This window comes from Ischnura elegans, assembly GCF_921293095.1.
Source record: "Ischnura elegans chromosome 13 unlocalized genomic scaffold, ioIscEleg1.1 SUPER_13_unloc_2, whole genome shotgun sequence".
Taxonomy (NCBI): Eukaryota; Metazoa; Arthropoda; class Insecta; order Odonata; family Coenagrionidae; genus Ischnura; species Ischnura elegans.
In genome coordinates this window covers 7,852,998-7,925,086 of record NW_025791658.1, presented here as the reverse complement: position 1 = coordinate 7,925,086, position 72,089 = coordinate 7,852,998, and the positions used below count along the sequence as shown (strand labels likewise).

Sequence of the window (72,089 nt, the reverse complement as noted above, 5' to 3'; positions counted from 1 at the left end):
CAAATAACATGTGTCTTAGAGTATTCTACATAGTTTTGTTAGAATTAACCATTAATTGACGATACGAGAGGATGCTACATTTTACGCACATTTGGGAATATGCATAAACAAAAGGAATTACAGAATGTTTAAAAACCCAAAAATACTGAAATTGTATAGATTTTTATAAATGCATCATCCAAATAATATGTGTCTGAAGGTATTCTATATAGTTTTATTAGAATTAACCATTAATTGACGATACGAGAAGATGCTACTTTTTACGAACATATGGGAATTTGCATAAACAAGTAGAATAACAGAATGTTTAAAAACCCAAAAATACTGAATTTGTATTGATTTTTAGAAATGCATCATCCAAATAATATGTGTCTTAAGGTATTCTATATAGTTTTGTTAGAATTAACCATTAATTGACGATACGAGAGGATGCTACTTTTTACGCACATATGGGAATATGCATAAACAAAAGGAATTACAGAATGTTTAAAAACCCAAAAATACTGAAATTGTATGGATTTTTATAAATGCATCATCCAAATAATATGTGTCTGAAGGTATTCTATATAGTTTTGTTAGAATTTACCATTAATTGTCGATACGAGAAGATGCTACTTTTTACGCACATATGGGAATATGAATAAACATAAGGAATTACAGGATGTTTAAAAACAAAAAATACTGTAATTGTATGGATTTTTATAAATGAATCATCCAAAAAATATGTGCCTGAAGGTATTCTATATAGTTTTGTTAGAATTAATTATTATTTGGCGATACGAGAATATGCTTCTTTTTACGCACATATGGGAATATGCATAAATAAAAGGAATTACAGAATGTTTAAAAACCCAAAAATACTGAAATTGTAGGGATTTTTATAAATGCATCATCCAAATAATATGTGTCTTAGAGTATTCTATATAGTTTTGTTAGAATTAACCATTAATTGACGATACGAGAGGATGCTACTTTTTACGCACATATGGGAATATGCATAAACATAAGAAATTACAGGATGTTTAAAAACAAAAATATACTGAAATTGTATGGATTTTTATAAATGCATCATCCAAATAATATGTGTCTGAAGGTATTCTATATTGTTTTGTTAGAATTAACCATTAATTGGCGATACGGGAAGATGCTTCTTTTTACGCACATATGGGAATATGCATAAATTAAAGGAATTACAGAATGTTTAAAAACCCAAAAATACTGAAATTGTAGGGATTTTTATAAATGCATCATCCAAATAGTATGTGTCTTAGAGTATTCTACATAGTTTTGTTAGAATTAACCATTAATTGACGATACGAGAGGATGCTACTTTTTACGCACATATGGGAATATGCATAAACAAAAGGAATTACAGAATGTTTAAAAACCCAAAAATACTAATATTGTATGGATTTTTATAAATGCATCATCCAAATAATATGTGTCTGAAGGTATTCTATATAGTTTTATTAGAATTATTCATTAATTGACGATACGAGAAGATGCTACTTTTTACGAACATATGGGAATTTGCATAAATAAGAGGATTTACAGAATGTTTAAAAACCCAAAAATACTGAATTTGTATTGATTTTTAGAAATGTATCATCCAAATAATATGTGTCTTAAGGTATTCTATATAATTTTGTTAGAATTAACCATTAATTGACGATACGAGAGGATGCTACTTTTTACGCACATATGGGAATATGCATAAACAAAATGAATTACAGAATGTTTAAAAACCCAAAAATACTGAAATGGTATGGATTTTTATAAATGCATCATCCAAATAATATGTGCCTGAAGGTATTCTATATAGTTTTGTTAGAATTTACCATTAATTGTCGATACGAGAAGATGCTACTTTTTACGCACATATGGGAATATGCATAAACAAAAGGAATTACAGAATGTTTAAAAACCCAAAAATACTGAAATTGTATGGATTTTTATAAATGCATCATCCAAATAATGTGTTTGAAGGTATTCTATATAGTTTTAATAGAATTAACCATTAATTGACGATACGAGAGGATGCTACTTTTTACGCACATATGGGAATATGCATAAAAAAAAGGAATTACAGAATGTTTAAAAACCCAAAAATACTGAAATTGTATGGATTTTTATAAATGCATCATCCAAATAATGTGTTTGAAGGTATTCTATATAGTTTTGTTAGAATTAACCATTAATTGACGATACGAGAAGATGCTACTTTTTACGCACATATGGGAATATGCATAAACAAAAGGAAGTACAGAATGTTTTAAAACCCAAAAATACTGAAATGGTATGGATTTTTATAAATGCATCATCCAAATAATATGTGCCTGAAGGTATTCTATATAGTTTTGTTAGAATTTACCATTAATTGTCGATACGAGAAGATGCTACTTTTTACGCACATATGGGAATATGCATAAACAAAAGGAATTACAGAATGTTTAAAAACCCAAAAATACTGAAATTGTATGAATTTTTATAAACGAATCATCCAAAAAATATGTGTCTTAAGGTATGCTATATAGTTTTGTTAGAATAAACCATTAATTGACGATACGAGAGGATGCTACTTTTTACGCACATATGGGAATATGCATAAAAAAAAGGAATTACAGAATGTTGAAAAACCCAAAAATACTGAAATTGTATGGATTTTTATAAATGCATCATCCAAATAATGTGTTTGAAGGTATTCTATATAGTTTTATTAGAATTAACCATTAATTGACGATACGAGAAGATGCTACTTTTTACGAACATATGGGAATTTGCATAAATAAGAGGAATTACAGAATGTTTAAAAACCCAAAAATACTGAATTTGTATTGATTTTTAGAAATGCATCATCCAAATAATATGTGTCTTAAGGTATTCTATATAGTTTTTTAGAATTAAATATTAATTAACGATACGAGAGGATGCTACTTTTTACGCACATATGGGAATATGCATAAACAAAAGGAATTACAGAATGTTTAAAAACCCAAAAATACTGAAATGGTATGGATTTTTATAAATGCATCATCCAAATAATATGTGCCTGAAGGTATTCTATATAGTTTTGTTAGAATTTACCATTAATTGTCGATACGAGAAGATGCTTCTTTTTACGCACACATGGGAATTTGCATAAATAAGAGGATTTACAGAATGTTTAAAAACCCAAAAATACTGAATTTGTATTGATTTTTAGAAATGCATCATCCAAATACTATGTGTCTTAAGGTATTCTATATAGTTTTGTTAGAATTAACCATTATTTGGCGATACGAGAAGATGCTTCTTTTTACGCACATATGGGAATATGCATAAATAAAAGGAATTACAGAATGTTTAAAAACCCAAAAATACTGAAATTGTAGGGATTTTTATAAATACATCATCCAAATAATATGTGTCTGAGAGTATTCTACATAGTTTTATTAGAATTAACCATTAATTGACGATACGAGAGGATGCTACTTTTTACGCACATATGGGAATATGCATAAACAAAAGGTATTACAGAATGTTTAAAAACCCAAAAATACTGAAATGGTATGGATTTTTATAAATGCATCATCCAAATAATATGTGCCTGAAGGTATTCTATATAGTTTTGTTAGAATTAACCATTAATTGTCGATACGAGAAGATGCTACTTTTTACGCACATATGGTAATATGCATAAATAAAAGGAATTACAGAATGTTTAAAAACCCAAAAATACTGAAATTGTATGAATTTTTATAAACGAATCATCTAAATAATATGTGTCTTAAGGTATTCTATATAGTTTTGTTAGAATAAACCATTAATTGACGATACGAGAGGATGCTACTTTTTACGCACATATGGGAATATGCATAAACAAAAGGAATTACAGAATGTTTAAAAACCCAAAAATACTGAAATGGTATGGATTTTTATAAATGCATCATCCAAATAATATGTGCCTGAAGGTATTCTATATAGTTTTGTTAGAATTTACCATTAATTGTCGATACGAGAAGATGCTACTTTTTACGCACATATGGGAATATGCATAAACAAAAGGAATTACAAAATGTTTAAAAACCCAAAAATACTGAAATTGTATGAATTTTTATAAACGAATCATCCAAAAAATATGTGTCTTAAGGTATTCTATATAGTTTTGTTAGAATAAACCATTAATTGACGATACGAGAGGATGCTACTTTTTACGCACATATGGGAATATGCATAAACAAAAGGAAGTACAGAATGTTTAAAAACCCAAAAATACTGAAATTGTATGGATTTTTATAAATGCATCATCCAAATAATGTGTTTGAAGGTATTCTATATAGTTTTGTTAGAATTAACCATTAATTCACGATACGAGAAGATGCTACTTTTTACGCACATATGGGAATATGCATAAACAAAAGGAAGTACAGAATGTTTTAAAACCCAAAAATACTGAAATGGTATGGATTTTTATAAATGCATCATCCAAATAATATGTGCCTGAAGGTATTCTATATAGTTTTGTTAGAATTTACCATTAATTGTCGATACGAGAAGATGCTACTTTTTACGCACATATGGGAATATTCATAAACAAAAGGTATTACAGAATGTTTAAAAACCCAAAAATACTGAAATTGTATGAATTTTTATAAACGAATCATCCAAAAAATATGTGTCTTAAGGTATTCTATATAGTTTTGTTAGAATAAACCATTAATTGACGATACGAGAGGATGCTACTTTTTACGCACATATGGGAATATGCATAAACAAAAGGAATTACAGAATGTTTAAAAACCCAAAAATACTGAAATTGTATGGATTTTTATAAATGCATCATCCAAATAATGTGTTTGAAGGTATTCTATATAGTTTTGTTAGAATTAACCATTAATTCACGATACGAGAAGATGCTACTTTTTACGCACATATGGGAATATGCATAAACAAAAGGAAGTACAGAATGTTTTAAAACCCAAAAATACTGAAATGGTATGGATTTTTATAAATGCAACATCCAAATAATATGTGCCTGAAGGTATTCTATATAGTTTTGTTAGAATTTACCATTAATTGTCGATACGAGAAGATGCTACTTTTTACGCACATATGGGAATATTCATAAACAAAAGGTATTACAGAATGTTTAAAAACCCAAAAATACTGAAATTGTATGAATTTTTATAAACGAATCATCCAAAAAATATGTGTCTTAAGGTATTCTATATAGTTTTGTTAGAATTAACCATTAATTGACGATACGAGAAGACTCTACTTTTTACGCACATATGGGAATATGCATAAAAAAAAAGGAATTACAGAATGTTTAAAAACCCAAAAATACTGAAATTGTATGGATTTTTATAAATGCATCATCCAAATAATGTGTTTGAAGGTATTCTATATAGTTTTATTAGAATTAACCATTAATTGACGATACGAGAAGATGCTACTTTTTACGCACATATGGGAATATGCATAAACAAAAGGAAGTACAGAATGTTTTAAAACCCAAAAATACTGAAATTGTATGGATTTTTATAAATGCATCTTCCAAATAATATGTGCCTGAAGGTATTCTATATAGTTTTGTTAGAATTTACCATTAATTGTCGATACGAGAAGATGCTACTTTTTACGCACACATGGGAATTTGCATAAATAAGAGGAATTACAGAATGTTTAAAAACCCAAAAATACTGAATTTGTATTGATTTTTAGAAATGAATCATCCAAATAATATGTGTCTTAAGGTATTCTATATAGTTTTGTTAGAATTAACCATTAATTGTCGATACGAGAAGATGCTACTTTTTACGCACACATGGGAATTTGCATAAATAAGAGGAATTACAGAATGTTTAAAAACCCAAAAATACTGAATTTGTATTGATTTTTAGAAATGCATCATCCAAATAATATGTGTCTTAAGGTATTCTATATAATTTTGTTAGAATTAACCATTAATTGACGATACGAGAGGATGCTACTTTTTACGCACATATGGGAATATGCATAAACAAAAGGAATTACAGAATGTTTAAAAACCCAAATATACTGAAATGGTATGGATTTTTATAAATGCATCATCCAAATAATATGTGCCTGAAGGTATTCTATATAGTTTTGTTAGAATTTACCATTAATTGTCGATACGAGAAGATGCTACTTTTTACGCACATATGGGAATATGCATAAACAAAAGGAATTACAGAATGTTTAAAAACCCAAAAATACTGAAATTGTATGAATTTTTATAAACGAATCATCCAAAAAATATGTGTCTTAAGGTATTCTATATAGTTTTGTTAGAATAAACCATTAATTGACGATACGAGAGGATGCTACTTTTTACGCACATATGGGAATATGCATAAAAAAAAGGAATTACAGAATGTTTAAAAACCCAAAAATACTGAAATTGTATGGATTTTTATAAATGCATCATCCAAATAATGTGTTTGAAGGTATTCTATATAGTTTTGTTAGAATTAACCATTAATTGACGATACGAGAAGATGCTACTTTTTACGCACATATGGGAATATGCATAAACAAAAGGAATTACAGAATGTTTAAAAACCCAAAAATACTGAAATTGTATGGATTTTTATAAATGCATCATCCAAATAATGTGTTTGAAGGTATTCTATATAGTTTTATTAGAATTAACCATTAATTGACGATACGAGAAGATGCTACTTTTTACGAACATATGGGAATTTGCATAAATAAGAGGAATTACAGAATGTTAAAAACCCAAAAATACTGAATTTGTATTGATTTTTAGAAATGCATCATCCAAATAATATGTGTCTTAAGGTATTCTATATCGTTTTTTAGAATTAACATTTAATTAACGATACGAGAGGATGCTACTTTTTACGCACATATGGGAATATGCATAAACAAAAGGAATTACAGAATGTTTAAAAACCCAAAAATACTGAAATGGTATGGATTTTTATAAATGCATCATCCAAATAATATGTGCCTGAAGGTATTCTATATAGTTTTGTTAGAATTTACCATTAATTGTCGATACGAGAAGATGCTTCTTTTTACGCACACATGGGAATTTGCATAAATAAGAGGATTTACAGAATGTTTAAAAACCCAAAAATACTGAATTTGTATTGATTTTTAGAAATGCATCATCCAAATAATATGTGTCTTAAGGTATTCTATATAGTTTTGTTAGAATTAACCATTATTTGGCGATACGAGAAGATGCTTCTTTTTACGCACATATGGGAATATGCATAAATAAAAGGAATTACAGAATGTTTAAAAACCCAAAAATACTGAAATTGTAGGGATATTTATACATACATCATCCAAATAATATGTGTCTTAGAGTATTCTACATAGTTTTATTAGAATTAACCATTAATTGACGATACGAGAAGATGCTACTTTTTACGCACATATGGGAATATGCATAAACAAAAGGAATTACAGAATGTTTAAAAACCCAAAAATACTGAAATGGTATGGATTTTTATAAATGCATCATCCAAATAATATGTGCCTGAAGGTATTCTATATAGTTTTGTTAGAATAAACCATTAATTGTCGATACGAGAAGATGCTACTTTTTACGCACATATGGTAATATGCATAAATAAAAGGAATTACAGAATGTTTAAAAACCCAAAAATACTGAAATTGTATGAATTTTTATAAACGAATCATCTAAATAATATGTGTCTTAAGGTATTCTATATAGTTTTGTTAGAATTAACCATTAATTGACGATACGAGAGGATGCTACTTTTTACGCACATATGGGAATATGCATAAACAAAAGGAATTACAGAATGTTTAAAAACCCAAAAATACTGAAATTGTATGGATTTTTATAAATGCATCATCCAAATAATATGTGTCTGAAGGTATTCTATATAGTTTTGTTAGAATTTACCATTAATTGTCGATACGAGAAGATGCTACTTTTTACGCACATATGGGAATATGCATAAACAAAAGGAATTACAGAATGTTTAAAAACCCAAAAATACTGAAATTGTATGAATTTTTATAAACGAATCATCCAAAAAATATGTGTCTTAAGGTATTCTATATAGTTTTGTTAGAATAAACCATTAATTGACGATACGAGAGGATGCTACTTTTTACGCACATATGGGAATATGCATAAACAAAAGGAAGTACAGAATGTTTTAAAACCCAAAAATACTGAAATGGTATGGATTTTTATAAATGCATCATCCAAATAATATGTGCCTGAAGGTATTCTATATAGTTTTGTTAGAATTAACCATTAATTGTCGATACGAGAAGATGCTACTTTTTACGCACATATGGGAATATGCATAAACAAAAGGAATTACAGAATGTTTAAAAACCCAAAAATACTGAAATTGTATGAATTTTTATAAACGCATCATCCAAATAATATGTGTCTTAAGGTATTCTATATAGTTTTGTTAGAATAAACCATTAATTGACGATACGAGAGGATGCTACTTTTTACGCACATATGGGAATATGCATAAAAAAAAGGAATTACAGAATGTTTAAAAACCCAAAAATACTGAAATTGTATGGATTTTTATAAATGCATCATCCAAATAATGTGTTTGAAGGTATTCTATATAGTTTTAATAGAATTAACCATTAATTGACGATACGAGAAGATGCTACTTTTTACGCACATATGGGAATATGCATAAACAAAAGGAAGTACAGAATGTTTTAAAACCCAAAAATACTGAAATTGTATGGATTTTTATAAATGCATCTTCCAAATAATATGTGCCTTAAGGTATTCTATATAGCTATGTTAGAATAAACCATTCATTGACGATACGAGAAGATGCTTCTTTTTACGCACACATGGGAATTTGCATAAATAAGAGGATTTACAGAATGTTTAAAAACCCAAAAATACTGAATTTGTATTGATTTTTAGAAATGCATCATCCAAATAATATGTGTCTTAAGGTATTCCATATAGTTTTGTTAGAATTAACCATTATTTGGCGATACGAGAAGATGCTTCTTTTTACGCACATATGGGAATATGCAAAAATAAAAGGAATTACAGAATGTTTAAAAACCAAAAAATACTGAAATTGTAGGGATTTTTATAAATACATCATCCAAATAATATGTGTCTTAGAGTATTCTACATAGTTTTATTAGAATTAACCATTAATTGACGATACGAGAGGATGCTACTTTTTACGCACATATGGGAATATGCATAAACAAAAGGAATTACAGAATGTTTAAAAATCCAAAAATACTGAAATTGTATGGATTTTTATAAATGCAGCATCCAAATAATATGTGTCTGAAGGTATTCTATATAGTTTTGTTAGAATTAACCATTATTTGGCGATACGAGAAGATGCTTCTTTTTACGCACATATGGGAATATGCATAAATAAAAGGAATAACAGAATGTTTAAAAACCCAAAAATACTGAAATTGTAGGGATTTTTATAAATACATCATCCAAATAATATGTGTCTTAGAGTATTCTACATAGTTTTATTAGAATTAACCATTAATTGACGATACGAGAGGATGCTACTTTTTACGCACATATGGGAATATGCATAAACATAAGGAATTACAGGATGTTTAAAAACAAAAAAATACTGAAATTGTATGGATTTTTATAAATGCATCATCCAAATAATGTGTCTGAAGGTATTCTATATAGTTTTGTTAGAATTAACCATTAATTGGCGATACGAGAAGATGCTTCTTTTTACGCACATATGGGAATATGCATAAACAAAAGGTATTACAAAATGTTTAAAAACCCAAAATACTGAAATTGTATGGATTTTTATAAATGGATCATCCAAATAATATATGTCTTAAGGTATTCTATATAGTTTTGTTAGAATTAACCATTAATTGACGATACGAGAAGATGCTACTTTTTACGCACATATGGGAATATGCATAAAAAAAAGGAATTACAGAATGTTTAAAAACCCAAAAATACTGAAATTGTAGGGATTTTTATAAATGCATCATCCAAATAATATGTGTCTTAAGGTATTCTATATAGTTTTGTTAGAATTAACCATTAATTGACGATACTAGAAGATGCTACTTTTTACGCACAGATGGGAATATGCATAAACAATAGGAATTACAGAATGTTTGAAATCACAAAAATACTAAAATTGTATGGATTTTTATAAATGCATCATCCAAATAGTAGGTAACAAATGAGGTTTTCAGGCCAAAATATTTTTTTACTAAGTACTCACCAGCTTATACGATGTTCCGTTTGGGTCAAAATAGTTCCAAGGCTGTCTGGAAGCGTCGACAATCCCTCCCCCATAACCTTGAACGTCTAGACTCTCCGCCCAACCCACCCCTACAAAATCGACGAACTCGTCAAGGTTAAAGTTGGACGGGAGGTTCCGCCCATCCCACCCCCACGAAGTCGACGAACCAATCAAGGTTCAAGTGGTGTGGGGAAGCTACCATATATAAGCGAGTACAGGAGGATGCGAGCTCATTCGTCGTCACCATGAACACCAGAACAGCCGCTCTGCATAGACATCCCGAGGCTTACCTTGAGGGTACTGAGCTCGTGGTGGAGAGGCAGTCAGATTCGGATACTTACATCATCTACATCCCTCATCGGGGCACAGATTTTGTGCTTACGGTACTTTTTAACGCGGAGTACTGTTGTGTATTCCGACATCAGAACAAGAAAATTGAAGTGGTTGGACAGAAGGTGACTTTCTCCGTTTTCCAAAATGAAGCAGGGGCGATCGTGGAGAGATTTAATGTAACCAGTCAGGATAACATTACCGATCCGGGGAAGCGACGCCTGGCGGAAGAGCAGCGCCCGATCATCTGGTTGGATGTGCACGAGTGCTACCAACCTCAATTCCATTCAAAGGCAAAGGGAGGAGGAGGAGGAATGATTCAAAGTGATTGTGTTGATGGTGCAAAACCTGTGTGTTACACGGACCATATACAATCAAAAGTGAGATACGGTACCACGGACGCTATTATAGGTACTCGTCTGCATGTTATGAAGTTTATACTTAAACTTGAGAAAGATGTGGATATTTATTGAATAAAAAAACTTACTATTTAAATTGTTGTTGTGATTTATCCTTCAAAAAATAAAAGACCAAGGTAAAAATAAATAGATATTTATTACAATAAATTTTACATAATCATCCACACACGGATGAGTTGGTTATATTATTCACCATATTCACAGTTTCATAGTTCATATCACCACCTCCACTGATGTTATATTGTTCTTGAAATAGTTGAACAGCATGTCTGAGCGCTGACAATCCTCCAGCACTCTCATTTAAGTAATCATACTCTAGTAAATATCCCACAATGCAATCGTACCTTCTCATTTGCACAAAATTGTAAATGATTAAAGAAAACGTGACCAAGAAAAGAAACGGAACAATACAATTTACTATAAAATCTAACATACTTTATTTTTTTCACACCAATCAGCCAGCTTAAAACAATTCTTTCTAGCACACTGCTGATTTCCATCCATATGCATTTCAATTAAACATCCCTCATTTGTAGTTAATCTTTTTAACGAGGGACAACCATAAAGTTCCAGATTGACCACACAAATTCCCTTGGGAAGAAAACGTGTTAAGTAAGACGCCTTTTGCGCACCCTTGGTGAATAGTATTTTGTACTGCTTTGTATAGTTGTACAGTATGCTCTCCAAATCCTGATAATCTACGTCTCCAGAATATTCAGTCAAGCCGTGATAGTTATTTCTCAGCCAGTATGTCTCTTTTGTAGAAAGCAGTCTCGGCGGTAATTTAAATAACCACGTATTACAACATTTATTCTGTACAGCAATGATTGCCAACTCCTTGACGATAAAATCTCCTTTGCTGTCCGAGAATCCTTGAAATTCGATAATGGCACTCATCGCGATGTATGTTCAAATTAGAAGGTTTTTACGCCCAATGCCAGGGGTTGAACTTACATCAAGACTCTCTAACTTACAGAACTCTCATTCGTGCCAGAGGTTAAAAAGCCTTTCACTCACACTCAAGCTGACAACTTTTGATTATCAGCCAAACCATACGTTATGAGTGCCATCTCTAATTCAAGTCGTTCAAAATCACAATCTGTGATGTTCTTTGCTAGTTTAGAGGCGAGAAAATGTCTCACTTTGTCACGACCAACCGACAATCTTTGGAGGAAAAGATCTATCAGCTTGAAGAGTTTCACAAATTCAACCCACTCATCTTCCTTTAAGTTAAAAGTCTTTTTAATAACCAAATGCGTCTTCCCAAAGTAATTTGCATACGCCAAACAGGAAGTTAAAAAATGCTTTTCTCCTTTGTAAAAGAACAAAGCAACATCCTTTTCACAGTTCAAGATACTTTTCCACTCGCTTTGTGAAACAATCACACTTTTCTTTCCAACTTGATTAAATTGCACGACTGATTCAAAGTCACTGCTGGGATCGTATCCAATACACACACTTTTTGTCTTTGCACTGTTCAAGTAATACACAGTTTGAAGCACTAAATTTTTAAAGTTAAGGAATGAAACGTGAATGGGTTGTTCAACGGGTCTCTTTCTTTTCACCGGTGAAGGTCCTGTTGACTCCGACGTCTGCATGACGACTGATGTATGACAAGCAATGAAACTGCTTAAGAGGAGGAGGATGACGATGGAGGAGGGGTGGGGGAACAGTCATCAGAGCATGGATCAACTTCCGCCTTGAGACGGTTGTACTGAAACCATTGCGCTAATGAATGTGCATCTCTCAATGCGCAGGTACTATTGCGCAACTTGTGACAAGGATTGAGGCAGGAATAGGCAGGAAAGGAGCATTTTTCGGGAGGAGGACAGTGTAATTCTTTCTCGAGAGAGATGAAAGTACGTCCCGTGAGATCGGTCAGGAATTCACACTCTGGTTCAGTGTATGCATAGAGCGCCATTGCACCCTCAGTCAAAGCTTCCAAGGTGGATGAAAGTTCCACGTGAGAAATGAATCCCTCGTTAAAGGAAGTCTCATTACGTTGTAGGGGGTCTGCAAAACGAAGTTTCTTTCCTCCAGCCATGAGCTTTCCATGTTTCTTGAAACTGCCCCAAAATAGACGGTTTGAATCAACATCAACTGCTGCAAGCTCCGTCACCCCTCCTTGGTTGAAAGTTATGGATACCACGATCTGCATTCTGTGACTGCTTCTTCTCAAATAATCGCCTCCTCCTTCTGCTCATCGTATTTATTCGGGAACAGCACCGCTGAGCCCTGGGATGACATTTGGTCCACCTCAGCTGGTTGAAGGTCTGTCGAAACAGCTTCAGGACTCGACAGTCGTTGAGATGAGGGGTGGTGTGATGAAAGTGTCTAAAGAATTTGTGTAGTGTTCGACCTAAAGATTTACTAGCAGTATAGAGACAACAATATTCACCGCAAATATCCGAACGAAATCTTTGGATTTGAATGTGATTGCGAGTGACTGAGAATGGTTTTAAAAATTTTAAAATGTTTGGGATAAAAGGAGGTAGACCGTACGAATCAAAATATTCGGCCAAATGACTGTGTAAACAGACTGCAACCCAGTGTGAACCCGGCAATGTAGATGGATCTAAATTTATTATGTAAACTCCATTTCGTGGTGATTTCGGTAACCTATCGGATGCGTAAACTCCACGGAATATATTGAGTGGTCTTAGTAACCTGTTGATTTGAATTCCATCCATGACTAAAAGTTTGTGATAATGTTTCTGTTTTTATCAATTTCCAATGTTGCATCATACTCTGAGAAAAGTAAACACGTGACCGTTCTCGATAATTCATTCTCAAACCTCGCTTCTATTCTCACAACTCCTCTATCTCCAAGACTTATATAATTCTCGTTTCCAGAATCATCAGGTGTTAAATCAAAAATTAGCATAAAATAACCGTGTCCAAACATGTCGTAAGTGATTTGATTACCTCTATTGTAATGCTTAATACCACTGCCTGAGAATATCGTATCATACGCACGTGCGCAATACTTTTTACTTGAAAAATTGCATTGCAATCCCTCGGAAGGAATTTGCACACCGTTCACAAAGAGGGAAAAATTCTCGAGCGAATAGTGAGAGAGAGCAAATGGATTCTTATTCAAACCTCCAGCGTAAGCTTCATTATCCACCATTGCAAAAATAATTGTATTAGGTATTCGACCCACGATTGCATTGTCGAGGCTCAAAGTTCGCCCACCGGAAGGAACGGTAAAAGTTTTCAACTCGGTACGTTTGTAGTGATATTTCGCATTATTACTGGCTAAAATTTTATTGTGTGCAACTAAAATGGATGGGTTGATATCGAAATGTTGAACGTATATAGTTGCGTCTAAAATCTTCAATAGCCCATCTCCGCCCATAAGATAGAAAGCATGATTAGATAACAATAGTCTTATACCGATATCCACTCGATCCAGCATCAGTTCGGATTGATTGAATACATCAACATGCAATTTACCATACAACTCTACCTCGGCACTATTATTGAACCACTCCTTACGCTTGCTAAAACCTGCATTTGAGGCATCTGTCTTATTGATGTCATCCCCCGTATCCAGTTCCCAACCCACATTTCGCAAATGTGTTCTGCTCGCATCAGTACCATAATTCAAAGAATTTTCCAAGTAGCTCCTATAATGGTAATTATCCTCCGACGGAGTGACCAACGTCCCATTGAAATAAACGTTACACTGTTCGAAGAGAGAGTGCAAAATATTGTTAACTACTCCTGGCTGATTCGTGTCAGAACTAGCGTAATCATTCCCGTCTTTTTTACAAAGTTTCACTTTAAGTCTTACAATTAGATATATGCTATTCAAATCCTTGTACGCATCCCCAGAGTCTTTGATAAGGAATTCTATGACAGACCGATTATCTAGCGAAGAAATGGGCTTATAGGATACGAGTCTTTTTGCTAAGATGTTATTTTGGACGGGAGGATTGGGTTGAAATAAATCCAACGAAGACAGCATGTGCTCAGCCATTATCGTGAAAAGATATCTCCTCCTCCAGCGACCTTCTTTCCTCCTCGCCTTCTCGATGACTGTTGCTTTTTACGTCCACCGCTATGTTTTATTTTATTAAGCCTTGGACGTTTCGCGATTCTCAACCCGCCTCCAGACATGCCTTTTATCTTTTCCTCAGCCTTTCGTTTCAAGTTATGACCAGCATCGTTTATTCTACTGCGCAGTATCTCCTTAACCGGTTTCGTTCCAAGGTCTCCGAGAGCTGCTGCCCCAGCGCTCGCGGCTTCCTTACCAACAGTCTTAAGCCCACTAAAAAGCAAAGGTTTCGCGAATCGCCAGAGACCAGCGAGGAAACTCCCGATACCCCTCCCCTTTTGCACCCTAAAAGAGGCTCTATACAAAGGTCCAATCTCTCCCCCCACCTGCTTGGAATAATAGCTGTAATATCGATCCATCGTCGGTGCCATCTCGTCGTAAAATGATGCACTAATGTAAATCAATTATTTTTTATAAAGTGTAACACCACTATAGAGCTTTGCTCCCCACTATGAAAAGAAATCGCTTCTCCGAGTTTATCACTCAATAGAATTTCCACACTCTCAATATTGTTTTTCTCGACGGGGTAATAGTAAATAGGGTTGAATGTTTGGTATTCTCCAATTTTCGAATTCAAGATGCGGATGCAACGACTCACAGTGTCTCCGACTAGTTGAGGTTTCACTATATCTGTGTAAACGTAAAGATTTTTTGAGGAGTTTGTAATACCTGTTTTTTCTCTTTTTCCTATATTATCCTTAGCGCTAATCTCTGCTCTTTCCCCATCAACGATTTCAGCTAGCTCATCATCTGTCAACGTTGAATCTTAAATGATAATCTAATAAGAACAGCTGATAATAACAATAGGTCATTTTTTATCTTTTCCTTGCCTTTTCCACTAAAGCCCGACAAAGTTTTATTGAATAAGCTGGTAAACGATTCATACGTTCCTGGAGACAATGAGTATTTTACTCCGCTCGCTGAAATTAGCACAGACCGTGGTAATATGCGTTCATCAACTCCAACCTGATTAATCCTTACACTCAATCTATCAATATAGCGCATTACTTCATTTGAAATGTAAGTTTGTTTTCGTGCGCTGGAGGTAATATATGGTCTTGCAAATGCCACCGCAATGCTGTCATAAGAACCAATAGGAATTGTAAAGTATGAATCATTTTGAAGTTTCACATTTATAACTTCATTATCCCCTCGAACTAATCCCTCTTCAGTCCGGGTCCTATTATCCTTAGGAGTCAATTCGTCTGCTCCGCGAGAAGCTGGGGTAAAGTTATCGATAACGGTAGGTGTGTCTTCGGGAGCTTTTTTTACCTCAATAGGTGGAATAGAAATTGCAGCAGGTGTATCTTCGGGGGCTTTATTTACCTCAATAGATGGAATGGAAATCTCAGCAAGACCGACATACCACTCGTTATTGTCTAAATCGATGCGATGACTCAACTTTGTACGATAATGAGCTATCGTATTTCTCGGGAAAAAATCCCTCGAGCTGTCGCTGGGGAGTGTGAGATAAAATTCAGTCATACCTTATGAACGGAAGAAGCACGAATCCACGAGTTAAAAGACGATGGGTATCCGTCCCACTTGATAAAGTACTCTAAATTAGAACCACTCCCCCGACGTCTCAAAATTTTCTCAATCCTGTACTCCGTGTCGGGAGACACGTTGACTTTTAGTAACTCCTCTGCATAGAAACCTCCTTTTATATCCTCCCCGTTCAAATCTTTCAATTCATACGCTGGTATTGGTTTTGCTCGATCAATGTTTGAAACTTGAAATATCTCCTTAGTATAATTTGGTGTGTATCCTTTGGTGAACGGAAGCCTCTCTTTGCTGATTCTCACGTAAACACCCTTATTGAATTTTACATTCTCCTTTCTTAAGCTTTTTCTCCGACTGACGATCATAAATGCATTTTTTGCATTCACTTGAGATGGAGCTACCCCGATACGTGAGTGACTGCTATGGTTATATGAGCTAATGAGTTTCTGAAGTACATCGATATATTTATAAGTAGCGTATTTTGTAAAATATTTATACATTTTTGTCTTGAGAGTTCAATTGAAGCGTTCCAAGAGGCTAGCCTTAATTTCGGGATTATAAGTAGTGTAAAACTTTACTCCTTGATTCGAGAGAAAACTTTTAAACTTGCTATTAACAAATTCCCCTCCCTTATCGCTCTGAATCTTCAATGGTTTGCGTTCGCGAAATATGACCTTAAATGCTTCTATAATTTCCTCTGGTCTTTTTGACTTGAGAGGACTTGCCCACGCATAGCGGGAAAATATGTCTATTACGGTTAAAATTAACAGAACCCATTGTTGTATTTTTTCAAACTTCTCAAATCATTTAAATCACATTGCCAACACTCATCTATGTAGTTTACTTCGTAACGGTTTCTAACAAACTTTTTTCTCGCCGGTTTGTGACGCGTGTACGCTTCTTGAGATTCCAACCACTCGCGAATTGTTTTTATCGGGATCCCAGTCGCTTTATTTAATTTACGTTCTGTGGAAAAACCAGCAGGATGTGCGGGATTGTTGTACACGCTAGCTATTACGTCGTGTCCCAATCTGTCCCGAATATTTTTGGTACCCTTTTTCGTTTGGATCGCCTTGGAATTACTCTCGGAGATGTCCATCGTGGCTCCCTTGGAGATATTCTTTGCTCCCTTGGGGGTGTGCTTGGCTCTCTTGGAGTTGCTATTATCCGCTTCATTTTTTTCGGTGGAGAATCACTTTCGATTTGTTCCTTTATTCGCGCCCATGTTGAATCCAACTCTGAATTTGTCCTCTTAATTTCGTCTAACCGCCTTCTCATTGCATTGCTACCCTCAACTACTTGTGTTGGTGGTGTGTTTCACTATTGGAACGTGTACGGGAGATTTAAAGTCTGACACTGAGTCGAGATATTTATCGAGTATCCTTTTATACAAATGCCACTTGTCAATATCCTTGAGCCTTTTACTCGCTAACACAAGTTTCATTTCCTTATCCAATTTACTCAGCCTAGCCTTTGCACGACTTCGATCAAAGACTTCGGGACTCACTACGAGCATTTTATGCAAACTCATTTTCCCAGCAGGCTACCTATCACACCGCTTAAAATCGAACCCAGTAGTAACGGCAAAAAGCCACCTTTTTGTACGAGAAGCGCTCGTTTTCTTTTTACACTCGTCCCCCGTTCAACCAACTTTCTCAGTGTGCTACGATGCTTGGATAATTTTCGTTTCAATCGCTCATCAATCTTATGATTTCCGTTTAGAGTATTGAGGCAGCAATCGCAAATTGTTTTAATCAACTCCTCGTCCGAGCTATTCAATATGGCAAGGCGTAATTTAGGCTTTGCAGACTTTAGGACGTGGAGCAAGTGTTTATTGTTCTTCAATCTTTTCATCGCGTTGGGGCATGTAAATGACAGTGGCCCCGTCTTGGGGAAAAATTTTGGTTCTAAAGCGGAATCTGTCGTCCGTGTCCTGACCAAGATCTAGAACCAAATAACCGAATGGTTCTTGCGTAACTTGCTTATATACCCTCTCCAATTCCCCCGATTTTTCCGGATAGACCTGCCTAGCTAAATGACCAAATTGTAACTTATCTCTGGGGTTTTTGAACGCGACAATATACTTTGTAGGTATTCAATGATATATTTCTCGATTGTGGGCTCTGATAGAAAATATTCTGCGTGATCAAAAACACTGAAATGTTAAAGTGATGTGAACCTCTGGTGAATAATTTACACACATCTTTGCTGTAGGCTCCCTCGCTCATCAAGTCATCGATTATGTATAATGTTGGATTGCCACCAAATTCTTCAAAAGGTGGTATTTCGGAGAAAAAGTGAACAGGTAATCGAATTTTAGGCTCACTTCCTGGAGCACAGCACCAAATTATCTTACGTATGGGACTATCTAACATATTGTTCAAGTTCTCTAAAAACCTTGTTACGAATGTGGTCTTCCCACATCCTGACGGACCTGCACAAATGCATGTAAAAGGATGTTTCCATGTTAACGTCATGATTCACACTGGAAATTTTTTATTACTTTTTTATCATTTATAAAACTTTTACGAAGAAAAAAAAAGTCAAAATATTGATTAATATCGAAAATTTCTTAAGGCGACGTCCTCTAAATCGAAATATACCTCGTTTGGTAAACTCTGATATACGTCATCGCACATTACCGTTTCAATTTGACATTGAACATTCGGTTTAATGCGATGACGCACGATAGGTTCGTCACTCTCCATTATCCTTTTATATGCTACATCGAATATATTATTACAAATATATTCGATGCAGAGGTGATACAAGGTTTTTGGATTATTGCTATTCATTGTGTGCGTGTGTGTTAATACTGAAAATAAAAAGTAAAAAAATTACACATGATGATGTTATAAGTAACACAAAAATGTTTTTATCATATTTAAACTAGTTCTATCAATTTCAAGTGTTACCAAACGCCTCATCATGTGTACGTTTTTGAGGAATTTTATAATGCCCCCAAGCAAGAGTATTGACACCATCCTCACAGATGTATCTTTTATCATCGCTAGCGGTGAGAGTGACTTTGTTTATTTCCATTGTATAAATTCGATGCAATTTACTACGAATCACTCTCATTTTACGAAATTCTGTAGAATTTTCCTCGAGACAATGTATATAATCATCAAAATTGATGCTTTTGGCAACAACATTTTTTTTTATTCCCTTAGCTTTCTTTTTGTCTTTACACCCGTGAACCTTATACGAGTACAGCTTACTTCGCAATCCAACGAAATGAGTCATGATTCGTCCATCACATTCATCTTTAAATTTTCCTAACACTTTCTTGTTTTCGTCAGAATAGCGAGGGTGATCTTTTGAGTAATTAGAGGTGTCGAATACATCAAGGTTTTCCAGCATATCACTGTAAAAATTGACAGTTTTTATGTCATAGATAAAACTATCTGTGTCGCTGTAAGCAAGGGAAATTTTGTTGTTGTATTTGGGTAGCATTGTTCGATAGTGAAAATCATACATTAACGTTTTGCTAAGGTCTAGAACACAAAAACCAATGTAAATGGGAATTTTCATTTTGATGCTGGTTTTTCTTAAATGAACTCCGACGAGTGACTCATGAAAAATTGTCCTATCCAAAAATTGAGTTTTATTGATTAATTTCTGCAATCTTTTTTCGCTAGATACTAATTCCATATTAATGTGTTTGCGTACGTCCATTAGCGTTCTTCCGAATAAGGAGTTACTTAAGAATTTCCAGAAATCCTTTTCAAATTCATTTGTTGCTAATTTTCTACGGTTAGTATTAAGGTCAATGTATGGCTTTATCCATGGAGATTGATTAAACTTGATGACTCTGTGCACCTTTTGCAGAACAAGACCTAGGGAAAGAGCCTGCTTCAAATTTACGTAATGTATTACATATTTTGTTTTATTTTCGAGTGTAGTTAGCAACTTGACATGTTTACCGTTAGGTGGGACTTTATTTTCTGAGCAAAGTGGAAAATCTGAATGCTTATCGTGAAGGTTTCGCGGATAGTCGAGGTCAACCTCAAGAATATATCCCGTTTCACTAAAATCTGAAATATTTTTTACGTCTATGTTTTGAATTTCATCAAGTGAAAGCCATTTGAAATTTGAACATGGTAGTGGTCTTGATAGGGCCCAGCCATACAAATTATTTGCGTCCAAAAGGTCAAGTAGTTAGTCTCTTTTTTAGTATCATGTACCTCCATGTATTTATTGTTACCTTCACAATATCGCTTGCAACATTGAGATATTCCTCCTCGAATACCTTTCTCTATCATCAGAAACATATCATAGTCTGTTAAAAGCTCAAGCTTAATACCTGTCTGTTTTAGCATTGCGTCAAAAGTCAATCCCGGAGCGGCATAGTACCACGCAGGATCGAGTTTGTACGCGCTGAAACACATATCACGAAAGTTCTCAAAAACATCAGCGAGAAGAGTGACGTCACTTTTTAGATAAACATCGCTGTAATCGCCCAAAGTGTTGCAGTTGAAAGCTTCCCAAACATTGCATGCATGCGCATAATCAGTGTCGGAAATTTCATCATCTGTTAGATGATTGTAAAAATTTTCCTTTCCCGGGAGCACAGTTTCATCGAGTTTATTCATCGAATCGGTGTAATCATAGGGATACACTCCCTTTCGTTCGACCAAATGTGTTTTTTCACCAAATATTTTCTGTGTAAATTTAAAGTCTTTCAAATGTGCCACCAGTGAGGCCAGAGGTGCAGCCATAAAGCGGTAGGTGTCGAGAAATCTCATGCTAAAATTTTCTTCGATTGATTTGCCGAAAGAAATATACTTTTCTTCTGAATTTGGTAAAACAAATATTCGTCTCTCGTCGTTATTTAATTCACGAACAATAAAATGTCCATCATAGGATGAGAGATTATGCAAAAAGATGGGCAGAAAATTTGGCATTCTCTATTTCCTATTACAATCAGAGTGTGCTGGACCACGATATTTGCCCGTCAAGTGGTCATGGTCCCTTACTCTCTCATTACCCAACTCTTTCTCACAAATGTGGCAAAAAATAGCATTTGCAAACTCCGTTTCCTCTTCGGCAGTCAGGTGTGCCATTGGTATTGTATTTTTGTAAAGAGAAAATACTTTTTGCGCTTCCTCTCTCATGCATTCGATGAAAACTCGCGTCGCGTCTTGCCCTCTATATAATTTCGGTTCCAAACATCCATTAAGTGTAATCATTATGTAACAAAAGCTAAATGGAGTGTGTTTTTGAATCTTGTGTGTGAAAGGAGCATGTGAATTTGGTTCGCAAGTTGAAATATTCTCAAGGAGGCATTCGAAGTCCGCGTAAATTACATACGGCACTCTAAATAAATTGTTAATATGGGTAAATTCAATGATTTTATCTTCTTCGCTAGGCATAACAATTTTTGTGGGTTCACCAGTCCCCCTACACAACTCTTTGTGAGCCTCAAGTTTTGCTTCATCTTGGTAATGTGTGAAGCATCGTTTGCAAATGAATATTCTGTTGCGATGTTTTGTAATTTGAGATTTGAGCAATTTATTGAAATTTTTGATCCAACAATAATGAGCAGTTTCTTTGTAAGTTATGTAAAGCAAGTCGCGGTGATCGTTAAGCTCTCTGTTCACAATTTTCAAAGGATACACGTTATTTTTATCATCCAATCCGAAAACGTTTATTGAAATACTATTGAATCGTTCAAACTTTGGAATGTCCTTTAGTTGAGCATGGTATGATATACAATCCCAATCGTAAGCATAACGAAACTCAGCACAGTTGTACAAGTCGACGCGTTGAGGTTTATTGACGATGTTTTTTGCCCAAATGGCATATTTGAAGCACAGCTGATCATCGTTTTTAATGTTAATCACAGAAAGGGTATTTTTAATTTTTGCTGGAAGTGGAATGAAACTTGAGCCTCTCAATGGAATGTACTTGTTTATGCGCAATTCCATTCCTATTACATGATCTAACGTCCAACCGGATCCTTTGGCCTGAAACTTGGATTTTTCCTTAAGTAATTTTGAAAAGGCTTCATCAATACTCTCCTCGATAGCATGACGCGATTTTGAGTTTTAAATGTCGTTTCCATAAGCTCTCCCTCTCCCTTCTTAAACTGACAAATTAAAACTAGGTTAAATTTAATGGAGTTATTCTGATTCACTGATTCAGTTAACTTTTCACTCGTTTGTAGCTTAATCTCATCCAAAAAAGAAATAACATCACTAATGCCACCCTCTGGTGTAATCCAATAGGTTTTCACTCTGGATTTAATTGCAGATCGAATTTCATTGAAACCCGTTCCCAGTTGTACAGTTACATTACGTCTATGTTCGTTTGTATTCTCGTGAGGCAAAGCCTCATCGATGATATAAAAGATTTCGCAGTAATTGCAAAAATGTTTTCTTTTCAACTCGTATAATCTATCTTTCATATTGGAAAAAGTTTCAATATCATCAATCGTGTCGTTATTGAAAACTATGCGTTCGTGTATGCTCCTTATGGCTCTATCTAATTCATCTAATGTGTTGTATGCACCGGACTTGTAATCAGCTAATAGTTGCGGGATGGAAGACATGATTTACGTGTAACTGGGGAGGTATTTATCTGGAAAATTAGAGATAATACTATCAAGACTTTAGAACTATGAAACTTAAGGTTATCCGTAGACCTACTGCTTGATTATATTCTAGTTGAGTAGGAAAGATGAGTACTTACTGTTTTTCGATCTCAAATATGCAGACGGATGAACAAAGATGCGTTAAAAGAATGTGGTTTGTAAAAATTGCGGAGGAACACTGGTCCGTTCAAGTCGCGAGGTTTGACTGGAACTGATAATTTCTCTCGTTGCGCTTGTGATATTTATATGGGACGGATCCCCATTCCCTTCACTATGGTATTGCTTCGGAGCAAGTAAACTGGTTTTAAGTTGGTTATGATTCCTGCTGGTAAAGCCTTTCACTCGCCTTTCCATTGGACGTCCTTCTTCTTTAATATTGCTTAAGTACAACTCTGTGACCTGGTTTGAGTTTGGAGGTTCTGCGTTCGAACATGTGTAACCTTTCATTTATCCTTCCCACTTGGGCGTGTCTTTTTTCCGCCTGCTAAAGGTTAATTTTTTGAAAGGTGGATTTCACTCCTTTCCCAATCGTGGGAGTGAGGGTAATTGAGGAAAAACTACTTTTATTTGACCTCGAGGGAGGGTGTATAAATAGCGTGCGTTTTCTCATAGCGTCACCTGTTAGATTCGATATGTTCGCTTCTTTGAGCCGTTCTCAGTTTGAGGAGATGACTACTCCCTCATTAGATATTCCTAGCCATGTCTATTATTTCAAAGCCGGTTTTCCTTCTCTTTACCAACTTTGTTTGTCAACAGTCTCAGCATGTGTGGACGAAAAAAAGGACATATACAAATTAACTCTACCACGATCAGTTCAAACGGACCTGGTGTATTATATAGAATGTAATAGAATGCATTTATGGGAGTCGTGGTTAAACGACCTATCGGGTGCTTCGTACGGTTATTATGAATCAGAAGTTGACAACTTTGATTTTGATTTTAACTCTCGCTTATCTAAATGTGCTTATCAACTGCTTTTAGTAAGACCGTTAGATTTTTTATTAAATATAGAAAATTATATCGGTGATTCTGTACATGTCATTATTATTAGTTACTTTTTCATGGATAATTTTGAAAGACCTCGATTTTGTAAAACTTGTGTTTCGGAAATAATTCCGCACGAACCGAAAAGTGTGTACATTTACACGCATCATACAGTCATATCGGTACACATGGTGGTGGATTTAATTCGTAATGAGGACAATTGGTGTTCAAACTGCATTCGAGCCCCGCTATTTGGTTTAATGAATAGAGCCGATTGTTTTATTAATTTTGATGAACATAACTACAGATCTATACATGGATCATCATCATCTTCTTCTTCTTCTGATTTACCATCTACTGATTCATCCCATAGTTCCAGACAATGGCGTACATATCATTCCTACACTTTTGCTTTCAACTCACATTGTTATAAAAGATATCTAAGTGACAGAAAAGAATATAAACTTGCAAGAAAGCGAAGACTCGTTCATTCGCGTAATTCGAACGATACTTTTTACGATTCTTCTGACTCTTCATCTTAAGTTCATGAGTCTTAACTCCCTCTCTCTTCCAACTAAGTTCGCGAGTCCCCCCACTCCGTTAACGTCACTTTTTTGGCACAGTCACTTGTATAAATACCTGGTCCGTTGGCTGAGTAAGTCACACTCTACTGATCGTCTCTGCAACTCCAAGACTTTGCCGACCGTAGAAACATAATGGACACCTTCAACGCTGCCTCCACCCCATCCACAGCTGTGCCAGCTACCGCCGTGGAAACCGTCACCCTGTCAATCACCACCATGCCGTCTGCCTCCGTTCCAACTGTCGCCACCACGTCAGCCAGCGTTCCAACTGTCACCGCCATTTCAGCCAGCGTTCCAACTGCCATCGCAACGTCAGCCAGCGCTCCAACTGCCGCAACCAGCTCACCTACCACCATGCAATCCATTGCCGCACCGCCTGCCACCGCTGTGCGAACCATCTTCTATGACTCATCTATCGTCCAGGATTCCTCTACTGATCCTGTTGCTTCCATCTCCAACGTCCCGGATTTCTCCATTGATGTTTTCGACTCCTTCTCCGACGTTGCAGAGTTCCCCACACATGAAGATGCCTCCTTCTCTGCCTCCAATGATAGGAAGGGTTCTCCATCTGCATCCACGTCAATGGGGTAAATATTGGTCATATCTGTAAAAAATAGTTTTTGTAGTTCTGTTATTGAAGATCTATTTACATATGATAGTCATTCCTCTAATAAGTTCTTTCTTTTTTAGGTCACCAGCCGCTTCTTCTCCACCAACCATGCTCGCTCCTTCAGTTAGTATTTTTATACTTTTTTTTAATAAGCTATTTTAACTTGCATATCTAATGTTTTTTATTTTTTTTAGATCCGTCAAACTCTCCTAGAGGCGCAAAAAGGAAACGAATTTTTGAAGAAGGAGGAGATGGTCATTGGCAAAAAGTTTTTGGTGTCAAAAATAGAAAAAATAAATACCAGATATGGGGAGAAGTTGGTGGGGCACATCAAAGTGCGGGGCGTTGGAAGGCGTTTGATATTGCCAGCATTCCTAAAATTATCAATGAAAGATATTATGATGTTCAACTATGGAGGAGAAGAGCTCTATGTCGGCAGAGACAAAAATAATTTAATAAAATTTTTTTAATGGATATGTGTTGAGTTTATTTGTTCTTATTTTTTACCCTATAATATAGTTTTATTCAGTTCTTTTTATTTGAGAAAGTAAATCAGAGGCATCAAGTTAGCGTGTGGTGATTAGAGTGTTGGTCCCCTTGTTTAAAACCCCCCTGCGGTGGTAGCGAATAGTTTCAAATATTGTCTTATCCCTGTGGAAGGGACATAGAATGATTACTCCATTGATACCTTTACTTTAACAAGCTAGTGCCTCCGCCCCACGGTATGTTTCTCTCCACCCTGCCCTACAAACACCCTTTTTTTTTCGGGCTAATGACTTTAGCTGTTTGTTCTCTCTTATAAACCAGAATTGAATTGCTTTTGTAAACAATTTTATCCTCTCCCCCGCCATTTATTATTTATGTAATTATTAATATTATTAGTTTGTTTGTTCATAATGGTGAAAAAACACGTGATGTATTTATTATGAGTTTTAATTAAAGGAAGATAATATATATGTTTGAGAATTTGTTACGTTTTAAAAACAAATATTTCAACTATGAAGATGCATGCTTACCTGGATAACTATGCAATTTGCATGGAGATGTATACACGCTTCACGCGGCTGAGGCTGAAGTGTTGGTAGAATCCGGCAATGTTGAGTATGGCGTCAAAAACGGGTCTGGAGATATCTCATGAACAACACTCACATTGGCCACGTTTAAGAGTAACCGCATTGCTCTGAGGAATCTATTTCGAGCTGTGGTGGCGTCAGCTGCACTCATCCGTAGAATTAATACGTTCCCACGTAATTCTAATTCGTACGGACCAATGCCTCGAAGTGTCCTCCTCAGACGATGCACTGGCTCCAAGGCCCCCCCAGCCAGCGGACTCAGTGTTAATGTACCTCTCACGTACATATTTTTTTGTTGATATAACTGATAACATAATAATAATAATATTAGATCTACAATTAATTCTTAGGTTCAGTGAAGTTTAATAATACGGGTTATTTTTTTCCGTAATATTTTAGCCATTCCCCACGAGGTATAGTATTTTTACGTAACTAGTTTATTATATTATTTTATTTTAAATAACATAGCTTCAAGCATATTTATTTCAATACAAAATCTAAGAGTTTTTTCCAATGCTAAGTATTTAACGCGGTATACGAAATATTATCGCGAAGTGTTTAGTTGTGATAGCGACTCATACGCGGCGCTGTGATCACTCATTCAAACTCAGCGCGGGGCCGGGATTTCAAATCGTACAATAATTCGCCACCAGATGGCTCACGCCGACAGACTCCGTATGAGACGTGCCGTCGCTGGGTGGCACCTCGTGGCGGATGAGAGAACGAGGGTCGTACGGTGCATGCCGAGATAAACGACTATTTCCACGTCGTCAGAGACGATGCAAAGATTGTTTCATTAGAATAAAACTTATCAGTGATTCGTAAGTTACTGAATATATTCTACATTGATTATTAATTACAAAGGACAGGCATTGTGTTGAATTAAGTTAAGTGCATTATTTCATTCGTTTTTATCTCACATTAAATTGTATTACCTATCGTTCTGAATTTATAAGAGTAAGTTGTCATTTTACCATATATTCATAGCTTTGTGGATTAATTGTATACATTTTAATCAGTTGTCGTCCGTTCGCTAACGTTTCATTCATGTTGTATTCCAATGGTTTGTGTATTGAAATTAATTCCTATGTTCTTAAGCCATTGAAAGACATAAATATTAGTACAAATGCTCATAAGATATTTTTACTCGTTGCTTTAGCCTGACTTATTTGATATTTCAACTATAGTACAAATATAATTCTGTATTCGGTGGCAATTAAAAAGTGCTAATTATAAGAATAATTATTGCATATCCAATGGAGTAACAGTAAGTACTTACCTCTGCAATCGTTGACTGTTGGTGGAATGATTTCTTGGGCTTGGGTACGAGTATTTATACAGATTTTTCATCATCGCATTAAGTCTGTGAACGTGTACGGGTTCCCTGGTTTATTTCCGTGTGAGTACTCAAAAGATATGATTTCGTGAGAGAAAGGGAGTGACCTTTTATGCAAGTAAAAGCCGGATTTGTGTATGTCTTCCTTGTTGAACAGAGACTTGCTCAAGGATATTACTTCCTTGCCTGAAAACTTGATTTCGTGGGAGTAATTGTCAGGCCATGCAATTGACCTTTAATCCAGGCTTGCATTCACTTTCATCGGGAAAGTACTCTTAGCACATTGCACCTTTCTTCGAGTTTTTGGGTGGGACCCGGAAATGCTGGGAGTGAACTTTTATCCTATCTTCCATTCGCTTTCAAAGGGAAAGTATTTTCAATACATTGCACCTTTTTTCGAGTTTTTGGGTTGACTCGGATTGTGTTCAGTGAACGGATTAGAGGTCTCCGATACTCTCTCGGTAATTGAGATAGTACTTTCAAGTATTATTCTATTGTTATTAGACAGGACATCACTGAATGTTTTCGTGATGGGTGGAGAGTCTAGACGTTCAAGGTTTTTTGCGGGAAGGATTGTCGACGCTTCCAGACAGCCTTGGAACTATTTTGACCCAAACGGAACATCGTATAAGCTGGTGAGTACTTAGTAAAAAAATATTTTGGCCTGAAAACCTCATTTGTTACCTACTCCAAATAATATGTGTCTTAATGTATTCTATATAGTTTTGTTAGAATTAACCATTAATTGACGATACGAGAAGATGCTACTTTTTACGCAAATATGGGAATATGCAATAACAAAAGGAATCACAGAATGTTAAAAAACCCAAAAATATTGAAATTGTATGGATTTTTATAAATGCATTATCCAAATAACATGTGTCTTAAGGTATTCTATATAGTTTTGTTAGAATTAACCATTAGTTTACGATACGAGAAGATGCTACTTTTTACGCACATATGGGAATATGCATAAACAAAAGAAATTACAGAATGTTTAAAAACCCAAAAATACTGAAATTGTATCGATATTTATAAATACATCATCCAAATAATATGTGTCTTAAGGTATTCTATATAGTTTTGTTAGAATTAACCATTAATTGACGATACGAGAAGATGATACTTTTTACGCACATATGGCAATATGCATAAACAAGAGGAATTACAGAATGTTAAAAAACCCAAAAATATGAAATTGTACGGATTTTTATAAATGCATCATCAAAATTATAAGGGTCTTAAGGTATTCCATATAGTTTTGTTAGAATTAACCATTAATTGACGATACGAGAATATGCTACTTTTTACGCACATATGGGAATATGCATAAACAAAAGAAATAACAGAATGTTTAAAAACCCAAAAATACTGAAAGTGTATGGATTTATAAAAATGCATCATCCAAATAATATGTGTCTTAAGGTATTCTATATAGTTTTGTTAGAATTAACCATTAATTGATGATACGAGAAGATGCTACTTTTTACGCACATATGGGAATATGCATAAACAAAAGGTAATACAGAACGTTTAAAAACCCAAAATACTGAAATTGTATGGATATTTATAAATGCATCATCTAAATAATATGTGTCTTAAGGTTTTCTATATAGCTTTGTTAGAATTAACCATTAATTGACGATACGAGAAGATGCTACTTTATACGCACACATGGGAATATGCATAAACAAAAGGAATTACAGAATGTTTAAAAACCCAAAAATACTGAAATTGCATGTATTTTTATAAATGCATCATCCAAATAATATGTGTCTTAAGGTATTCTATATAGTTTTGTTAGAATTAACCATTAATTGACGATACGAGAGGATGCTACTTTAAACGCACATATGGGAATATGCATAAACATAAGGAATTACAGAATGTTTAAAAATAAAAAAATACTGAAATTGTATGGATTTTTATAAATGCATCATCCTAATAGTATGTGTCTTAAGGTATTCTATATAGTTTTGTTAGAATTAACCATTAGTTTACGATACGAGAAGATGCTACTTTTTACGCACATATGGGAATATGCGTAAACAAAAGAAATTACAGAATGTTTAAAAACCCAAAAATACTGAAATTGTATGGATTTTTATAAATACATCATCCAAATTATATGTGTCTTAAGGTATTCTATATAGTTTTGTTAGAATTACCATTAATTGACGATACGAGAAGATGATACTTTTTACGCACTTATGGCAATATGCATAAAGAAGAGGAATTACAGAATCTTAAAAAACCCAAAAATACTGAAATTGTACGGATTTTTATAAATGCATCATCCAAATTATAAGTGTCTAAAGGTATTCCATATAGTTTTGTTAGAATTAACCATTAATTGACGATACGAGAATATGCTATTTTTTACGCACATATGGGAATATGCATAAACAAAAGAAATAACAGAATGTTTAAAAACCCAAAAATACTGAAATTGTATGGATTTATATAAATGCATCATCCAAATAATATGTGTCTTAAGGTATTCTATATAGTTTTGTTAGAATTAACCATTTATTGACGATACGAGAAGATGCTACTTTTTACGCATGTATGGGAATATGCATAAACAAAAGGTTATACAGAATGTTAAAAAACCCAAAATACTGAAATTGTATGGATTTTTATAAATGCATCATCTAAATAATATGTGTCTTAAGGTATTCTATATAGTTTTGTTAGAATTAACCATTAATTGACGATACGAGAAGATGCTACTTTTTACGCACATATGGGAATATGCATAAACAAAAGGAATTACAGAATGTTTAAAAACCCAAAAATACTGAAATTGTATGGATTTTTATAAATGCATCATCCAAATAATATGTGTCTAATGGTATTCTATATAGTTTTGTTAAAATTAACCATTAATTGACGATACGAGATGATGCTACTTTTTACGCACATATGGGAATATGCATAAACAAAAGGAAATACAGAATGTTTAAAAACCCAAAAATACTGAATTTGTATGGATTTTTAGAAATGCATCATATAAATAATATGTGTCTTAAGGTATTCTATGTAGTTTTGTTAGAATTAACCATTAATTGACGATACGAGAAGATGCTACTTTTTACGCACATATGGGAATATGCAAAAACAAGAAGAATTACAGAATGTTTAAAAACCCAAAAATACTGAAATTGTATCGATTTTTATAAATGCATCATCCAAATTATATGTGTCTTAAGGTATTCTATATAGTTTTGTTAGAATAAACATTAATTGACGATACGAGAAGATGCTACTTTATACGCACACATGGGAATATGCATAAACAAAAGGAATTAAGAATGTTTAAAAACCCAAAAATACTGAAATTGTATCGATTTTTATTAATGCATCATCCAATTAATATGTGTCTTAAGGTATTCCATATAGTTTTGTTAGAATTAACCATTAATTGACGATACGAGAGGATGCTACTTTAAACGCACATATGGGAATATGCATAAACATAAGGAATTACAGAATGTTTAAAAATAAAAAAATACTGAAATTGTATGGATTTTTATAAATGCATCATCCAAATATTATGTGTCTGAAGGTATTCTATATAGTTTTGTTAGAATTAAACATTAATTGACGATACGAGAAGATGCTACTTTTTAAGGCACATATGGGAATATGCATAAATAAAAGGAATTACAGAATGTTTAAAAACCCAAAAATACTGAAATTGTAGGGATTTTTATAAATGCATCATCCAAATAATATGTGTCTTAGAGTATTCTATATAGTTTTGTTAGAATTAACCATTAATTGACGATACGGGAAGATGCTAATTTTTACGCACATATGGGAATATGCATAAACAAAAGGTATTACAAAATGTTTCAAAACCCAAAATACTGAAAATTTATGGATTTTTATAAATGATCATCCAAATAATATGTGTCTTAAGGTATTCTATATAGTTTGGTTAGAATTAACCATTAATTGATGATACGAGAAGATGCTAAATTTTACGCACATATGGGAATATGCATAAACAAAAGGTAAAACAGAATGTTTAAAAACCCAAAATACTGAAATTGTATGGATTTTTATAAATGCATCATCTAAATAATATATGTCTTAAGGTTTTCTATATAGCTTTGTTAGAATTAACCATTAATTGACGATTCGAGAGGATGCTACATTTTACGCACATATGGGAATATGCATAAACAAAAGGAATAACAGAATGTTTAAAAACCCAAAAATACTGAAATTGTATGGATTTTTAGAAATGCATCATCCAAATAATATGTGTCTTATGGTATTCTATATAGTTTTGTTAGAATTAACCATTAATTGACGATACTAGAAGATGCTATTTTTACGCACATATGGGATATGCAAAAACAAGAGGATTTACAGAATGTTTAAAAACCCAAAAATACTGAAATTGTATCGATTTTTATAAATGCATCATCCAAATTATATGTGTCTTAAGGTATTCTTTATATAGTTTTGTTAGAATTAACATTAATTGACGATACGAGAAGATGCTACTTTATACGCACACATGGGAATATGCATAAACAAAAGGAATTACAGAATGTTTAAAAACCCAAAAATACTGAAATTGTATGGATTTTTATAAATGCATCATCCAAATAATATGTGTCTTAAGGTATTCTATATAGTTTTGTTAGATTTAACCAATAATTGACGATACGAGAGGATGCTACTTTAAACGCACATATGGGAATATGGATAAATATAAGGAATTACAGAATGTTTAAAAATAAAAAAATACTGAAATTGTATGGATTTTTATAACTACATCATCCAAATATTATGTGTCTGAAGGTATTCTATATAGTTTTGTTAGAATTAACCATTAATTGACGATACGAGAAGATGCTACTTTTTACGCACATATGGGAATATGCATAAATAAAAGGGATTACAGAATGTTTAAAAACCCAAAAATACTGAAATTGTAGGGATTTTTATAAATGCATCATCCTAATAATATGTGTCTTAAGGTATTCTATATAGTTTTGTTAGAATTAACCATTAATTTACGATACGAGAAGATGCTACTTTTTACGCACATATGGGAATATGCATAAACAAAAGAAATTACAGAATGTAAAAAAGTCAAAAATATTGAAATTGTATGGATTTTTATAAATACATCATCCAAATAATATGTGTCTTAAGGTATTCTATAAAGTTTTGTTAGAATTAACCATTAATTGACGATACGAGAAGATGATACTTTTTACGCACCTATGTTAATATGCATAAAGAAGAGGAATTACAGAAAGGTAAAAAACCCAAAAATACTGAAATTGTACGGATTTTTATAAATGCATCATCCAAATTATAAGTGTCTTAAGGTATTCCATATAGTTTTGTTAGAATTAACCATTAATTGACGATATGAGAATATGCTACTTTTTACGCACATATGGGAATATGCATAAACAAAAGAAATAACACAATGTTTAAAAACCCAAAAATACTGAAATTGTATGGATTTTTACAAATACATCATCCAAATAATATGTGTCCTAAGGTATTCTATATAGTTTTGTTAGAATTAACCATTAATTGACGATACGAGAAGATGATACTTTTTACGCACATATGGCAATATGCATAAACAAGAGGAATTACAGAATGTTTAAAAACCCAAAAAAACTGAAATTGTACGGATTTTTATAAATGGATCATCCAAATTATAAGTGTCTTAAGGTATTCCATATAGTTTTGATAGAATTAACCATTAATTGACGATACGAGAATATGCTACTTTTTACGCACATATGGGAATATGCATAAACAAAAGGTATTACAGAATGTTTAAAAACCCAAAATACTGAAATTGTATCGATTTTTATAAATGCATCATCTAAATAATATGTGTCTTAAGGTATTCTATATAGTTTTGTTAGAATTAACCATTAATTGACGATACGAGAAGATGCTACTTTTTACGCACATATGGGAAAATTCATAAAAAAAGGAATTACAGAATGTTTATAAACCCAAAAGTACTGAAATTGTAGGGATTTTTATAAATGCATCATCCAAATAATATGTGTCTTAAGGTATTCTATATAGTTTTGTAAGAATTAACCATTAATTGACGATACTAGAAGATGCTACTTTTTACGCACATATGGGAATATGCATAAAAAATAGGAATAACAGAATGTTTGAAAACCCAAAAAAAGTATAATTGTGTGGATTTTTATGAATGCATCATCTAAATAATATGTGTCTTAAGGTATTCTATATAGTTTTGTTAGAATTAACCATTAATTGTCGATACGAGAAAGTGCTACTTTTTACGCACATATGGGAATATGCATAAATAAAAGGAATTACAGAATGTTTAAAAACCCAAAAATACTGAAATTATAGGGATTTTTATAAATGCATCATCCAAATAATATGTGTCTTAAGGTATTCTATGTAGTTTTTTAGATCAACCATTAATTGACGATGCTAGAAGATGCTACTTTTTACGCACTTATGGGAATATGTATAAACAATAGGAATTACAGAATGTTTAAAAACCCAAAAATACTGAAATTGTAGGGATTTTTATAAATCCATCATCCTAATAATATGTGTCTTAAGGTATTCTATATAGTTTTGTTAGAATTAACCATTAGTTTACGATACGAGAAGATGCTACTTTTTACGCACATATGGAAATATGCATAAACAAAGGAATTACAGAATGTTTAAAAACCTAAAAATACTGAAATTGTATGGATTTTTATAAATGCATCATCCAAATAATATGTGTCTTAAGGTATTCTATATAGTTTTGTTAGAATTAACCATTAATTGACGATACGAGAAGATGATACTTTTTACGCACATATGGCAATATGCATAAACAAGAGGAATTACAGAATGTTAAAAAACCCAAAAATACTGAAATTGTACGGATATTTATAAATGCATCATCCAAATTATAAGCGTCTTAAGGTATTCCATATAGTTTTGTTAGAATTAACCATTAATTGACGATACGAGTTTATGCTACTTTTTACGCACATATGGGAATATGCATAAACAAAAGAAATAACAGAATGTTTAAAAACCAAAAAATACTGAAATTGTATGGATTTTTATAAATGCATCATCCAAATTATAAGTGTCTTAAGGTATTCCATATAGATTTGTTAGAATTAACCATTAATTGACGATACGAGAAGATGCTACTTTTTACGCACATATGGGAATATGCATAAACAAAAGGAATAACTGAATGTTTAAAAACCCAAAAATACTGAAATTGTATGGATTTTTATAAATGCATCATCCAAATAATATGTGTCTTATGGTATTCTATATAGTTTTGTTAGAATTAACCATTAATTGACGATACGAGAGGATGCTATTTTTTACGCACATATGGGAATATGCATAAACAAAAGGAAATACAGAATGTTTAAAAACCCAAAAATACTGAATTTGTATGGATTTTTAGAAATGCATCATCCAAATAATATGTGTCTTAAGGTATTCTATGTAGTTTTGTTAGAATTAACCATTAATTGACGATACGAGAAGATGCTTCTTTTTACGCACATATGGGAATATGCAATAACAACAGGAATTACAGAATGTTTAAAAACCCAAAAATACTGAAATTGTATCGATTTTTATAAATGCATCATCCAAATTATATGTGTCTTAAGGTATTCTATATAGTTTTGTTAGAATTAACATTAATTGACGATACGAGAAGATGCTACTTTATACGCACACATGGGAATATGCATAAACAAAAGGAATTACAGAATGTTTAAAAACCCAAAAATACTGAAATTGTATGGATTTTTATAAATGCATCATCCAAATAATATGTGTCTTAAGGTATTCTATATAGTTTTGTTAGAATTAACCATTAATTGACGATACGAGAGGATGCTACTTTAAACGCACATATGGGAATATGCATAAACATAAGGGATTACAGAATGTTTAAAAATAAAAAAATATTGACATTCAATGGATTTTTTTAAATGCATCATCCAAATATTATGTGTCTGAAGGTATTCTATATAGTTTTGTTAGAATTAAACATTAATTGACGATACGAGAAGATGCTACTTTTTACGCACATAAGGGAATATGCAATAACAAAAGGAATCACAGAATGTTTAAAAACCCAAAAATACTGAAATTATAGGAATTTTTATAAGTGCATTATCCAAATAATATGTGTCTTTGAGTATTCTATATAGTTTTGTTAGAATTAACCATTAATTGACGATGCGAGATGATGCTAATTTTTACGCACATATGGGAATATGCATAAACAAAAGGTATTACAAAATGTTTCAAAACCTAAAATACTGAAATTGTATGGATTTTTATAAATGGATCATCCAAATAATATGGGTCTTAAGGTATTCTATATAGTTTTGTTAGAATTAACCATTAATTGACGATACGAGAAGATGCTACTTTTTACGCACATATGGGAATATGCATAAACAAAAGGAATTACAGAATGTTTAAAAACCCAAAAATACTGAAATTGTATGGATATTTATAAATGCATCATCCAAATAATATGTGTCTTAAGGTATTCTATATAGTTTTGTTAGAATTAACCAATAATTGACGATACGAGAGGATGCTACTTTAAACGCACATATGGGAATATGGATAAACATAAGGAATTACAGAATGTTTAAAAATAAAAAAATACTGAAATTGTATGGATTTTTATAACTGCATCATCCAAATATTATGTGTCTGAAGGTGTTCTATATAGTTTTGTTAGAATTAACCATTAATTGACGATACGAGAAGATGCTACTTTTTACGCACATATGGGAATATGCATAAATAAAAGGAATTACAGAATGTTTAAAAACCCAAAAATACTGAAATTGTAGGGATTTTTATAAATGCATCATCCTAATAATATGTGTCTTAGAGTATTCTATATAGTTTTGTTAGAATTAACCATTAATTGACGATACGAGAAGATGCTACTTTTTACGCACATATGGGAATATGCATAAACAAAAGAAATTACAGAATGTTTAAAAACCCAAAAATACTGAAATTGTATGGATTTTTATAAATACATCATCCAAATAATATGTGTCTTAAGGTATTCTATATAGTTTTGTTAGAATTAACCATTAATTGACGATACGAGAAGATGATACTTTTTACGCACATATGTTAATATGCATAAAGAAGAGGATTTACAGAATGTTAAAAAACCCAAAAATACTGAAATTGTACGGATTTTTATAAATGCATCATCCAAATTATAAGTGTCTGAAGGTATTCCAATTAGTTTTGTTAGAATTAACCATTAATTGACGATACGAGAATATTCTTCTTTTTACGCACATATGGGAATATGCATAAACAAAAGAAATTACAGAATGTTTAAAAAATCAAAAATACTGAAATTGTATGGATTTTTATAAATACATCATCCAAATAATATGTGTCTTAAGGTATTCTATATAGTTTTGTTAGAATTAACCATTAATTGACGATACGAGAAGATGATACTTTTTACGCACATATGGCAAAATGCATTAACAAGAGGAATTACAGAATGTTTAAAAACCCAAAAATACTTAAATTGTACGGATTTTTATAAATGGATCATCTAAATAATATGTGTCTTAAGGTATTCCATATAGTTTTGTTAGAATTAACCATTAATTGACGATACGAGAATATGCTACTTTTTACGCACATATGGGAATATGCATAAACAAAAGGTATTACAGAATGTTTAAAAACCCAAAATACTGAAATTGTATGGATTTTTATAAATGCATCATCTAAATAATATGTGTCTTAAGGTATTCTATATAGTTTTGTTAGAATTAACCATTAATTGACGATACGAGAAGATGCTACTTTTTACGCACATATGGGAAAATGCATAAAAAAAAGGAATAACAGAATGTTTAAAAACCCAAAAGTACTGAAATTGTAGGGATTTTTATAAATGCATCATCCAAATAATATGTGTCATAACGTATTCTATATAGTTTTGTTAGAATTAACCATTAATTGACGATACTAGAAGATGCTACTTTTTACGCACATATGGGAATATGCATAAACAATAGGAATTACAGAATGTTTGAAAACCCAAAAAAAGTATAATTGTGTGGATTTTTATAAATGCATCATCCAAATAATATGTGGCTGAAGGTATTCTATATAGTTTTGTTAGAATTAACCATTAATTGTCGATACGAGAAGGTGCTACTTTTTACGCACATATGGGAATTTGCATAAACAAAAGGAATTACAGAATGTTTAAAAACCCAAAAATACTGAAATTGTATGAATTTTTATAAACGCATCATCCAAATAATATGTGTCTAAAGGTATTCTTTATAGTTTTGTTAGAATAAACCATAAATTGACGATACGAGAGGATGCTACTTTTTACGCACATATGGGAATATGCATAAACGTAAGGAATAACAGGATGTTTAAAAACAAAAAAATACTGAAATTGTATGGATTTTTATAAATGCATCATCCAAATAATATGTGTCTGAAGGTATTCTATATAGTTTTGTTAGAATTAACAATTATTTGGCGATACGAGAAGATGCTTTTTTTTACGCACATATGGGAATATGCATAAATAAAAGGAATTACAGAAGGTTTAAAAACCCAAAAATACTGAAATTGTAGGGATTTTTGTAAATGCATCATCCAAATAATATGTGTCTTAGAGTATTCTATGTAGTTTTGTTAGAATTAACCATTAATTGACGATACGAGAAGATGCACCTTTTTACACACATTTGCGAATATGCATAAAAAAAAGCAATTACAGAATGTTTAAAAACCCAAAAATACTGAAATTGTAGGGATTTTTATAAATGCATCATCCAAATAATATGTGTCTTAAGGTATTCTATATAGTTTTGTTAGAATAACCATTATATGACGATACTAGAAGATGCTACTTTTTACGCACATATGGGAATATGCATAAACAATAGGAATTACAGAATGTTTAAAAACCCAAAAATACTGAAATTGTAGGGATTTTTATAAATGCATCATTCTAATAATATGTGTCTTAAGGTATTCTATATAGTTTTATTAGAATAAACCATTAATTGACGATACGAGAATATGCTACTTTTTACGCACATATGGAAATATGCATAAACAAAGGAATAACAGAATGTTTAAAAACCTAAAAATACTGAAATTGTATGGATTTTTATAAATACATCATCCAAATAATATGTGTCTTAAGGTATTCTATATAGTTTTGTTAGAATTAACCATTAATTGACGATACGAGAAGATGATACTTTTTACGCACATATGGTAATATGCATAAACAAGAGGAATTACAGAATGTTAAAAAACCCAAAAATACTGAAATTGTACGGATTTTTATAAATGCATCATCCAAATTATAAGCGTCTTAAGGGATTCCATATAGTTTTGTTAGAATTAACCATTAATTGACGATACGAGAAGATGCTACTTTTTACGCACATATGGGAATATGCATAAACAAAAGGAATTACAGAATGTTTAAAAACCCAAAAATACTGAAATTGTATGGATTTTTATAAATGCATCATCCAAATAATATGTGTCTTATGGTATTCTATATAGTTTTGTTAGAATTAACCATTAATTGACGATACGAGAGGATGCTACTTTTTACGCACATATGGGAATATGCATAAACAAAAAAAAATACAGAAAGTATAAAAACCCAAAAATACTGAATTTGTATGGATTTTTAGAAATGCATCATCCAAATAATATGTGTCTTAAGGTATTCTATGTAGTTTTGTTAGAATAAACCATTAATTGACGATACGAGAAGATGCTTCTTTTTACGCACATATGGGAATATGCAAAAACAAGAGGAATTACAGATAGTTTAAAAACCCAAAAATACTGAAATTGTATCGATTTTTATAAATGCATCATCCAAATTATATGTGTCTTAAGGTATTCTATATAGTTTTGTTAGAATTAACATTAATTGACGATACGAGAAGATGCTACTTTATACGCACACATGGGAATATGCATAAACAAAAGGAATTACAGAATGTTTAAAAACCCAAAAATACTGAAATTGTATGGATTTTTATAAATGCATCATCCAAATAATATGTGTCTTAAGGTATTCTATATAGTTTTGTTAGAATTAACCATTAATTGACGATACGAGAGGATGCTACTTTAAACGCACATATGGGAATATGCATAAACATAAGGGATTCCAGAATGTTTAAAAATAAAAAAATACTGAAATTCAATGGATTTTTTTAAATGCATCATCCAAATATTATGTGTCTGAAGGTATTCTATATAGTTTTGTTAGAATTAAACATTAATTGACGATACGAGAAGATGCTACTTTTTACGCACATATGGGAATATGCAATAACAAAAGGAATCACAGAATGTTTAAAAACTCAAAAATACTGAAATTATAGGAATTTTTATAAGTGCATCATCCAAATAATATGTGTCTTAGAGTATTCTATATAGTTTTGTTAGAATTAACCATTAATTGACGATGCGAGATGATGCTAATTTTTACGCACACATGGGAATATGCATAAACAAAAGGTATTACAAAATGTTTCAAAACCTAAAATACTGAAATTGTATGGATTTTTATAAATGGATCATCCAAATAATATGTGTCTTAAGGTATTCTATATAGTTTTGTTAGAATTAACCATTAATTGACGATACGAGAAGATGCTACTTTTTACGCACATATGGGAATATGCATAAACAAAAGGAATTACAGAATGTTTAAAAACCCAAAAATACTGAAATTGTATGGATTTTTATAAATGCATCATCCAAATAATATGTGTCTTAAGGTATTCTATATAGTTTTGTTAGAATTAACCAATAATTGATGATACGAGAGGATGCTACTTTAAACGATCATATGGGAATATGGATAAACATAAGGAATTACAGAATGTTTAAAAATAAAAAAATACTGAAATTGTATGGATTTTTATAACTGCATCATCCAAATATTATGTGTCTGAAGGTGTTCTATATAGTTTTGTTAGAATTAACCATTAATTGACGATACGAGAAGTTGCTACTTTTTACGCACATATGGGAATATGCATAAACAAAAGAAATTACAGAATGTTTAAAAACCCAAAAATACTGAAATTGTATGGATTTTATAAATACATCATCCAAATAATATGTGTCTTAAGGTATTCTATATAGTTTTGTTAAAATTAACCATTAATTGACGATACGAGAAGATGATACTTTTTACGCACATATGTTAATATGCATAAAGAAGAGGAATTACAGAATGTTAAAAAACCCAAAAACACTGAAATTGTACGGATTTTTATAAATGCATCATCCAAATTATAAATGTCTTAAGGTATTCCATATAGTTTTGTTAGAATTAACCATTAATTGACGATACGAGAATATGCTACTTTTTACGCACATATGGGAATATGCATAAACAAAAGAAATTACACAATGTTTAAAAACCCAAAAATACTGAAATTGTATGGATTTTTACAAATACATCATCCAAATAATTTGTGTCTAAAGGTATTCTATATAGTTTTGTTAGAATTAACCATTAATTGACGATACTAGAAGATGCTACTTTTTACGCACATATGGGAATATGCATAAACAATAGGAATTACAGAATGTTTGAAAACCCAAAAAAAGTATAATTGTGTGGATATTTATAAATGCATCATCCAAATAATATGTGGCTGAAGGTATTTTATATAGTTTTGTTAGAATTAACCATTAATTGTCGATACGAGAAGGTGCTACTTTTTACGCACATATGGGAATTTGCATAAACAAAAGGAATGACAGAATGTTTAAAAACCCAAAAATACTGAAATTGTATGAAATTTTATAAACGCATCATCCAAATAATATGTGTCTAAAGGTATTCTATATAGTTTTGTTAGAATAAACCATAAATTGACGATACGAGAGGATGCTACTTTTTACGCACATATGGGAATATGCATAAACGTAAGGAATAACAGGATGTTTAAAAACAAAAAAATACTGAAATTGTATGGATTTTTATAAATGCATCATCCAAATAATATGTGTCTGAAGGTATTCTATATAGTTTTGTTAGAATAAACCATTTATTGGCGATACGAGAAGATGCTTATTTTTACGCACATATGGGAATATGCATAAATAAAAGGAATTACAGAAGGTTTAAAAACCCAAAAATACTGAAATTGTAGGGATTTTTATAAATGCATCATCCAAATAATATGTGTCTTAGAGTATTCTATGTAGTTTTGTTAGAATTAACCATTAATTGACGATACGAGAAGATGCACCTTTTTACACACATTTGGAAATATGCATAAAAAAAAGCAATTACAGAATGTTTAAAAACCCAAAAATACTGAAATTGTAGGGATTTTTAAAAATGCATCATCCAAATAATATGTGTCTTAAGGTATTCTATATAGTTTTGTTAGAATAACCATTAATTGACGATACTAGAAGATGCTACTTTTTACGCACATATGGGAATATGCATAAAAAATAGGAATTACAGAATGTTTAAAAACCCAAAAATACTGAAATTGTAGGGATTTTTATAAATGCATCATCCTAATAATATGTGTGTTAAGGTATTCTATATAGTTTTATTAGAATAAACCATTAATTGACGATACGAGAATATGCTACTTTTTACGCACATATGGAAATATGCATAAACAAAGGAATAACAGAATGTTTAAAAACCTAAAAATACTGAAATTGTATGGATTTTTATAAATACATCATCCAAATAATATGTGTCTTAAGGTATTCTATATAGTTTTGTTAGAATTAACCATTAATTGACGATACGAGAAGATGATACTTTTTACGCACATATGGTAATATGCATAAACAAGAGGAATTACAGAATGTTAAAAAACCCAAAAATACTGAAATTGTACGGATTTTTATAAATGCATCATCCAAATTACAAGCGTCTTAAGGTATTCCATATAGTTTTGTTAGAATTAACCATTAATTGACGATACGAGAAGATGCTACTTTTTACGCACATATGGGAATATGCATAAACAAAAGGAATTACTGAATGTTTAAAAACCCAAAAATACTGAAATTGTATGGATTTTTATAAATGCATCATCCAAATAATATGTGTCTTATGGTATTCTATATAGTTTTGTTAGAATTAACCATTAATTGACGATACGAGAGGATGCTACTTTTTACGCACATATGGGAATATGCATAAACAAAAAAAAATACAGAAAGTATAAAAACCCAAAAATACTGAATTTGTATGGATTTTTAGAAATGCATCATCCAAATAATATGTGTCTTAAGGTATTCTATGTAGTTTTGTTAGAATAAACCATTAATTGACGATACGAGAAGATGCTTCTTTTTACGCACATATGGGAATATGCAAAAACAAGAGGAATTACAGAATGTTTAAAAACCCAAAAATACTGAAATTGTATCGATTTTTATAAATGCATCATCCAAATTATATGTGTCTTAAGGTATTCTATATAGTTTTGTTAGAATTAACATTAATTGACGATACGAGAAGATGCTACTTTATACGCACACATGGGAATATGCATAAACAAAAGGAGTTACAGAATGTTAAAAAACCCAAAAATACTGAAATTGTATGGATTTTTATAAATGCATCATCCAAATAATATGTGTCTTAAGGTATTCTATATAGTTTTGTTAGAATTAACCATTAATTGACGATACGAGAGGATGCTACTTTAAACGCACATATGGGAATATGCATAAACATAAGGGATTACATAATGTTTAAAAATAAAAAAATACTGAAATTATAGGAATTTTTATAAGTGCATCATCCAAATAATATGTGTCTTAGAGTATTCTATATAGTTTTGTTAGAATTAACCATTAATTGACGATGCGAGATGATGCTAATTTTTACGCACATATGGGAATATGCATAAACAAAAGGTATTACAAAATGTTTCAAAACCTAAAATACTGAAATTGTATGGATTTTTATAAATGGATCATCCAAATAATATGGGTCTTAAGGTATTCTATATAGTTTTGTTAGAATTAACCATTAATTAACGATACGAGAAGATGCTACTTTTTACGCACATATGGGAATATGCATAAACAAAAGGAATTACAGAATGTTTAAAAACCCAAAAATACTGAAATTGTATGGATTTTTATAAATGCATCATCCAAATAATATGTGTCTTAAGGTATTCTATATAGTTTTGTTAGAATTAACCAATAATTGACGATACGAGAGGATGCTACTTTAAACGCACATATGGGAATATGGATAAACATAAGGAATTACAGAATGTTTAAAAATAAAAAAATACTGAAATTGTATGGATTTTTATAACTGCATCATCCACATATTATGTGTCTGAAGGTGTTCTATATAGTTTTGTTAGAATTAACCATTAATTGACGATGCGAGAAGATGCTACTTTTTACGCACATATGGGAATATGCATAAACAAAAGAAATTACAGAATATTTAAAAAACCAAAAATACTGAAATTGTTTGGATTTTATAAATACATCATCCAAATAATATGTGTCTTAAGGTATTCTATATAGTTTTGTTAGAATTAACCATTAATTGACGATACGAGAAGATGATACTTTTTACGCACATATGTTAATATGCATAAAGAAGAGGAATTACAGAATGTTAAAAAACCCAAAAAAACTGAAATTGTACGGATTTTTATAAATGCATCATCCAAATTATAAGTGTCTTAAGGTATTCCATATAGTTTTGTTAGAATTAACCATTAATTGACGATACGAGAATATGCTACTTTTTACGCACATATGGGAATATGCATAAACAAAAGAAATTACAGATTGTTTAAAAACCCAAAAATACTGAAATTGTATGGATTTTTACAAATACATCATCCAAATAATATGTGTCTTAAGGTATTCTATATAGTTTTGTTAGAATTACCATTAATTGACGATACGAGAAGATGATACTTTTTACGCACATATGGCAATATGCATAAACAAGAGGAATTACAGAATGTTTAAAAACCCAAAAATACTTAAATTGTACGGATTTTTATAAATGGATCATCCAAATTATAAGTGTCTTAAGGTAATCCATATAGTTTTGTTAGAATTAACCATTTTGACGATACGAGAATATACTACTTTTTACGCACATATGGGAATATGCATAAACAAAAGGTATTACAGAATGTTTAAAAACCCAAAATACTGAAATTGTATGGATTTTTATAAATGCATCATCTAAATAATATGTGTCTTATGGTATTCTATATAGTTTTCTTAGAATTAACCATTAATTGACGATACTAGAAGATGCTACTTTTTACGCACATATGGGAATATGCATAAACAATAGGAATTACAGAATGTTTGAAAACCCAAAAAAAGTATATTTGTGTGGATTTTTATAAATGCATCATCCAAATTATATGTGGCTGAAGGTATTCTATATAGTTTTGTTAGAATTAACCATTAATTGTCGATACGAGAAGGTGCTACTTTTTACGCACATATGGGAATTTGCATAAACAAAAGGAATTACAGAATGTTTAAAAACCCAAAAATACTGAAATTGTATGAATTTTTATAAACGCATCATCCAAATAATATGTGTCTAAAGGTATTCTATATAGTTTTGTTAGAATAAACCATAAATTGACGATACGAGAGGATGCTACTTTTTACGCACATATGGGAATATTAATAAACATAAGGAATAACAGGATGTTTAAAAATAAAAAAATACTGAAATTGTATGGATTTTTATAAATGCATCATCCAAATAATATGTGTCTTAGAGTATTCTATGTAGTTTTGTTAGAATTAACCATTAATTGACGATACTAGAAGATGCACCTTTTTACACACATTTGGGAATATGCATAAAAAAAGCAATTACAGAATGTTTAAAAACCCAAAAATACTGAAATTGTAGGGATTTTTATAAATGCATCATCCAAATAATATGTGTCTTAAGGTATTCTATATAGTTTTGTTAGAATAACCATTAATTGACGATACTAGAAGATGCTACTTTTTACGCACATATGGGAATATGCATAAACAATAGGAATTACAGAATGTTAAAAAACCCAAAAATACTGAAATTGTAGGGATTTTTATAAATGCATCATCCTAATAATATGTGTCTTATGGTATTCTATATAGTTTTGTCACAATTAACCATTAGTTTACGATACGAGAAGATGCTACTTTTTACGCACATATGGAAATATGCATAAACATAGGAATTACAGAATGTTTAAAAACCTAAAAATACTGAAATTGTATGGATTTTTATAAATACATCATCCAAATAATATGTGTCTTAAGGTATTCTATATAGTTTTGTTAGAATTAACCATTAATTGACGATACGAGAAGATGATACTTTTTACGCACATATGGCAATATGCAAAAACAAGAGGAATTACAGAATGTTTAATAACCCAAAAATACTGAAATTGTACGGATTTTTATAAATGCATCATCCAAATTATAAGCGTCTTAAGGTATTCCATATAGTTTTGTTAGAATTAACCATTAATTGACGATACGAGAATATGCTACTTTTTACGCACATTTGGGAATATGCATAAACAAAAGAAATAACAGAATGTTTAAAAACCAAAAAATACTGAAAATGTATGGATTTTTATAAATGCATCATCCAAATTATAAGTGTCTTAAGTTATTCCATATAGATTTGTTAGAATTAACCATTAATTGACGATACGAGAAGATGCTACTTTTTACGCACATATGGGAATATGCATAAACAAAAGGAATTACAGAATGTTTAAAAACCCAAAAATACTGAAATTGTATGGATTTTTATAATGCATCATCCAAATAATATGTGTCTTAAGTTATTCTATATAGTTTTGTTAGAATTAACCAATAATTGACGATACGAGAGGATGCTACTTTAAACGCACATATGGGAATATGGATAAACATAAGGAATTACAGAATGTTTAAAAATAAAAAAATACTGAAATTGTATGGATTTTTATAACTGCATCATCAGAATATTATGTGTCTCAAGGTGTTCTATATAGTTTTGTTAGAATTAACCATTAATTGACGATACAAGAAGATGATACTTTTTGCGCACATATGTTAATATGCATAAAGAAGAGGAATAACAGAATGTTAAAAAACCCAAAAATACTGAAATTGTACGGATTTTTATAAATGCATCATCCAAATTATAAGTGTCTTAAGGTATTCTATATAGTTTTGTTAGAATTAACCATTAATTGACGATACGAGAATATGATACTTTTTACGCACATATGTTAATATGCATAAACAAAAGAAATTACACAATGTTTAAAAACCCAAAAATACTGAAATTGTATGGATTTTTACAAATACATCATCCAAATAATATGTCTTATGTTATTCTATATAGTTTTGTTAGAATTAACCATTAATTGACGATACGAGAGGATGCTACTTTTTACGCACATATGGGAATATGCATAAACAAAAAAAAATACAGAATGTTTAAAAACCCAAAAATACTGAATTTGTATGGATTTTTAGAAATGCATCATCCAAATAATATGTGTCTTAAGGTATTCTATGTAGTTTTGTTAGAATTATCCATTAATTGACGATACGAGAAGATGATACTTTTTACGCACATATGGGAATATGCATAAACAAAAGGTATTACAGAATGTTTAAAAACCCAAAATACTGAAATTGTATGGATTTTTATAAATGCATCATCTAAATAATATGTGTCTTAAGGTATTCTATATAGTTTTCTTAGAATTAACCATTAATTGACGATACTAGAAGATGCTACTTTTTACGCACATATGGGAATATGCATAAACAATAGGAATTACAGAATGTTTGAAAACCCAAAAAAAGTATAATTGTGTGGATTTTTATAAATGCATCTTCCAAATAATATGTGGCTGAAGGTATTCGATATAATTTTGTTAGAATTAACCATTAATTGTCGATACGAGAAGGTGCTACTTTTTACGCACATATGGGAATTTGCATAAACAAAAGAAATTACAGAATGTTTAAAAACCAAAAAATACTGAAATTGTATGAATTTTTATAAACGCATCATCCAAATAATATGTGTCTAAAGGTATTCTATATAGTTTTGTTAGAATAAACCATAAATTGACGATACGAGAGGATGCTACTTTTTACGCCCATATGGGAATATGCATAAACATAAGGAATAACAGGATGTTTAAAAACAAAAAAATACTGAAATTGTATGGATTTTTATAAATGCATCATCCAAATAATATGTGTCTGAAGGTATTCTATATAGTTTTGTTAGAATTAACAATTAATTGGCGATACGAGAAAATGCTTCTTTTTACGCACATATTGGAATATGCATAAATAAAAGGAATTACAGAATGTTTAAAAACCCAAAAATACTGAAATTGTAGGGATATTTATAAATGCATCATCCAAATAATATGTGTCTTAGAGTATTCTTTGTAGTTTTGTTAGAATTAACCATTAATTGACGATACGAGAAGATGCACCTTTTTACACACATTTGGGAATATGCATAAAAAAAAGCAATTACAGAATGTTTAAAAACCCAAAAATACTGAAATTGTAGGTATTTTTATAAATGCATCATCCTAATAATATGTGTCTTAAGGTATTCTATATAGTTTTGTTACAATTAACCATTAGTTTTCGATACGAGAAGATGCTACTTTTTACGCACATATGGAAATATGCATAAACAAAGGAATTACAGAATGTTTAAAAACCTAAAAATACTGAAATTGTATGGATTTTTATAAATACATCATCCAAATAATATGTGTCTTAAGGTATTCTATATAGTTTTGTTAGAATTAACCATTAATTGACGATACGAGAAGATGATACTTTTTACGCACATATGGCAATATGCATAAACAAGAGGAATTACAGAATGGTAAAAAACCCAAAAATACTGAAATTGTACGGATTTATATAAATGCATCATCCAAATTATAAGCGTCTTAAGGTATTCCATATAGTTTTGTTAGAATTAACCATTAATTGACGATACGAGAATATGCTACTTTTTACGCACATTTGGGAATATGCATAAACAAAAGAAATAACAGAATGTTTAAAAACCCAAAAATACTGAAATTGTATGGATTTTTATAAATGCATCATCCAAATTATAAGTGTCTTAAGGTATATTATATAGATTTGTTAGAATTAACCATTAATTGACGATACGAGAAGATGCTACTTTTTACGCACATATGGGAATATGCATATACAAAAGGAATAACTGAATGTTTAAAAACCCAAAAATACTGAAATTGTATGGATTTTTATAAATGCATCATCCAAATAATATGTGTCTTAAGGTATTCTATATAGTTTTGTTAGAATTAAACATTAATTGACGATACGAGAAGATGCTTTTTTTTACGCACATATGGGAATATGCAAAAACAAGAGGAATTACAGAATGTTTAAAAACCCAAAAATACTGAAATTGTATCGATTTTTATAAATGCATCATCCAAATTATATGTGTCTTAAGGTATTCTATATAGTTTTGTTAGAATTAACATTAATTGACGATACGAGAAGATGCTACTTTATACGCACACATGGGAATATGCATAAACAAAAGGAATTACAGAATGTTTAAAAACCCAAAAATACTGAAATTGTATGGATTTTTATAAATGCATCATCCAAATAATATGTGTCTTAAGGTATTCTATATAGTTTTGTTAGAATTAAACATTAATTGACGATACGAGAAGATGCTACTTTTTACGCACATATCGGAATATGCATTAACAAAAGGTATTACAAAATGTTTCAAAACCTAAAATACTGAAATTGTATGGATTTTTACAAATACATCATCCAAATAATATGTGTCTTAGAGTATTCTATATAGTTTTGTTAGAATTAACCATTAATTGACGATGCGAGATGATGCTAATTTTTACGCACATATGGGAATATGCATAAACAAAAGGTATTACAAAATGTTTCAAAACCTAAAATACTGAAATTGTATGGATTTTTATAAATGGATCATCCAAATAATATGGGTCTTAAGGTATTCGATATAGTTTTGTTAGAATTAACCATTAATTGACGATACGAGAAGATGCTACTTTTTACGCACATATGGGAATATGCATAAACAAAAGGAATTACAGAATGTTTAAAAACCCAAAAATACTGAAATTGTATGGATTTTTATAAATGCATCATCCAAATAATATGTGTCTTAAGGTATTCTATATAGTTTTGTTAGAATTAACCAATAATTGACGATACGAGAGGATGCTACTTTAAACGCACATATGGGAATATGGATAAACATAAGGAATTACAGAATGTTTAAAAATAAAAAAATACTGAAATTGTATGGATTTTTATAACTGCATCATCCAAATATTATGTGTCTGAAGGTATTCTATATAGTTTTGTTAGAATTAACCATTAATTGACGATACGAGAAGATGCTACTTTTTACGCACATATGGGAATATGCATAAATAAAAGGAATTACAGAATGTTTAAAAACCCAAAAATACTGAAATTGTAGGGATTTTTATAAATGCATCATCCTAATAATATGTGTCTTACGGTATTCTATATAGTTTTGTTAGAATTAACCATTAATTTACGATACGAGAAGATGCTACTTTTTACGCACATATGGGAATATGCATAAACAAAAGAAATTACAGAATGTTTAAAAACCCAAAAATACTGAAATTGTATGGATTTTTATAAATACATCATCCAAATAATATGTGTCTTAAGGTATTCTATATAGTTTTGTTAGAATTAACCATTAATTGACGATACGAGAAGATGATACTTTTTACGCACATATGTTAATATGCATAAAGAAGAGGAATTACAGAATGTTAAAAAACCCAAAAATACTGAAATTGTACGGATTTTTATAAATGTATCATCCAATTTATAAGTGTCTTAAGGTATTCCATATAGTTTTGTTAGAATTAACCATTAATTGACGATACGAGAATATGCTACTTTTTACGCACATATGGGAATATGCATAAACAAAAGAAATAACACAATGTTTAAAAACCCAAAAATACTGAAATTGTATGGATTTTTACAAATACATCATCCAAATAATATATGTCTTAAGGTATTCTATATAGTTTTGTTAGAATTAACCATTAATTGACGATACGAGAAGATGATACTTTTTACGCACATATGGCAATATGCATAAACAAGAGGAATTACAGAATGTTAAAAAACCCAAAAATACTTAAATTGTACGGATTTTTATAAATGGATCATCCAAATTATAAGTGTCTTAAGGTATTCCATATAGTTTTGTTAGAATTAACCATTAATTGACGATACGAGAATATGCTACTTTTTACGCACATATGGGAATATGCATAAATAAAAGGTATTACAGAATGTTTAAAAACCCAAAATACTGAAATTGTATGGATTTTTATAAATGCATCATCTAAATAATATGTCTTAAGGTATTTTATATACTTTTGTTAGAATTAACCATTAATTGACGATACGAGAAGATGCTACTTTTTACGCACACATGGGAAAATGCATAAAAAAAAGGAATTACAGAATGTTTAAAAACCCAAAAGTACTGAAATTGTAGGGATTTTTATAAATGCATCATCCAAATAATATGTGTCTTAAGGTATTCTATATAGTTTTGTTAGAATTAACCATTAATTGACGATACTAGAAGATGCTACTTTTTACGCACATATGGGAATATGAATAAACAATAGAAATTACAGAATGTTTGAAAACCCAAAAAAAGTATAATTGTGTGGATTTTTATAAATGCATCATCCAAATAATATGTGTCTAAAGGTATTCTTTATAGTTTTGTTAGAATTAACATTAATTGACGATACGAGAAGATGCTACTTTATACGCACGCATGGGAATATGCATAAACATAAGGAAATACAGAATGTTTAAAAATAAAAAAATACTGAAATTGTATGGATTTTTATAAATGCATCATCCTAATAGTATGAGTCTTAAGGTATTCTATATAGTTTTGTTAGAATTAAACATTAATTGACGATACGAGAAGATGCTACTTTTTACGCACATATGGGAATATGCAATAACAAAAGGAATCACAGAATGTTTAAAAACCCAAAAATACTGAAATTATAGGAATTTTTATAAGTGCATCATCCAAATAATATGTCTTAGAGTATTCTATATAGTTTTGTTAGAATTAACCATTAATTGACGATGCGAGATGATGCTAATTTTTACGCACATATGGGAATATGCATAAACAAAAGGAATTACAGAATGTTTAAAAACCCAAAAATACTGAAATTGTATGGATTTTTATAAATGCATCATCCAAATAATATGTGTCTAAAGGTATTCTATATAGTTTTGTTAGAATTAACATTAATTGACGATACGAGAAGATGCTACTTTTTACGCACATATGGGAATATGCATAAACATAAGGGATTACAGAATGTTTAAAAATAAAAAAATACTGAAATTCAATGGATTTTTTTAAATGCATCATCCAAATATTATGTGTCTGAAGGTATTCTATTTAGTTTTGTTAGAATTAAACATTAATTGACGATACGAGAAGATGCTACTTTTTACGCACATATGGGAATATGCAATAACAAAAGGAATCACAGAATGTTTAAAAACCCAAAAATACTGAAATTGTATGAATTTTTATAAATGCATCATCCAAATAATGTGTCTTAAGGTATTCTATATAGTTTTGTTAGAATAAACCATAAATTGACGATACGAGAGGATGCTACTTTTTACGCACATATGGGAATATGCATAAACATAAGGATAAACAGGATGTTTAAAAACAAAAAATACTGAAATTGTATGGATTTTTATAAATGCATCATCGAAATAATATGTGTCTGAAGGTATTCTATATAGTTTTAGTAGAATTAACAATTAATTGGCGATACGAGAAGATGCTTCTTTTTACGCACAAATGGGAATATGCATAAATAATAGGAATTACAGAATGTTTAAAAACCCAAAAATACTGAAATTGTAGGGATTTTTATAAATGCATCATCCAAATAATATGTCTTAAGGTATTCTATATAGTTTTGTTAGAAAAATTACCATTAATTCACGATACGAGAGGATGCTCCTTTTTACGCACATATGGGAAAATGCATAAACATAAGGAATTACAGAAAGTTTAAAAACCCAAAAGTACTGAAATTGTATGAATTTTTATAAACGCATCATCCAAATAATATGTGTCTTAAGGTATTCTATATAGTTTTGTTAAAATAAACCATAAATTGACGATACGAGAGGATGCTACTTTTTACGCATATATGGGAATATGCATAAACATAAGGAATTACAGGATGTTTAAAAACAAAAAAATACTGAAATTGTATGGATTTTTATAAATGCATCATCCAAATAATATGTAACTGAAGGTATTCTATATAGTTTTGTTAGAATTAACCATTAATGGGCGATACGAGTAGATGCTTCTTTTTACGCACATATAAGAATATGCATAAAAAAAAGGAATTACAGAATGTTTAAAAACCCAAAAATACTGAAATTGTAGGGATTTTTATAAATGCATCATCCAAATAATATGTGTCTTAAGGTATTCTATATAGTTTTGTTAGAATAACCATTAATTGACGATACTAGAAGATGCTACTTTTTACGCACATATGGGAATATGCATAAACAATAGGAATTACAGAATGTTTGAAAACCCAAAAATACTAAAATTTTATGGATTTTTATAAATGCATTATCAAAATAATATGTGTCTTAATGTATTCTATATAGTTTTGTTAGAATTAACCATTAATTGACGATACGAGAAGATGCTACTTTTTACGCACATATGGGAATATGCAATAACAAAAGGAATCACAGAATGTTTAAAAACCCAAAAATACTGAAATTGTATGGATTTTTATAAATGCATCATCCAAATAATATGTGTCTTAAGGTATTCTATATAGTTTTGTTAGAATAAACCATTAATTGACGATACGAGAATATGCTACTTTTAACGCACATATGGGAATATGCATAAACATAAGGAAATACAGAATGTTTAAAAACCCAAAAATACTGAATTTGTATGGATTTTTAAAAATATATCATCCTAATAATATGTGTCTTAAGGTATTCTATATAGTTTTGTTAGAATTAACCATTAGTTTACGATACGAGAAGATGCTACTTTTTACGCACATATGGGAATATTTATAAACAAAAGAAATTACACAATGTTTAAAAACCCAAAAATACTGAAATTGTATGGATTTTTATAAATGCATCATCCAAATAATATGTGTCTTAATGTATTCTATATGGTTTTGTTAGAATTAACCATTAATTGACGATACGAGAATATGCTACTTTTTACGCACATATGGGAATATGCATAAACAAAAGAAATAACAGAATGTTTGAAAACCCAAAAATACTGAAATTGTATGGATTTATATAAATGCATCATCCAAATAATATGTGTCTTAAGGTATTCCTTATAGTTTTGTTAGAATTAACCATTAATTAACGATACGAGAAGATGCTACTTTTTACGCACATATGGGAATATGCATAAACAAAAGGTATTACAGAATGTTTAAAAACCCAAATTACTGAAATTGTATGGATTTTTATAAATGCATCATCTAAATAATATGTGTCTTAAGGTATTCTATACAGTTTTGTTAAAATTAACCATTAATTGACGATACGAGAAGATGCTACTTTTTACGCACATATGGGAATATGCAATAACAAAAGGAATCACAGAATGTTTAAAAACCCAAAAATACTGAATTTCTATGGATTTTTAGAAATGCATCCTCCAAATAATATGTTTCTTAAGGTATTCTATGTAGTTAGTAGTTAGCTTTTGTATGTTTTGCAACAATTGAGGTCAATTATCCATTAAAGGAGTCATTAATTACGATATCACCAGACGGACTTTCACAGCGACCTCTCCCCTCCCCCCTCCTGTCCTCCTCAGCTTTCTCAAGCTCTTCCATTCTCGGCTCCGAGAGGACAACACCGAGCCAACTCCCTACCCCCCCCCCCCCCACTCATCTCTCTTGCGTGTCACGTACGGCACCGCTCAAAAGGGACCCTCCACTCACCGCTGTAACAATGGACTTCCGCACCTCAGATTTATGATCACCCAAGCGAGGTTTACGAGCAATTTTACGACTAGCCCCTTACGTGTTAAAGCTTCTTACCAAGAAGCAAAGGAAGATACCTCCACTTATCCTCTCGTCAGCGACAAAGAAGAACTCATTCTTCCCGATGGATACATACGAGCTGGATTGTCGGAGATACAACCGTCATGATAGGACTCAAAGGTAAGATTTTTTCCATTATTTTAAGGTATATTTTAGCAAAGTTAGAATAAATTGAATAAACCATTTATGTTCACTAATATTATTGCATGTCGTTATTCCTTCGGAGGATATCTTCAAGTATGGAATGGGGAACTAGGAGAAAAAGGTGCGATACCATTTTATACAATGGGATGACGAAATGAAATTCGAAACGAGAATGCTGTACTTTATTTACCAGTGTATTACTGTACATTCATGTAACAGAGGGAAATATTAATTTAAAAAAGTTAATGTGAATATTTCTTTGAACCAAATTTTATTTCAAACCTTATAATTTCATGTATATGACGGTTATCATTTCTTACGTTAATGCTATCATAGCTTTTTTTTACTCCATATTCCCGGTGATGAAAGGAAATAGTTTGATCGCCGACGTGATTCTTTCAGCAGGGGTATTGTCACCATTCCGATTACGCGTGGAATTATTATTCCTTCTTACGTCTTGTTCTGACGTCCAGAAATCTGATGTCTTACGACGAATTCAAAATCACAAATCCATCGACACAACCGTAACAAGTTAGGTAACAATTTAAGTGCATCCCTGTATCAGATCGCATCACGATAGTTCGATTGATTTAGCTATGAATTGATGAGTGTGTATGTGACGGTAGCAAATACTAATTTAAATAAGTTAATGCAAATAATTCTTTGAATCAACTTTTATTTCAAACCTTATAGTTTTATATTATCTCCGTTATGAGTTAGATAATAGAATTTGAGTAATAGTAAGTTTTTTTTTCTTTTAGATCATGATACAGATTATTCTGTGGGAAGTAGAAGAAAGTTACTGCATATATTGGATTTGCATAGAACATCTTACATTAGCTGTGGATTCAATTACATACGTAGAAGATATGGAATATGTCGGGAGAGGCCTAGAAATGCATCAGATATCATATGGAGACTACTTCAATATTTACATCTGCTACGGAACCAGAAAAGATGCTGAAGCAGTAATCACTTTTGGAACTATACCAGTCAGAGAGACATCACAATTACTGATGCAGCTAATTCATCCCTAGATGTAATACGGATGGATGGTGCTGATTTATCTTCAATGTGTGATGCAAATGGAAGAGGAGAGTGAGCGGGAAGGAAGGTAAGTAAAAAATACAACATAAATTCTTTACTCAATTTTAATTAAATTGTTTTTTTTAAATACATAAACTTCGTCCCCTCCATAATTATACATCATTATTTCCTTCTCTGTCAAAGTAAAAATACTGGGAAGAATTAACTTTCTCATTCTTCCGTTAACAATTACCTTTCCCATCAGTTTCTCCCCAAAGCGAGTGCCTATTTTCTCGACCTTTAGGATTTTGAATTTAACACCATCTTCCATTTCCTCCTTCTTCAGAAATTCATTGGACGATTGGGTGTCCAATAATTTCTGGCGAACCTTTAAAAAAGAATGGAAAAAATTTTAGGGATTCAACTATACAGCTAAAAAGTCTACTAATTGATAAAATACTTACTGAAGAGGTGGAAGAGGTAGAAGGAGACGACGATGTTGAACAGGTCAGCAATCTAATGGAAAAAGAAAGAAATAATTTAAAAAAGTAGACATGTAAATAGACACATTGAATTACAATAAACTAAGTGGTATTACCAGAACTTCCAAATCCTCCTTTATCTCGTGAAGTCATTGAAAGGGTTTCATTGGTCACCTTAAACGTAACCCCCGTGGCAATCTTTTCAAATATAATCTGACATATCCGATCACCAGGAGAAATGGAAAAATCCATGCCACCATGATTGAATAGAAGTACCATTATTTCCCCACGGAAATCAGCGTCTATTATACCCGCCCCGACAGCAATCCCAAACTTAACCGCTAACCCGGAACGAGATGCTAGGTGACCGTACAATCCTTTTGGAATCTCAAAACAGAGTCCAGTTCTGACTAAACCCCGACCCCCCATAGGGATAATGCTTTCCTCGATAGCGGTTAAATCAAACCCAGCAGGCATTGAGTAAGAAGCGTAAGGTAGTGTGGCGAGTGGATGTAATTTTCTGACGTTGATGGATATTCTGAAGCAAGAAAAATAAAGAAAGGATTCTTACCTCCAATATAAATAATATCATATAAAATTCAAAATAAACTAAATAATATGTACCCCATTAAGGTGGAGTCCCTGTCCAAGGGAATATTGATGCCAGCGTCTGCAGCGGAGGTCACAGAAGCGGAGGAGACGTCGTTAAAGGCAGCAGCAGTATCCATTGCGGAGGCGGTGCGGGGACCAGGAGACGCAGGAGCTGGAGAAAATGACGATCTGCGTGGAAGTTGGTGGTGAAGAAGGAACACGTCAACAGATGAGCAGCTTTTTCACGGTAGAAGGCGGCAGCAGAGACGGTGCGGGAACTAGGTGTCGCAGGAGCTGACGAACTGCGTGGAAAGTTGGTGATGAAGAAGGAACACGTCAACAGATGAGCAGCTTCTTCACAGTATGAGGTGGCGGTAGCAGCGAAGTCAGAGTACGATTGCAGTGGAACGACGAGTGTGATTAACCAAGGAAGCAATGCAGGTATTTATACTAGGTGAAGGGTTAAGAACAGTAATGCATGGCGTAGAAAAAATGGAGAGGGGGTACAGCCATAACATCAGTCTGAAGAGCAGGATGAATCGTAAAAGGTATCGCTTGAATTGTATGAGTGAACGAGTCTTCTCTTTCTAGCTAGATTAAATTCCTTCACGTGACACAGATGTCGCCTTCTTCTATGCGTGTTAAACGCGAATGTAAATGAGTGATTTGTTTCTCTTGGTATAGAATCATTAGATGATGAATCAAATAATGACGAGGGCTTGTGTTCTTGAAAACTATATGCACACTCTGAGTGATCCATTAAAATAAACAAAGGTTTTCGAATACAATTCGAGCACCAATTATCTTCCTTTTCAATTAATTCTACCAATGAAGTTAATGAATATATAACTGTATGATGAGAATAAACATATACACTCATCGGTTTATGTGGGCGAATTCTACTAGCACAATTCCTACAAAACATAAGCCTTCCAGAATTGCACAAGAAGTAATAACTCATAATTACGACATGAATAGGATTTCCGATACAACTTTCCAGAATGTGAAGAAAATTAATTGGTGTTTGAAGAAGCAGTTGAAATGCATACTGAGATAGACGCGATTCAAAATCAAGTCCAAAATTGTAAATTTCTAATTCATATTGATCTTTTGAGTCATCTGACAAGTATGTTAACCAATTTTTCCATAGAATCATCCTATATAATTCAATAAAATACACCGCATCAGTCTGAATAGTTCGAGGTATTTCTAACTTATAAATATCTGTTTTTTTATCGACACAAGATGTTAACACCGATAGACAAAGTTGGTATAGCGATTGAAATCTAATACCAGAATAATATCCTCGTCTGTAAATAGCTGATGAGGAAGTATTCACCTCCTCAAATTGCTCACGATTCAAAATGGTATACATCTCAAAGCGTAATGGTAAAATTGCAGGTCGATGCATGCTCTTTATATGCATACTCCGAGTGATGCGTTAAAGCAGGCTTCATCCGATTGAAACTAGTTCACATGGTGGTTATAGAATAACGCTAATATCATACTCGCACTCCTTCGCTCAGAAAGGATAGATAATTAACCTCGAATAACGTTACTCTCACCTCGCGCTCATTCGGCCAGAAAGGATAGGTCATAAATCTCGAATAACGTTACTCTCACCTCCCGCTCATTCGACTAGAAAGGGTAGATCATAAATCTCGAATAACGTTACTCTTACCTCGCGCTCATTCAGTCAGAAAGGATAGATCCTAAATCACGAATAACGTTACTCTCACCTCGCACTCATTCGATCAGAAAGGAAAGATAATTAACCTCGAATAACGCTACTTTCACTCTGCTTTCGATATACCAAAAAGGTAGGACCAATAACCTCGAATACCCCAATTACCACTCCCTGCACATTGAATCTGGGAAGGTGAGAGAATCATTCGTAAGATAATCACCGAGTGGAACGAACGCAACGCGATAGCTTCCAGTCATAGCAATGGGGGAATGCTAGCTTTTTTTGTATAAATATTACAATTTGAAGAGAGGTGTTATCAGTTGCAGTTCAGCTTTTAATAATTGAGTATCTCTGCGTTGCTCTGTGAACCAAAGAATCGTACATTCTCAAACCAACAGATACTTTGTGAGAGAGAACCCGTATCCTCAATCCATCTACAACCGTGAGTATAATGAATAGCACATAATCAAAGCAGTAGGCTATTGGGAATAAGGTTTTGATAAGGGTTTCTTTATCTTTCCAGATTTTCTACATTAATCATGTCAAACATTCAAGACATTATAAACAATTTCAAAAACAATACATATAAAACAAAAGAAGACCTAGAGCAGGCTATTATTAATATTTATGAACGAATTGTATTTAACAATGATGTCATAGATGATATGGAATCCTTTAGTTTAATGAAAGATAAACTAGATCAACTAAAAAGAAGGCGTTTTTGTATATATTGTGAAAATTTTTATAGCTTGAACGAAGTCTTACCGCATGAAAATACTAACGAACATAGGCGTAATGTAACTGTGCAACTAGGAAGGGGTTTTAAGGAAATTGAATCAGCAGTTGGATCGCGAGTAAAAACATTTTGGATTACCCCCGAAGAAGACGGTGCTTGTGACGTAGTTTCCTTTTTAGACGACATTAAGCTACCAACAGTTGAACAATTAAGTGACTCTGTTAATCAAAATAATTCATTAAAGTTTAATATAGTTCTTATTTGTCAATTTAAAAAGGGTGAGGGAGAGCAAATGGAAACATCATTCAAAACACAAAATCGTCGCGTGCTCGTGTCTGATGATATTGACGAAATAATTAACGAGGCCTTTTCAAAATTAATGAAGGAGAAATCTGAGTTTCAGGGCAAAGGTTCCGGTTGGACATTGAATCAAGTAATTGGAATGGAATTGCGAATCAACAAGTATAAACCGTTAAGAGGTTCTAGTTACATTCCACTCCCAACAAAGATCAGTAGGAAAAAGGCTGTAATTAACGTTAAAAACAAAGATCATTTATGTTTCAAGTATGCAATTTGGGCAAATAATATTATCACAAACCCTCATCGTGTTAGTTTGTATAAAACGAATGAATGTAATGAGGCATACGACTGGAATTGTATTACATACCCTGTCCAATTGAAAGATATCCCCACTTTCGAACGTGTGAACAATATTTCCATAAATTTATTTGGACTGGACGATAAAAATAACGTTTACCCAATTAAAATTGTAGATCAAGAGCTAGAAGACCATCGCAACCTACTTTATATCACCAACGAGACTACGGCTCATTATTGTTGGATCAAGGACTTTGAAAGACTGGTACGCTCCCAAATTACAAAACATTGTAGTAGAATCTTTATTTGCAAACGCTGCTTCATTCATTACAGTGACGAAGCGAGACTCGAAGCTCACAAAGAATTATGTCGAGGTACGGGTGAACCCACAAAAATTGTAATGCCTAGCGAAGAGGATAAAACTTTGAAATTTACGCATGTCAATCATTCCTTTAGAGTACCTTATGTGATTTACGCAGACTTTGAATGTCTCCTCGAGAATGTTAGCACGTGCGAACCAAATCCCCATGCCTCTTTCACACTCAACGTACAAAAACACGAGCCGTTCAGCTTCTGCTACTTGTTAATGACACCAGAAGGATGCGAGGAACCTCAGCTCTATCGTGGTCCAAACGCAGCGCGAGTTTTTATTCAGTGCATGAAACAGGAGGCTGAAAAAGTATATTCTATTTACAAAAAAACAATTCCTATAAATCCTCTCACTCGAGAGGAAGAATTAGAATTTAAAACTGCTAACACGTGTCACATTTGCGAAAAAGAATTGCACGAGGATAGGGTTAAGGATCACGACCATTTGACAGGAATGTATAGAGGACCTGCACACAATAATTGTAACATCAATTATAAAATGCCAAAATTTCTATCAATCTTTGTACATAACTTGACAGCATATGATGGTCATTTCATTGTACGAGAGCTGGACTATGATGAGAGACAGATATTCGTTATTCCAAATTCAGAAGAAAAGTATATTTCTTTCGGGAAATCTATTAATGACAATTTCAGCATCAGATTTATCGATACCTATCGCTTCATGTCAGCATCTTTAGCCTCATTGGTTACAAATTTGAAAGAGTTAAAATTTACTAAGAAAATATTTGGTGAAAAAACACCTCTTGTCGCTCGAAAGGGAGTTTACCCCTACGAATACACTGATTCTTGGGAAAAACTCGATGAAAAACAATTGCCAACGATAGAAAATTTTTTTAGTAGGCTTACGATGGAACATATTTCAAACGAAGATTATGAACATGCAATCAATGTGTGGAATACCTTCAACTGTAACACTCTCGGACAATATAGTGATATCTACCTGAAAAGCGATGTGACACTTTTAGCCGACGTCTTTGAAAATTTTCGCAACGTCTGCTATAGCATGTACAAATTAGATCCTACATGGTATTACACGGCACCATCATTAACCTTTGATGCAATGTTGAAATACACGAGAATAGAATTGGAATTGTTGACGGACTATGATATGTTGTTAATGTTTGAATAGGGAATCCGAGGTGGAATTTCGCAATGCTGTAAGAGATATTGTGATGCTAACAATAGGTATATGGATAATTATAAATCTGTAAAAGAAACGAATTATTTGACATATCTGGATGCTAACAATCTTTACGGTTGGGCATTGTCTAGACCACTACCTTGCTCAAATTTTAGATGGTTAACATCGAAGGAAATTGAAAGCTTAAAAATTCTGGATATTTCAGATGAGGCTGAAGTCGGATATGTACTCGAAGTCGATCTCAATTACCCACAAAACCTTCACGACTTACATTCTGATTTTCCTCTTTGTCCTGAAAATAAGATTCCACCCGGTGGAAAACATGAAAAACTCCTGACTACTCTTCATGACAAGTCAAAATATGTAATTCACTACGTAAATCTGAAACAGGCTCTCTCGTTAGGTATGAAACTTGTAAAAGTGCATAGAGTTATAGAGTTTAACCAGTCCCCATGGTTGAAACCATACATTGATCTCAATACAAATCGTAGAAAAATGGCGACAAGTGACTTTGAAAAGGATTTCTATAAGTACATGTCAAATTCCCTTTACGGACGTACTCTATTGAATGTACGCAAACATATAAACATGAAATTAGTATCTAGTCAAAAAATATTGGAGAAACTAATCAATAAATCACAGTTTTTGGACAGGACAATCTTTACTGAGTCTCTTGTCGGTGTTCATTTGAGAAAAACTGCTATTAAAATGAATATTCCCCTTTACATTGGTTTTTGCGTTCTAGACCTCAGCAAAACTTTAATGTATGATTTTCACTACCGGACAATGCTTCCCATGTACGATAGAAAAATTTCCCTAGCCTATAGTGACACAGATAGTTTCATATATGACATAGAAACTTCTGACTTTTACAGTGATATGCTCGGAAACCTAGACACATTTGATACATCGAATTATCCAAAAAACCACCCCTGTTATTCGGAAAAGAACAAGAAAGTGTTAGGAAAATTTAAAGATGAATGTGATGGACAAATTATGACCCATTTTGTGGGGTTGCGAAGTAAACTGTACTCGTACAAAGTTCACGGATCTAACGATAAAAAGAAGGCAAAAGGAATCACAAAATCAGTTATTGCAAAAAGCATCAATTTCGATGATTATATCCACTGTTTACAAGAAAACTCTACAGAATTTCGAAAAATGTGCGTTATCCGCAGTAAATTACATCAAATTTACACTATGGAAATGAATAAAGTTACTCTCACGGCCACTGATGACAAAAGATACATTTGTGAAGATGGTATTAATACCCTTCCTTGGGGTCACTATAAAATACCTCGAAAACGAACCCATGATGAAGCGTTTGGTGTCCCTTGAGACATGTTAAATACATTTTCACAAATGATAATTTTCAGTGTTAATCATGACGTTAGCCTGGAAACATCCTTTTACCTGCATCTGCGCAGGACCATCAGGTTGTGGGAAGACTACATTTGTGACAAGGTTTTTAGAAAACTTGAATCATATGTTAAATAGTCCTATACATACAATAGTTTGGTGTTGTAGCCCAGGAAGTGAACCTAAAATACGAATACCAGTTCAATTTTACTCTGAAATACCGCCTTTTGAAGAATTTGAAGGCGTTCCAACTTTGTACGTTATAGATGATTTGATGAGTGAGGGAGCCTACAGCAAAGATGTGTGTAAATTATTCACCAGAGGAAGTCATCATTTTAACGTTTCAGTATTTCTCATAACACAGAACATTTTTTATCAAAGCTCTCATTCGAGAAATATTTCTTTGAATTCAAAGTATATTGTTGCGTTCAAAAATCCTAGAGATAAGTTACAATTTGGACATTTGGCTAGGCAGGTATATCCGGAAAAATCGGGGGAATTGGAGAGAGTATATAAACAGGCTACGCAAGAACCATTTGGTTATTTAGTTTTGGACCTCGGACAGGATACAGACGAAAGATTCCGTTTTAGAACAAAAATATTTCCCGAAGACGGGGCCACCGTCATTTACATGCCCCAACACGATGAAAAGATTGAAGAACAATAAACATTTGCTCCATGCATTAAAGTGTGCAAGACCGAAATTGCGCGCTGCGATATTAAAATCTTCCGACAACGAATTGATTAAAGCCATCTGTGATTGTTGCCTGAATACGCTGAACGGAAACCATAAGATTGATATTAGATTGAAACATAAATTATCCAAGCATCGAAAAACGCTGAGAACGTTGGCTGAACGGGGAACGAGTTTAAAGAGAAAAAGATTGCTTCTCGTACAAAAAGGTGGATTTCTACCATTATTATTAGGTTCTATTTTAAGCGGTGTGATCGGTAGCCTGCTGGGAAAATGAGTTTAAAAAAAATGCTCGTAGTGAGTCCCGAAGTCTTTGATCGAAGCCATGCAAAGGCTAGGCTAAGTACATTGGACAAGCAAATGAAAGGTGTGTTGGCGAGGAAAGGACTCAAGGACATTGACAAGTGGCATTTGTATAAAAGAATACTCGATAAATATCTCGACTCAGTGTCAGACTTTAAATCTCCCGTACACGTTCCGATAGTGAAACACTCACCACCAGCACGACTAGTTGAGGGTAGCGATGCAATGAGAAGGCGGTTAGCCGAAATTAAGAGGACAAATTCAGAGTTGGATTCGACATGGGCACGAATAAAGGAACAAATCGAAAGCGATTCTCCACCGAGAAAAATGAAGCGAATAATAGCAACTCCAAGAGAGCCAAGCACACCTCCAAGGGAGCAAAGAATATCTCCAAAGGAGCGATGGACATCTCCGAGAGCAATTCCAAGGCGAACCAAGCGAAAAAGGGTACCAAAAATGTTCGGACCAGAGTGGGACACGACGTAATAGCTAGCGTGTACAACAACCCCGCACATCCTGCTGGTTTTTCCACAGATAAAAAATTAAATAAAGCGACTGGAGTACCGATAAAAACAATTCGCGAGTGGTTGGAATCTCAAGAAGCGTACACGCGTCACAAGCCGGTGAGAAAAAAGTTTGTTAGAAACCGTTACGAAGTAAACTATATAGATGAGTGTTGGCAGTGCGATTTAAATGATTTGAGAAGTTTGAAAAAATACAACAATGGGTTCTGTTACATTTTAACCGTAATAGACATTTTTTCCCGTTATGCGTGGGCTAGTCCTCTCAAGTCAAAGAGACCAGAGGAAATTATAGAATCATTTAAGGTCATATTTCACGAGCGCAAACCATTGAAAATTCAGAGCGATAAGGGAGGGGAATTTGTTAATAACAAGTTTAAAAGTTTTCTCTCGAATCAAGGTGTAAAGTTTTACACCTCAAATAACCCGGAAATTAAGGCTAGCCTCGTGGAACGCTTTAATCGAACTCTCAAGACAAAAATGTATAAATATTTTACAAAATACGCAACTTACAAATATATCGATGTGCTTCCAAAACTCATTAGTTCTTATAACCATAGTACGCATTCTAGCATTGAGATCGCTCCCTCTAAAGTGAATGCAAAAAATGCATTTATCATTGCTACTCGGAGAAAATGCTTAAAGAAGACGGATGCAAAATTTAATAAAGGTGATTACGTAAGGATTAGCAAAGAGAGGCTTCCATTCACCAAAGGATACACACCAAATTATACGAAGGAAATATTTCAAGTTACAAACGTAGATCAATCGAGATCCCTACCAACGTATGAATTGGTGGATTTTAACGGGGAGGATATAAAGGGTAGTTTCTATGCGGAAGAATTAGTCAGAGTTAACGTGTCTCCTGACACGGAGTACAGGATCGAGAAAATTTTGGGACATCGAGGGAGTGGTCCTAATTTGGAGTACTTTATCAAATGGGACGGATACCCATCATCTTTTAACTCATGGATATCAGCTTCTTCAGTACGTAAAATATGAACGAATTTTATCTCACACTACCCAGCGATAGCTCGAGGGAATTTTTCCCGAGAAATACAATCGCTCATTATCGAACAAAGTTGAGTCATCGAATTGATTTGGAAAACAATAAGTGGTATGTCGGTCTTGCTGAGATTTCGATTCCTTCTATTGAGGTAAAAAAAGCTCCCGAAGACACACCTGCGGAAATTTCGATTCCTTCTATTGAGGTAAAAAAAGTTCCCGAAGACACACCTGCAGTTATCGATAACTTTACCCCAGCGTCTCGCGGAGCATACGAATTACCTCCGAAGGATAATAGGACCCGGACTGAAGAGGGATTAGTTCGAGGGGATAAAGATGTTATAAATGTGAAACTTCAAGATGGTTCATACTTTACAATTCCCATTGGTACTTACGGCAGTATTGCGGCTGCATTTGCAAGACCATATATTACCACCAGTACACAAAAACAAACTTACATTTCCAATGAAGTAATGCGTTATATTGATAGACTGAGTGTAAGGATTAATCAGGTTGGAGTTCATGAACGCATATTACCACGGTCTGTGCAAATTTTTGCGAGCGGAGTAAAATACTCGTTGTCTCCGGGGACGTATGATTCGTTTGCCAGATTATTTAATGAAACTTTGTCAGGCTTTAGTGGAAAAGGCAAGGAAAAGATAAAAAATGACCTATCGTTATTATCGTCTGTTCTTATTAGATTACCATTTAAAGACTCAACGTTGACAGATGATGAGCTAACTGAAATCATCGATAGTGCCAGGGTAGAGATTAACGCTGAAGGTAGCATAGGAAAAAGAGAAAAAAGAAGCATTGCAACCTCATCAACTAATCTTTACGTTTACACAGATATAATAAAACCTCAGCTAGTCGGAGACAGCTTAAGTCGTTGCATTCGTATCATGAATTCAAAAGCTGGGGAATATCAAACATTCAATCCTATTTACTATTACCCTGTCGAGAAAAACAATATTGAGAGTATCGAAATTCTTTTGGCGGATAAATTCGGTGAATCAATTTTTTTTCATAGTGGAGAGCAAAGCTCGATAGTGGTGCTACACTTTATAAAAAAGAACTGATTAACAATAATACATCATTTTACGGAGAGATGGCGCCGGTGTCGGATCGATATTATAGTTATTATTCTAAACAGGTGGGAGGAGAGATAGGACCCCTGTATAGGGCTTCTTATAGGGTGCAAAAGGGACGGGGTATCGGAAGTTTTCTCGCTGGTCTATGGAGATTTGCCAAACCTTTGCTATTTAGTGGGTTGAAGACCGTAGGTAAGGAGGTCGCGAGCGCTGGAGCATCAGCTCTTGGAGACCTTGGTACAAAACCGGTGAAGGAGATAATGCGCAGTAGAATAAACGAGGCAGGTCAGAACTTGAAACGTAAGGCCGAGGAAAAGATAAAAGGCATGTCTGGAGGAGGGTTGAGAATCGTGAAACGTCCACGGTTAAATAAAATAAAACCTAGTGATGTGAGAAAAAAGCGACAGTCAATGAGAAGTCGAAGAGGAAAGAAGGTCGTTGGAGGAGATATTTTTTCGTGATAATGGCGGAGCATATGCTGACTTCGTTGGATTTATTCCAACCCAATCCACCGATTCAAACTAACATCTTAGCAAAAAGACTTGTGTCCTACAAACCCATATCTTCGCTAGATAATAGATCGGTTATAGAATTCGTGATCAAAGACTCTGGGGATGCGTACAAGGATTTGAATAGTATATATCTTAGACTTAAAGTGAAACTTTGTAAAAAAGACGGGACTGATTACAATGAATCAGCTACTAATCAACCAGGAGTAGTAAATAATATTTTGCACTCTCTCTTCGAGCAGTGTAACGTTTATTTCAATGGAACGTTGGTCACACCATCAGAGGATAATTACCATTATAGAAGCTACCTGGAAAATGTATTAAATTATGGTACTGATGCGAGCAAAACACATTTACGAAATGTGGGGTGGGAGTTGGACTCGGGAGACGATATTAACATGACAGATGCATCAAATTCCGGCTATACAAGGCGCAAAGGTTGGTTTAAGAACAGTGCAGAGGTTGAGTTGTATGGTAAACTGCATGTAGATATTTTCAACCAGGTTCAATTAATGATGGATCGAGTAGACATAGGTATAAGACTATTGCTATCTAATCATGCTTTCTATCTTATGGGAGGAAGTGATGATGGACTATTGAAAATTTTAGACGCAACATTATACGTTCAACATTTCGATATTAACCCATCCATTTTAGTTGCACATAATAAAATCCTGGAAAACAACAATGCTAAATATCACTACAAACGTACGGAACTGAAAACCTTTACTGTTCCCTCTGGTGGACGAACTTTGAGCCTCGACAATGCGATCGTGGGACGAATACCGAATACAATTATTTTTGCAATGGTTGATAATGAGGCTTACGCGGGAAGTTTGAATAAGAACCCATTTGCTCTCTCTCATTATTCGCTCGAGAATTTTTCACTCTTCGTGAACGGTGTGCAAATTCCATCCGAGGGATTACAATGCAATTTTTCAAGTAAAAAGTATTGGGCACGAGCGTATGACACGATATTCTCAGGTAGTGGGATAAAGCATTACAATAGAGGTAATCAAATCACTTACGACATGTTTGGACACGGTTATTTTATGCTAGTCTTCGATCTAACACCCGATGATTCGGGTAACGAAGATTATATAAGTCTGGGTGATAGAGGAGTTGTGAGAATAGAGGCGAGATTCGAGAACGAATTATCGAGAACGGTTACGTGTCTTATTTTCTCAGAGTATGATGCAACGTTAGAAATTGATAAAAATAGAAACATTATCACAAACTTTTAGTCATGGATGGAATTCAAATTAACACGGTACTAAGACCACTCAGTATATTCCGTGGAGTTTACGCCTCTGATAAGTTACCAAAATCACCTCAAAATGGAGTTTACATAATAAATTTAGATCCATCAAATTTACCGGGTTCACACTGGGTGGTGGTATATTTAAACAAATATTTTGCCGAGTACTTTGATTCGTACGGATTACCTCCTTTCGTCTCAAATGTAAGAAAATTTTTAAAGCCATTCTCAGTCACTCGCAATCACGTTCAAATTCAAAGTTTTCATTCGGATATTTGCGGTGAATACTGCTGCCTCTATACCGTTAGTAAATCAGTAGGTCAAACACTACACAAATTCCTCAGACACTTTCATCACACCACTCCTCATCTCAACGACTGCCGAGCCCTGAATTTGTTTCATCAGACCTTCAAGCGGGTGAGGCGAGCCAAATGTCATCCCAGAGCTCAGCGGTGCTGTTCCCGAATAAATATGATGAGCAGAAAGAGGAGGTGATTATTTGAGAAGAGTCTGTTGCAGAATGCAGATCGTGGTATCTGTGACTTATAGCCAAGGCGGGGTGACGGAGCTTGCAGCCGTCGACGTTGATTCAAATCGTCTATTTTGGGGCAGTTTCAAGAAACATGGGAAGCTCACCGCTGGAGGAAAGAAGCTACGTTTCCCAGACCCCCTACAACGGGATGAGACTTCATTCAATGAGGGATTCATTTCTCACGCCGAACTTTCATCTACCTTGGAAGCTATGACTGAGGATGCAACCGCTCTCTACGCATTCAGCGAAGCAGAGTGTGAGTTCCTGACAGATCTCACGGGACGCACTTTCATCTCTCTCGAAAAAGAGCTAAACTGCCCCCCTCCCGAAAAATGTTCCTTTCTTGCCTTTACCTGCCTCAATCCCTGTCACAAGTTGCGCAACAGCACTTGTGCATTGAGAGATGCACATTCATTAGCGCAATGGTTTCAATACAACCGTCTAAAGGTGGAAGTTGATCCTTGCCCCGATGACTGCTCCCCCATCCCTCCACCTACATCTACCTCTAAATAAAGTCAATCACGTCACCATGCATCAGTCGTCATGCAGACGTTGGGGACACCGGATGTACATCCTCCACCGGTGAAGAGAAAGAGACCAGCTGAACTCCCCATTCCTACTTCATTCCACAACTTTAACAATTTAGTGCTTCAAACTGTGTATTACTTGAACAGTGCAAAAACAAAGACTGTATGTCTTGGATATGATCCCAGCAGTGACTTTGATTCAGTGGTGCAATTTAATCAAGTTGGAAAAAAAAGTGTAAATGTTTCACAAAGCGAGTGGGTAAACATCTTGAAGTGTGAAAAGGATGTGGATTTGTTCTTTTACAAAGGGGAAAAGCATTTTTTAACTTCCTGTTTGGTGTATGCAAATTACTTTGGGAAGACACATTTGGTTATCAAAAAATCTTTTAACTTAAAGAAGGATGAATGGGATGCATTGATGAAACTCTCCAAGTTGATTAATCTTTTCCTTCAGAGACTGTCTGTCAGTCGTGACAAAGTGAGACATTTTCTCGCCACCAAACTAACAAAGAATATCACAGATTGTGATTATGAACGACTTGAATTAGAGATGGAACTCATAGCGTTTGGTTCGGCTGATAATCAAAAGTTGTCAGCTTGAGTGTGGATGAAAGATAAGCTAACCTCTGGCGTGAATGAAAGTTCCGTAAGTTAGTTTATCTTGATATGCGATCAACCCCTGGCATTTGAGCTTAACGGCTTTGTAAGCTGATCACATATCACGATGAGCGCCATTCTCGAGTTTCAAGGATTTACTGGTAGCAATGGAAAATTCATTGTCAAAGAATTGACAATCATTGCTGTTCAGAATAAATGCTGTAATTCGTGGTTATTTAAATCACCACAGAATTTGCTCTTTACAAAAGAGTCTGCTTGGTTGAGAAATAATTATCACGGCTTGACAGAATATTATGGGGATGTAGATTATTCTGAATTGGAGAGCATACTTCACAATTATACTAAAAATTTTAAATATCTATTCACAAAGGGTGCACAAAAAGCTGCCTTCTTAACCAGTCTTCTTCCCAAGGGTATTTGTGTGGCTAATCTGGAACTTTATGGTTGTCCCTCTCTCAATAAATTAACCACAAACGAGGGATGTTTAATTGAAATTCATATGGATGGTAATCTACAGTGTGCCAGAAAAAATTGTTTTAAGCTAGCTGATTGGTGTATACGAAATAAAATATGTTAGATTTTCTAGTCAAATGTATCATTTTATTGTTTTACATCATCATGTTCACTTTGATCATTTACGATGCTATACAATTGAGACAATATGATTGTATCTGGGGATATTTAATCGAATGTGGTTATTTAAACGAGAGTGCTAGAGAACTGTCTGCGCTCAGACGTGCTGTTCAATTGTTTCAAGAGGATTATAACATAAGTATGAGTGGGGAAATGAACTATGAAACCATGTATATGGTGAACAATGTAACAAACTCATCTGTGTGTGGTTGAAGAAAATAAACTTTTGTTGTTAAAATTTACCCTGGTGTTTCATTTGGAAATAAAAAACACATAATATAGTATTTAATATATTTATTGTTAATAAATATACATATCATCTTCAATTTTGAGTATAAACTTTATCACTCTCAGACGGGTACCTTTAGTAGCCTCTGTGGTACCATAATCCACTTTTGATTGTCTATGGTCTGTATAACACACAGGTTTTGGACCGTCAGTACAATCACTTTGAATCATTCCTCCTCCTCCTTTTGCGTAGACTCGAGGCCTGATGCATTCGTACACATCACACCAGATGATTGGGTGCTGCTCTTCTGCCACACGTCTCTTTTCCGAATCAGTGATGTTAGCCAGTAGACATATGTTGAATCGCTCCACTCTTCCATTCTCGTCTTCAAAGCCGGAGAATTCCACCCTCTCCCCGACTACGTCAAACTGTTGATGTTGATGACTAAAAACACAGTAGTAGGTCTTTCGGAAGTAGACAGTCAGCACGAAATCAGTACAGTTAATCTTCAATAGATCGCGGGGGATAATTATGTTGTATGTATCCCCATCTAACTGTTTTTCCACCCGCAGGTTTGTATTCCCTAATCGAGCCGTGGGAGCTCTTTGCAATTCAACGGCTCTTGAGTTCATGTTCAATGAGAACACATCCAGAAACTCACATACTTCTTGAACAGTTGTTACTTTTTATACCGTTAGGTGGAAAGGGTGGGTAGCATGACACCTTTACATGTCTCGCAAGACTGATGAGGAGGGGGGGGGGGGTAGGGAGTTGGCTCGGTGTTGTCCTCTCGGAGCCGAGAATGGAAGAGCTTGAGAAAGCTGAGGAGGACAGGAGGGGGGAGGGGAGAGGTCGCTGTGAAAGTCCGTCTGGTGATATCGTAATTAATGACTCCTTTAATGGATAATTGACCTCAATTGTT

The 72,089-nt window shown here is 33.0% G+C and overlaps 1 protein-coding gene and 1 long non-coding RNA gene across 2 annotated transcripts; one reads left to right on the top strand and one right to left on the bottom strand.

Annotated features, from left to right (window-relative positions):
• Positions 1 to 54,964: 54,964 nt before the first annotated feature.
• On the top strand, positions 54,965 to 57,455 carry LOC124172693. The gene is made up of 3 exons (XR_006868251.1): positions 54,965 to 55,211; positions 55,997 to 56,349; positions 57,377 to 57,455. It is a non-coding gene; the product is annotated as an uncharacterized LOC124172693 (long non-coding RNA).
• LOC124172692 (deoxyuridine 5'-triphosphate nucleotidohydrolase-like) lies at positions 56,381 to 57,471 on the bottom strand. Its single transcript, XM_046552154.1, has 4 exons — positions 57,368 to 57,471; positions 56,860 to 57,281; positions 56,726 to 56,777; positions 56,381 to 56,649 (listed from the first exon to the last, which is right to left on the bottom strand). Exons 1-3 carry the CDS (start codon positions 57,469 to 57,471, stop codon positions 56,770 to 56,772), a joined length of 534 nt encoding a protein of 177 aa, XP_046408110.1. The 3' UTR covers positions 56,381 to 56,649; positions 56,726 to 56,769.
• Positions 57,472 to 72,089: the final 14,618 nt, after the last annotated feature.

What these genes read in the sequence shown, in the direction of transcription:
- LOC124172692 (XM_046552154.1), bottom strand. Translation starts at nt 57,471, where the DNA reads ATGGATACTGCTGCTGCCTTTAACGACGTCTCCTCCGCTTCTGTGACC. An exon ending in AGGGACTCCACCTTAATGGG is followed by an intron (nt 57,282 to 57,367) that starts GTACATATTATT and finishes TTCTTGCTTCAG; the next exon opens with AATATCCATCAACGTCAGAA.